At 44.3% G+C, this 72,089-nt stretch overlaps 4 non-coding genes across 4 annotated transcripts; all 4 read right to left on the minus strand.

The window, feature by feature from the left end:
• Positions 1 to 46,434: 46,434 nt before the first annotated feature.
• Trnat-ugu (transfer RNA threonine (anticodon UGU)) lies at positions 46,435 to 46,509 on the minus strand. The gene has a single exon. It is a non-coding gene; the product is annotated as a tRNA-Thr (tRNA).
• Positions 46,510 to 46,875: 366 nt separating this feature from the next.
• Trnat-ugu (transfer RNA threonine (anticodon UGU)) lies at positions 46,876 to 46,950 on the minus strand. The gene has a single exon. It is a non-coding gene; the product is annotated as a tRNA-Thr (tRNA).
• Positions 46,951 to 47,316: 366 nt separating this feature from the next.
• On the minus strand, positions 47,317 to 47,391 carry Trnat-ugu (transfer RNA threonine (anticodon UGU)). Its single transcript has one exon. It is a non-coding gene; the product is annotated as a tRNA-Thr (tRNA).
• An 807-nt stretch (positions 47,392 to 48,198) lies between these two features.
• Trnat-ugu (transfer RNA threonine (anticodon UGU)) lies at positions 48,199 to 48,273 on the minus strand. The gene has a single exon. It is a non-coding gene; the product is annotated as a tRNA-Thr (tRNA).
• Between the last annotated feature and the right edge of the window lie 23,816 nt (positions 48,274 to 72,089).

A 72,089-nucleotide genomic window follows, 5' to 3' on the forward strand; every position in this document is an offset into this window, starting at 1 on the left:
TTCGCAATGCATGGCAGAAACAGCGGACAATATCTGGTGTACTTTGTGAGAAGAAGATCCTGGATCAACTCAAGCCGAAAATAAATCGCTCTGTAATCCGGACACTTGCGTCGTGAAGTACAGAATGCTGGACCGCAACAAAAGGAGGAGAGAAACGACTTTCTGTAATCGAAACCAGAATGGATGGTGGACATCTGGCTGGACACTTCATGATGATATGACCAGTGATGAAATTCACAATGAGTACAGAGTAGCAACGATCGCTGAGAAGATGAGGGGAAAGCCGTCTGTATTTGTATGGACACGTACTTCGAACAGATCAGGAAACAATAGCACAATGTGTGCCTTCGTTGAAAGTCGATTGTAAACGACTTATTGACAGACAGAGGCAACATCGGCTACATGCCTTCCAAAAATAAGCCTACCTCAAGAACGGGGGCTCCATCCTGACCAAACACAATATAGCTCCAATAAGAGACAGACACACAAAACGGCGGAAACCCGCTATATTCCACGACAAACGCCGAGGAAGAAGAAAAACAAGAAGGTTAAAATTCCAGCCATAACAGCTCATACAACATGTATTGCTGCATTATATGTTAAATTTAAACATTCTGTTTTTAGCAGCTGTAATGCTAGCATTATACAGTGGTTTGATCGTATGGAAAACTGTTTTGTAAGTGGTTTTGTTTGACAGTTTTGCGCCACAAGCATTTCACTTTGCCTTTCAATGCGTCAACAGTGAGTGACATAGACCGTAACGCTTTCTAATGTCATATCTTCTTGATAAGGATTTCAATGAACACCAAAGCATTTCAGGCGTTTTGCACTGGCTTCCACAATGTATACTACCGTCTGTGATCAGCGAGAAACACTAGAATAAGGGCAGTGGAATCTGTTAAACGGCTTCTTCATGACGAAACTTTCATTTTATTTTCAGACCTGCACAAGGATTCTGCACTAAGAAAGTTCAGTAGCCACCAGACTCAGTGGTAAAAGATTCCACGCGATTCGATACTGATGGTAATAGACGCTTCGCCGCCTCCTGGCCAAGGAAAGTCACAGCTACATCAGCGCTAGCGGTGGAAACTGATATCGTCCGTCGAAAGTCCAATCTCTCCTGTTACCATTTCGTCTATACGATGACTTTTTGCGCAATTAGAAGCATATAGGCGCGATGATAACCTTGCGGGAATAACCCAACAGCACACTGTTATTAAAAGAGCGCTGTTTTTGTCAGGAAAAATTCATTCAGCGGTGACAAATCCTTCAGCGTATATACACTTATAAGCCGAAACATTATGACCACCTGTTAAATAGCATGTTGTTCCACGTTTCAAACACAGCGCAACAGCGATTCTGCTTGATATGAAGTCTGTAACTCCTTGAAAGGATTTCAGAAGTATGTGGCACCAGATGTCTACGCACAGACAAGCAATTCCCGAAAATTACGGGATGCTGGTTTACGGGCACGCAGCTTGCGCCTGATCGATGTGTGTTCCAGTGGGTACAAATCAGACATATATGTTGGCAAATACATCAATTTGAGTTCACAATCATACCCCTCAAACCTCTGTAGCACGGTTCTGACCTCGCATCACCGACAGTTATCCTGCTGGAAGGTGCCATCGCCGTAGGAGGAGACTTCAAGAACGGAGCGATGCAGGTGGTTCGCAATAATGTTCATATAGCTCACTGCTATCATAATGCCTTCTGTTACCACCACAGATCCCATGGAAGCCCAACTCATTGTACCCCATAGCTTAATTCTGTGGCGCAGTGCATGTTTCGTGCAACCACTCGCCGAGATGGTTCAAATGGCTGTGAGCAGTATGGGACTTAACATCTGAGGTCATAAGTCCCCTAGAACTTAGAACTACTTAAAACTAGCTAAGCTAAGGACACCACACACATCCATGCCCGAGGCAGGATTCGAACCTGCGACCGTAGCGGTAGCGCCTAGAACCGCTCGGCCACTCCGGCCGCATTCGCCGAGATGACGGCACGTAAGGAGCCCACCATCGACCTGGTGTAGCAAGAAACGCGATTCATTCGACAGGCGATGCGTTTCTATTGATCCATGGTGAAAACTCAGTGATGCTGTGTCCACTACAATCATAACTGACGATGTTGTTGGGTCAACACAGGAACATGTAGGGGTCGCGCGATGTGGAGCTCAGTGTTCAACAATGGCCTTTGAATGGTGTGCTCCGAAACACTTATGCCTGCACCAACGTTGTACTCTGTTGTCAGATCTGCCACAGATCGCTGCGTACCCTGGATTACACAGAGGGGGACCATCCGACCTCTACGTTTTGTAATGAGACGGGGTCGTCCAGTACTACTCCGACTCGTTATTTCACCATCCTTCAACCAGTTTCCATAGGAGCTCACGACATTAGTACGCCGACAGGCAAGCTGCTTCACCGTTTCAGAGATTATCGTTTCCAGCCGCAGGACCACAATAATGTGCTCTTTGTCAAAACCGCTTATATCAGTAGATTTCCGCACTCGCGACCGTATCTTCGCTATAATGACTACCCATTTGTCTCTCTTCAGCTTACATTCTTTCTTTGCGGCGTCACGTGCCCGCAACACCGCCCGGAGGCATTCATCCTCGCAGGCGGCATTTATCCTCGCGGTAGACAGTGGTTATAACATTTTGGCTCATCAGTGTAATGTGAAATAGCGAATGGTACTCCCTTCATCTGAAACCGTGGCATTGGAAGTGGGGACACTGACTCAGTTTCCAATAATTTTGTGTAGCGCCTGATGTGCTAAGACGAGGGGAGAAAAAGGAAGAGTCATAGGGTATTGTAGGCTGGGGGACCCAGAGGGTTAGGTCCAGCCGGTTAATTATAAATATTTATTTTCTTGCCACATCTAGCGACTTTTGATTCGCTAAAATTGTATGCTGTGACGTATTTTAGATTTTTCGGTTACGACCTGAAGACAGATCATAGTTTTTAAGTAATAACACTAAACTTTGGCTCAACCATATATAGTTAATGATAAGTCACGTATCAGACTACTTTGTTCTCATCCTCAAGTTAAGCGCACAATCAACTGGTGTGAAGATTATTATATCGAAAACATTTTAAAAACTGTCTACAGAGCCAGGACTGGTACCCGGAAACTTGCCTTTCGCGGGAAATGCTCTTGCGGACTGAGCTCTTCTGACACGACTCGAAACCCATCGCGACAGCATCAGTTTTGCCAGTACCTCTCTCCAACTTTCCAGACTTCACAGAAGCTCTCCTTTACCGGACTAGCACACCTGAAAGAAATGACATCGTTGTGAAATATCTTAACCAGAGCCTAGGTTTGGAAAGTAGAAGAGAGGAACGACCACGTTTCGTAAGTCGTTCCCCAATCGATCAGTTGATTACAGTATTACACACGAATGTCAAGGCTCCGGGTTAGAATCCCTGCCCGGCACACAGTTTTAATCTGCCAAGATGCTTCAAAATAGGGCACACTCGGTTGGAGAGTGAAATTTTGAATACTGTTGTCTGCGTAACATGAGGATGAGAAATTGCTTCTCGAAACACGTCGTCTGACATGAGATTTATAATTAATTATTGAGACAAAGTTTTATACTCCCAGTGTTGTATCACAGGCATAGACGTTGACTGAAGGTGAATATGAACTGTGGGTGTGTGTGTGTGTGTGTGTGTGTGTGTGTGTGTGTCAAGTCTTAGTATGAGACAGAAGGGAGTGGTTGAAACACAGTGCCGGCAAATAGTCGAATCCTCTCGATTATGACCAAGGGGGCCGCCGAGCGTAATGTCAGCATCTGACGGACGGATTACCTCAAACTGCGTCACATTCCATCGTTCCTTGAGACACTGCGGAGATATTTGGAATTTATCCCGGATGTCGGAGATACGGAACTTTACACCACCACCTCTCTTCCTCTTGTCGTCGGCGAAAATTTCTTTCGGTACTGGAGTTTGAACTTCCACTCTCAGCTCGGTGGTCGTTGACGTTCCACGCATACGAAGCCAAAATTTGTAATATGCTTCATGTAGATCAATCATAAGTCCCTGTGAACATATTGTACCCCCTTCAATCATTATGTCCTCAAAAACCACAGTTAGCAGTATCTGTACTGATCTCTTTGAAGTAACAAACATTCTAAGGGAACTTTGCCTCCCACTGCCAAACAAATGAAGCACAAATAATTAAAATACGTAACCAATAACGCCATCCATGAAAATGCAGTCATCAACCTTCCACATTGTGTGCTGTTCATAATAATGAAGCCGGCCGGGGTGGCCGAGCGGTTCTAGGTGCTACAGTCTGTAACCGCGCGACCGATTCTCTGGAAACAGATGTCTTTGGCTAAAATCATTGGGGCTTGGGGCTTGTACAACAACACAGATGAGTTGTCGCTAACACTTATCTCATTACCCCACACTGTCGTCGTCTTTTTGTCTCGTGACCACTGAACGTAAATTACAGCAATATTATGCGAGTCTTTCTTGCCACTGTATGAGTTCTCTCAGAGTTGTATACAGATAGCGTGTGTCTTACTATGTTCTGTATTGTGTAAAATGGAATTACATTTCAGTAGCTAGCTTGTTTCTTTCTGCATTTATCAAAAAGATTCTGGTGAAGCATTTAACAGCTGTCGTCTCCAGTTCCAACCACTTCATTGTGGGCATGATGGGCTCATACCAGTGTATTAATGCCTCATGTTTCCATATTGCCTACGCCCTCCGTTTCGAAACATAATTTCCTGAACGTTGACGTACGCAAGAATAAGGGTGACATTCACTGATGTAGGACACCGTCTACGCTGTTTTAGGCCAGGTCTTTCTTTCAGTCTGCTCTCTCTAGCTCTTTAATAGTTTCAGACAGCGTGTATTGTGTATTAAACCGAGACCTAGAAACGACGGAGAGGCTTCGTCCCGCCATAGCCCTCAGTGGTTCACAACCCCACAACAGACCACAGCAGTCCACCCACTCCACCACCGCCCCACACAGAAGCCAGGGTTATTGTGCGGTTCAGCCCCAGTATACCCCCCTGGGAAAGTGTCGTACCAGACGAGTGTAACCGCAAATGTTTGAGTGGTAGAGTAATTCTGATGTATGCGTACGTGGAGAAAGTGTTCGTGCAGCAATCGCCGACATAGTGTAACAGAGGCGGAATAAGGGAACCAGCCCGCATTCGCCGAGGAAGATGGAAAACCGCCTTAAAAACCATCCACAGGCTGGCCGGCACACTGGACCTCAACACTAATCCGCCGGGCGGATTCGTGCCGGGGACCGGCACGCCTTCCCGCTCGGGCCTGGATCTTGGAATGCCAAACGTCTGCGTATGTCACAGCTCACGACATTATGTCTCTGGCAGTAAGGGTGTAGGCCACTGGAAATCATGATGCAGTACTAAACTACGAGATTCGGAATCAGTATTTTCTGGTGTAACGAACAAACAAAGTTCTTTTTAGATATGAAAAAAAAACCTCACACGTCTGCCTACTTTGTTTCCTCATCACGGTTTATTCTAACAGATGAGAGCTTATTTCAAAGCATATTTATTACGCTCATATTTAAACTACTTGCTAGATAAATTAGTCCGATAATTACGGGAGTCTGACGGGGTTAATTGTGTATCCTGGATGTGAGTGTGATTGTGTTTTCTCGGGGTCTTGTTGCAATCGAAGCTTTTTCAACTCAAAACATGTGTATTTTTCCCCGTTTCGTTAGGTTTATAGCAGCACGACACCAGTACGAATTCCAGCAACACAGTACTCATTGAAAACGTCTGCTATAAATCCAGTTATAGCGGGAATGTTTCGCCTGTTGCCTCTCGACGCTTCGGCTCTTCCCGCGAGTGTCCGGTGCCGCGGAACTGTTGCTACATGACATGGACTTGACTGAAGAACTGTTGATCATCGGCCTCGCCGTGCAGTTTTCCGTGAAGTTGTCGAGCATCTAAGCGAGTATTGTATTCCTATTAGCTGAAACCTGATTCTCAGAAAAGAACGAAAATAAAAGAGAAAAACGACTGACAACCCGCCGCAACCAGTTACAACATTCTCCATCTCTTGCCTACTGAAAACAAGGATGTGTGTGGACCTGGATCAGCGGAGTCGCAAATCTGAGCAGCAAGTATACTACACTCTTTGCCCTCTCAATGAGGTAGCAGGACAAACATGAAGGTGGTTTGAGGACTGAATTCCCACCCACACATGTATATTTAGGTTTTTGCGGCTTTCCCATACGTTTTAATACGGCTACAAAAATAATTTCCATATACTTGTCGAAACGGGAGAGTCATATATCTCTGATTACTGAGACCGAGCGAGGGGGTGCAGTCGTGAGACACTGGAATCGCATTCGGGAAGAAGGTGGTGTAAATCCTCTTCTGGCCATATAAATTTAGTTTCTATGTGGTTTTCTTGTATCACTTAAGGGAAATTCCGGGATGGTTACTTTCAAAAGGAATTCAGCCGAATTTGTGTGTGATCCTTCCCCACTCCGTGCTTTTATTCTACCTCCAATGACCTCGTCGTCCGCTGGACGCTGAATGTAGGCACTGTGTTTCGCCACAGCAGAATAGGCTTTCCCGGTGTTGTCCAGATCTGCGCGTACCAAAAAGTTCATCTTAAGATTAAATTAAACTTTCCAACTAATAACCGTTTGCGTGAAACCTACGGCGTTCGATAAACTATACAAATCCACCGTATTTACGCAACCCAACTCCCGAAGAACCGGTTAGGAAGACAGTGAAAAGTGTAAGCATACATTTGGTGAACGACATTTCTTGTTTGCCTCTTCCTAAGGATTGGAAGACTTATATCCCTCAAGATAATTTTGAACAAAGAACTTACTGAACTTGTAATTGACTTCTCCCACTACAAGAGATGCACAGCGGCGAGAACTTTAGATGGACGAACTGGATGAGCCTGAACCGCATCAGAATGGTGTAGCACCAGTGATGGCAAACCAGACAAGTTGGGGACTTATAGATGAATATAAAAACAGGTATGATTGTGATGTCCCTGTCAATTTAGCCGCTAAGAATTATGGTAGGGGAGCAAGGAGGCATTAAACGTAGCCCAAATTTTGGCTATAAAACTGTGATAACCGGCCACGAGAAAGTGAAGTAAGTTCCTTGTAATGGCCATGTCTTCGACTGAACTTAAGAATCCAACATTCCTTCCCTCTCATTTTTGCAAAGAAGTCACTGAGCTTGTTCTTCTGTATGTAACTATTGCGCTAGTTTCTAAAACGTCTCATAACACGGAGTGATCCATGATGGCCATACAAACAATCTGACCCCGTTCTCTTTCAACGGTAAGGTTCCACTGCCATGAATCACAGTGTGCTGCACCAATCTCAACCACGTCTACGTCCACTGACAGCGAAAATGCGTGTGAAAATGAGACATTATAAGGAGAAATGGATGCATACGTTCTGTATCTTTTTCGGTTGCATAAGAAATTTTGTTTTACTTAGACAGCAAACAGAAATTTAGGTTCAATATACTGTGTTCCGTGATCTATGATTCTCCCACAACACTGACCTATTTCCTTGATTCCACGATTGTCTATCCCTTTTCCTTTTAGGTTGTGTAATTCCTCAAGAAAAGCTTGAAAATTATGTTCCTTATGGAATGATTGTTGGACAGAGGAATATCACGCGATGTGGAGGGTATGGGAGATGTGGAGGAAATCCCATAATAATTTTTGGTATAGCAAGTTTCGTTATGTTAGCGCGGTGCGGCCAGACTTTATGTTGCAGCACCACCTTCATGCGGTTAAGCTCACTTGACTTGCATTCCGGGGACAGGTTGTCTAAATTATGGAGATGCACTACTCTGAGGTGTCGGGCTACTAGTATCTGACAGCATTTTATGGCTGCCAAGAACTTCCACGTCGAATTGCACCGAAGTGCAAGTTACCTGCAGAATACCAAATTCCACGCATGTGGTTAACAATCACTCAGAGGGGGTAATGTTCACTAATTTGCGATTGATATAATGGATTTTTAACAAATGGAACTCACTGCATAACATCGGTTGCTGAATGTTCAGCAGAAAAGAAAGTGACGGCGAACATGTTCTGGGCAAGCGAAATCAATACATCTAAAGTAGTCACACGGTCACTAGCATTATCAGGTCGTTCGCAGTAGATACAGAAATGTATAGTCGTTGAACTATCGCAAGGAAATGTGGCAAGACTTGGACAATATTTCCAATTGATGTAATAACAGTCAGCCCTCTTTAAATAAGAATAGATAGTTCAAATGGCTCTGAGCACTATGGGACTTAACTGCTGAGGTCATCAGTCCCCTAGAACTACTTAAACCTAACTAACCTAAGGACATCACACAAATCCATGCCCGAGGCAGGATTCGAACCTGCGACCGTAGCGGTCGCGCGGTTCCAGACTGCAGCGCCTAGAGCCGCTCGACCACTCCGGCCGGCTAAGAATAGATAGTATATAATGCCAACCGAAAGAAGAAATAACCTTCTACTATTTGGCTACAAGGTAAGTGATCAACATTTGAAGCACGTCACACAGTTCAGGAAACAAACAATGTAGTTGACAAAAAAAGTGAAGCACTGAGAATGGTTGCGGGGGCATGTGGCGCTGTTTCAGTGACTAAAAAGTCGAATCAAGTACCTGGTAGTATGAGCCCACTTAACAATATGATGTTGAACTCCCTCTGACCTGGACACATGCACAGATTCAGTTGAGAAGAGTGTCGTAAGGCCGCTGTATTTTCTCCTGGGGCCAGCTGACACACGACTGTTGTACTTAGTCCTGGATACTTGCACTGGCGCAGAATTGACATCGAAGCTGGTCCCACAAATGTACTGTCAGTAACAAATATGAGGTTATTCCTGACTACACGATCACCTTAGCATCACTCAGACAGTTCATAGGCACACGTGACATCTGTGGACTAGTATTGTTAACACTGTAGAGGATTGTCCTGTTGGAAACTGGCGCCACGATAATGTCGCATGAGAGGTAATAAACGAGGACGCAGGATGTCCGTGACTCCGTGACATACCGATGTGCCGTCAGAGTTCCCTGCACCGCTACCAGGCACGACCTGAAGCTATACCCGATGGCTCCCCACAGGATGAAACCAGGAGGAACATTGCTGCACCTCTCTAAACTATTGGAATAATGGCATCTCTCTCCTGACCGTCACCATACACGTCGATGAAGGTCATTCAGTAGGTGTAGAACCGCAATTCATCGCTCAACGCAATGCGACTATATTCATTAGCAGTCCATGATTACCTGTCTCAGGACCATTTCAAACGCAACCGTTTGCGTTGTAGTGTTAACGGCATCCTAAGCCAATTCGCTAGTCCTGTTGCTGCTAGTATGCGACCAACTGTGCGAGATTACACAGAATGTTGCAGGAAGTCAATTACTTGTTCTCGGATGGCTTGACCAGATGTGGAGGGGTTATGATATGCATGCTGGACAATACGGCGATCCTCCTTTCTAGTGGCCAGACGTGTTCGCCCGGGAACTTGGCAAGTATGTCTGTCCACACATTCCCATTCAGTCCAACATCGGACCACTGTCACATCCGAATGCTCCACAAATCTGGATGTTGGGCTATTCGACCAGTCGGCCGAATTAAGGCTCACAATAAGGCCCCTTTCAAACGCTGCCATCCTTCACAGTGATTTCTGAATATCCAACGTTGCCCACCCCATTTCATATCCTACCAGGCATGGTAACAACACTAAATACGATTTTCACTGATGAACTCTGATGTCCACTCTACCTCTCACTCGGAATAATATTGAACTCCGATCATTCACAGCCCCGCCGATGGTGCGTATGTGTATGAATTTACATTGGTATCCGATCATGTCTACTGAGTGTTTCATATTTTTGTCGCGCAGTGTTGGTAGAAGTAATCTTGGATTTAATATTACACAGAATGACCAATGCAAGGACCCCAGAAACAAACACGAGCATCTGGAGCAAGGTCTCATTAACAAAATATCTTCACTTTTATCACAGACTGACATGTAAATGAGGAACATATTTCTACAACTGGACGCAAGGAACACACCATCGCATCAAGGTGAAGCGTGGGAAATCTGGAGATGAAACTGAAGTAACTAAGTATCGTGCAGCAGAAAGATAGGAACCACGGTAACAACCAAGAGCACAGATGAATTACGAACATGTATTACCAGAAAGACTACCTCAGGGAACGAATGTTCTCCTTAGTAGTAGAGGAGACAGATGAGATGGTCCGTTACTACGGTGCCCAGACACAGTTAAATGTCGGTTGCAAGCAGCAGTAGAGGAGGAAAGAAGTAGGAGCAGATGACTAGCACAACCGGTGACATATAAAAAAATAGTTTTTCATGACGTAAATGTCTTGAACAGCAATCTTGTTCATATTTCTTGAGACGGATTACTTCTGCATCGAGTAGTGATTTTTTTTATACGACTGTTGGCCAATTTCTACTACATAGCCATAAAAAATTGACAAGTCGCTGAATATAAGTCATGTGACATCTATACAATAACCAGCGAATCCAAATATGCAATATCTGTATACAGACTGTAGAATAACAATCTGATAATAAGCTACGGGTAGGATCGAGGACGACGAATAGAGAAATATTTTTCAACTAATTCTAACAAGTAAATCAGAAATGCACCGATGCAAGCAGACGTATTTGAGCGCGTCTGCTGACTCTGAGTAAGCGTTTAAGGAGACTAAACTGCCAAAGTTATCAGTCTCCTATTCGGCCCGGCCCGCCTCCCTTCCCCCACCCAAGACACAGGCAGAGTACCGAGTCTGTCTGCATATTCCTATACAGTAAATTCTCTGTGCGTGTGTGAGAAAGAATTCTAAACGTTTGTATAGTGTGTATCTAAAGCTATATAGCTATTGGGATGTGGGAAACCGTCTAAGAGGCGCATCCTGGCCGGGCGGCATATCGACGCCTTGTCGTTAATCCGCGAATTCGTTCCGGGGTCGGCATACCTCCTCGCCCCGTAATTGGTCGCGTTAATACGCGCAGCTACCTTTTATAGAAACCTTCCTGGTACCCAAAGGGAGAGATGGGAGAAAATGTGGGCAGGGATCGCAAACCGAGGCCTGGCCACCATATCCTGTCCCCATCCTTCAGGGACAAAGGAAAGTATAGGGAAGGTGGAGCAGAAGTACAATCAATGAACATCAGTTGTTTATTTGTTTATTTCCTTTTTCTAAATTAACGTTAATATCACCAAGAATAGTAGAAAATGGCGTCACGAGGAGGAAAGTGCAATAACAAGTCATAATCATCGAGACTATCGACGTATATTTCTTTCACAGAAGAACATTCCGACGACCAGAGAATACATCGGTTCTAAGTTTAGAAGAGGAGGGGATCAACTCTTCATGATAGGAACACCCCAATTCTGGGGTGTGTTAACAGTTGCATACCAATTGGGGGCGGGGGGGGGGGGTGTCAGTAACTGACCCCAACGAAGTTTTTAGGCTAAAACTCCTGTCGCGTTCAGTAGTTTCTTTAATAAATACATGACATTTATCGTAATTATAATTGCTACAATCGACAATAAGAACAGCTTTTGGTTTACACTCATTGTTGAGTTATAGCGATTGTTATAACTGAAGGTGTAGCAGGTCAATAATCACCACTCGCAGTCAACCGGTAAACAGTGTGGTGAGTAGAAGATAATCTCTTTGTAGCTTTTGACAAAATGTACAAGAAGATGAAATTGATAGATGACGAAATTAGAAATTTGCTTGAGAGTTCAGACAATGAATTTAGTGGTGAACTATCCGAAAGCTCAAGCAGTGAAACTGAAGATGTAGTCATGGAAATTCCAGATCAAATAGTTTCTGACAGCAGCGAGTTGGATGAAAGTGAACAGGGTAAGTATTGATTTTTATTACTTTTTGTAGAAATTTTGGAGTATATTAGGATGTGTGTCTGGGTAGAGTGCTTAGTTTGCTAGTGTTAGGTTCTGTTTTCATATTTTTATAGATATTCAACCAACAAGAAGACGACCCAGGCCGAAAGCACAAATTGATCAACTTGAAAAAGACATGGTGGCCCCGTCAAGTATGATATGGAAGAGAAGCCCTTACGTAAATCAAAGAAGGAGGTCTGTTGCTAACGTAATGAGAACCCCGAAAGGAACTAAGCCAAGGATAAAACCTGATACACCAGGTAAAGCTGTTCTCATGTACTTCGATGATAACATCCTGGATAACATTTTGATGTATACCAATAAAAAGCTTGGAAATCTTAGGAAATAATCTGAAGATATTTTCATAAAAAATTCTAAAGCATTTGAAAGGGAAGAAATTGTGTCAGCAATTGGAATTCTATTGAACAGTGGAGTCCATAGACAGAACAAGGACAGTTTACGCGATATATTTAGTAAAGAAAACTTTCCGATGTACCGAGTTTCATTTTCGGAGCATAGACTGAGGCTCTTATTAAAGTGCCTGCGTTTTGATGATGCTATAACTCGAGCAGCTAGAAAACAGACCGACAAATTTGCTCCTATTAGGGATATATGGAACATGATAGTAAATTTCCTGAGTTTTACAATCCTAGTGAGTCAGTCACAGTGGATGAAGAACTTGTGACCTTCCATGGGCGATGCCCATTCAGGCTATATATTCCCACAAAACCAGGAAAATACGGAATAGAGGTGAACCTGTTGTATGATTCAGATACGAAATACTGCTTCGCTGCAGATCCCTACGCTGGAAAGCACGCTAATGAAAAGAACCATAACAGTGGCCCTGAAATAGAAGATTGATTGAAATGTCTAACTTGAAACAATCTGGAACAAGTGCTACGATGGACAGAAAGTTCACTACCGTTCCACTCGCATCTGATCTTTTGAAAGAGAAAATAACTACAGTTGGCACTATTCGAAGCAACAAACGCGATGTTCCTACAGAACTCCGTCCTGTTTCTCTAAAAAAAAGCTACACCGGGAACAATCCGATTTGCGTTTAGTGATGATGCCACTTTGGTCAGTTACATGCCTAAGAAAGGAAAGGTTGTTAAGTATTGTCAACCCAACATCATGATATGAATGTGACGGAAGAGAAGCCAGACATCATCCTATTCTACAATTGCACAAAGTCAGGAGTGGATACATTCGATAAGTGTGTGAGAACGTACAGCTGCCGTCGAGCAAAGCGTCGATGGCCAATGGCGGTGTTTTTCAACTTGATTGACATTGCAGCATACAATTCATATGTTGTATTTCAAGATACACACAAGGAATGGACAAAGAACTACCTGACAAAGAGTTCTGGAAGAAAGAAGTACCTGAAAGATCATGCTCGTGAACTTTGTGACCTCAACATGAAAAGACGCGCTCAAAATGCTGTAGGCCTACACACAAAATACACTACAGCGTTATCAACGTTTGGGTATGAGTGTAATGAAAATCAAGGTGCTGTGAGCAGAGGAAACAACGTTACGGAGCCGCGACGGAAAGTAACACGTGCTGCTGTGCATAGTCTGCCAAAGAAAGGACACTGTTACTTATGCACCAGAAGCAAAGACCGTAAGTACATGAAGGCTTGCACTTCTTGCAGATAGTATATCTGCCCTGCACACACCAAGAAAGAAGAAGTAGTTCGTATTGTAAAGTGTCTGAATGTGAATCTCAGCAATCCTTGTAATTGTGAAATTAATACAAATAAATGTAAAAAAACTATTTTTTTACTAAAAATGTCCCAGAAACTCTTTCCCAGTAATAATAATCAACATTTTAATCCCCCAATCTAGCCAAATTATGGAAATACTTAAGTAATGTGATTTATCCTAGATAGAGAATGTGTCATGGTTGTGGGGTCAGTCGCTGACCCCTCCCATTGGCGTAGGCCAGTGCAACATACAGCATTGGTATGCAACTGTTAAGGAAGACACTGCAAAGGAAATTGGAGATAATTGTCTGTATTTTGGATTGTGAACAACTGCACAATGGCATTCATTAAGGAACTGCCAAAAATCAAGGATACTTTTCTCGCCATCAGCAAATAAGTACTGAGCTGCGTTCCCACAAAACCACTTAACAGAGTTCCTCTTCGACTGCGGGAAGCATCCCGCGTCCGGAAAGAGGAGAAGTTGAGATAGTATTTGATGAGGAGTCGTACGGGTAATTAGAGACATCTGTCGCACCAATAACCAGATCCCACTTGCCGATCTGCACACAAGGCGATATTCGTTTGTGTCCGAAACATCACAGGCGACACACAATAGGGTGTCTGCGAGATGAATCCCGTGAAGGAGTGACCGGCATACGTGCATCCCATTGGAAGTAAGGTACCATGCAGACTGGACATCAGGGTCAATATAAGGAGCGCACACCGATCGCCAAACGGCACTTCAGTCGACGCTTGGATGCTTCCTCTCAACCAGATTCGGTGAGCTGTTCAAATGGCTCTGAGCAGTATGGGACTTAACTTCTGAGGTCATCAGTCCTCTAGAACTTCGAACTACTTAAACCTAACTATCTTAAGGACAGCACACACATCCATGCCCGAGGCAAGATTCGAACCTGCGACCGTAGCGATCGCACGGTTCCAGACTGTAGCGCCTGGAACCGCTCGGCCATCCCGGCCGGCTCGGTGAGCTGTGTTGCTGAAGAAAGCCGTAGATCGCCTTCGTGGATGTCACATGCTCTGGGATTATCGCGGTATGCGCGTAGCTCAGGTCGAGGAAAAAGTGGCGGAAGCAAAAGAAGGGCGGCGGCGTGACATTCGAAAGCGGGATAGGCTATGAGAGAGAGTGCGGCACAAGGGCCTCCAGCAATAGGCTGGTGAGGCACGCAGGAAAACGGCGCCGCAACGCTATGTGACAGCCAATGAAAAGGGCTATCGCTCTGTCAGGCGCATAATACAGACCTACATCGCCTCTGCACCGCGTGAGGGTGAGGGCCTCGTACGTTATCTTAAACAGCAGGCCGTGGCAAATAAATGAACCCAATGCCGCTAGCATGCGGCGAGCCGTGGATCGCGAAGTAGGAAGTATCTTTGTCACGTGACGGATACGTGACGCCAAATATACATTTACTTATTGTGTCCACTGCAGAAGATCGAGTGCTCGTAAACGGTGATCTAAGAGCCCAGCTAATAGTTGGGAAAGTAGGCGCCGGCAGTTGAGGGCAATCGTGCGCCGCAGATCACTTGCGAAATCTAGTCCTGAGCATCGCACAGTATCAGCTACACGCAAAGGGGCAGCGCTGTTCGCAGGATGCCCCGCACTTATAGACATGGCGCTCGATTTGCAGACGTTAAGGCAGCTAACAGAAGCTTCGCCGTAGATAATAACCCAAGTCAGTGACTCAATGATCTCAGCACCGCTACGAAGAACGATGACGACATCGTCAGCATAAGCAGTGCAGCCGATTACATGATCACCGACAGACACCCCTGATAGGCGTTGACAGAGGCCGGCCGACCGTTGTGGCCGAGCGATTCTAGGCGCTTCAGTGTGGAACCGCGCGACCGCTACGGTCGTAGGTTCCAATCCTGCCTCGGGCATGGATGTGTGTGATGTCCTTAGGTTAGTTAGGTTTAAGTAGTTCTAAGTTCTAGGGGACTGCTGACCTCAGATGTTACGTCCCATAGTGCTAAGAGACATTTGAACCATTTTGACAGAGGCCGCAGAGCAACGGCTCCATGGCGAAAGCATACAACAGTTCAGACAGCGGGCAGCCTTGACGCACTGGTCTATGAATAGAGATGGGAGGCGTGAGACGGGCACGGCAGAGCACACGAGTCGTGGCACCACGAAGGAGACGCTTTACGACGTCGACGGTAGTATCAGGGTATCCCATATTGCGGAGCACCCCTTCTCGGTAGCTGTGATCGATCCGATCTAACGCCTGGCTGAAGTCAAGAGCTGCCAAATGTCCAGTCATGCGACGAGCGTGAACAAAAGCAATTGTGTCCCGATAGCGGCAGAGGGCAGTGCGGTTGTTATTGGCACCTAACAAAGAAGTTTCATCGGGGGAAACCACGTATCGACCTGTCCGTTTAAGCCGCGCAGCCATGGGCCGGGTAAAGATCTTTGCGCCGCTGTTGAGTAACGTCAAGGGCGGTAATAACGTATCCATGAGGTACCCCGAGGCTTGTGAATGCGAATGAGAAAACCATCGAGGAAAACGTCTGGAATCGACACGAAAGGTCCTCACAAATTTGAGTCCACACTGGAGCTAGAAGCGGACGAAATGTCCGATAAAACTCCAGTGGAAGGTCGTCAGGGCCACGCGACCTGTTCGTAGAACCTGCCTGTATAGCATCATGTACTATGTCCTCTGTGACGTTAGCAAGCACATCCACCGTCGCATCCACGGAACCGAGTCAAAGGAGAGTTTGAAGAGCGCCATAATGTTGGCAGGATGGAGACGTTCAGAGTACAGCATAACATAACGTGCATGAAGGGGAGACCCTATATCCCGCTGGGTATCAAAACACCACCCATCATCGGTAGTAAGAACACTATACAAAGTCCTCCGACGGTGGCGTTATTCTGCCTTGACATGATGTATAGATGGACGCTCCTGCACTAACCCGCAGTGTGCGTGCGCCCTGACCATAGCTCCTACAAGGTGGCGGCGAGAGACGCATGTGAGCTGTGCATTGGCACGACTCATCATCGCGTGGCGCTCTGGCTAATACGGCATCATAGTATATTCCCGGAGAATGGTGAAATAGAATTCCTGAGCACATCGCCGCCACGCCGCAATCTCCCTTCCGTAACCAATCAAAGCCTTGCTGAGGGCAGGTTTTGCACAGAGCACGCACCAAGACAGGGCAGATTGATGTGCATCACGGCGTCGACGACAAGGTGTCCACGTGGTCTCGATGAGCTGCCCGCAGTCGGGTGAAGTAAAGTGGGTCGTGTTCAGTTTCCATGGTCCACAGCCGCGCCAAACCCTCTGGTGGCAGAGATTGATGGCGCAGATATATGCATCAGGGTCAGAGAACGCAACGGACCAGACTTCAGCAGCCTGCGCGCCACTGACAGTATCGCGGGAGACGTAAATACGGTCGAGGGGGCTGGAAGAATGGCTACTGAAATGTGTAAACTCTGTACGATCTCCATGAACATACTCCCAAAAATTCTCAAGGCTAAGGTGTTGGAGGACTGTCGCTAGCGCCACGCTTGAAGAGTGACGTGGTAGTTGGTTTTGGGTGTCTGGGTCCAGCTGAAATCGCCTTCCATGATCAGTGCATCCTACCGACCCAGGAATAAAGGCGTGAGTGTCTCTGAGAAGAAGGTGGAACGTTCACCGGGGCAACCCAAACCAGATGGCGCATAGAGATTGACGATTTCTGTCGCCACTAAACGTGAGAGCAATATCTCTGGCATCAGGGAGATAGGCAACTGCATCAGCGAGGATACAGTCACGTAAGAGGATCGCTACTCCACTACCAGTAGGTGAAGCAAGAGAGACATGTACTGTAAAACCATGGGGAGTACAGAAAGTGGCAACGTGCACCCCCTGAAGGAGAGCAACGTCAACGTCTGCAGCATACAGCATGTCATGGAGTGAAGCCAATTCGTCACATACGCGAATGGTATTGACATTGACTGTGGCAATGCGACGAATCTGGAAAACTGTCATCGCCACGAGGATTCACACACAGGGGGTAAGCACTGGGAAATCCGTGTTAGGCCCCATGGAAAGATACATCACTGTGACAGGGAGGGAACCAACCCCACCAAGGGGGTTCCGTCTCTCTGTATATCTCCAGAATGTCCATCCTCAGCACCGACGTCGTCCGCCCAGGAAACAGACGTCTCAACAGGCTGATTCAGTGGAACGCTGTCAGAGCTGCGACCACAGGTAGCGTCAGACACAGAAAGGGAGGCAACCGCATCAGACACAGGTGGGGGAGGGTCGGTGTCCAGAGATGGATGCTGACTAGAGATGGAGGCGGGGAAGGACGTCGCGTCGTCAGGTGTCAGGGCGTCAGAGCACAGTTCATCTTCAGTAGCAGGGTCGTCATCGCGGCGGGCCGGTGTGGCCGTGCGGTTCTAGGCGCTTCAGTCTGGAACCGCGTGACCGCTCCGGTCGCAGGTTCGAATCCTGCCTCGGGCATGGATGTGTGTGTTGTCCTTAGGTTAGTTAGGTTTAAGTAGTTCTAAGTTCTAGGGGACTGATGGCCACAGATGTTAAGTCCCATAGTGCTCAGAGCCATTTGAACCAATCGTCATCGCGTGCACACATCCGGTAGACGCAGTTCCAGTACGGCGTTGTCTCTTCCGTTTCCTCGGCGACCGTTGCTTCCTAACATGCTGTTCCGTGTCGGCTGGTGGCCGGGTATCTTCTGATATGTTGTCAGATGGCATGAAAGTGGAGGTCGGTACAGCTCATTGCTCAACAACCATGGTGTCGGAACAGACAGCTTGTGCATGCTGACGGTCATCGTTCATTTCCATTACCTCTGGCAGGCGTGTAGGAGAGATAGGCAAAACATCCATCGTGTCGCCGGGAGGAGTCGACACCGGTACCGACAGATGCAGAGGAGGTGCAGATGGCGGCACCGCCGTAGACGCGAAAGATAGAGGTAACACTGTAGGCGCGGCAGGAAGAGCGACGTCTCCGATCGTCGTCTGAACCAGTGCACGTCGGAGACATTCCGAACGAACATGACCTTCCCGGCCGCAACTGATCAGGTGTGCGGCTGGCCATCGTAAGTGACGACAACCTGCAGTCGACAGTAACCAAGTAGGAAGGCATGTGTTTCCGTAGTTCAGTTTTGATCTGACGGACACCATTGAGGATACGGTACGTTTCGAACGTCTTCCACGTTTCAGCAACGTGACTGATGACGTCGCCGTAAGGTTTAAAGGAAGCCACCACAACATCCGACAGTACCTCAAACGTGAGTTCAAAAATCCGCAATGTTCGGAGTCCAAAACCCCGACAGTCCCTATACGTCCGTCAGAGTATCGAAATTGGAGAACGAACGTTAGCGTGGACCCGTGCAACGTCGGCGCACAGCTCGTCAATTGCAAGTTTTATGTACACGGTAGTACCGAGGATCGAAAAATGAATTCCGAGAACATCTTGTGACGGAAGACGCTTTTCATCCTGTATAAAACGTTCTGCTTTATACGTCTTCGGTCGTTCGTTAACTAAAGGGAACATTAATTTAATTGTGGCTTGGCGGTAACAAAACGCCATGATGGTCGCTGAATTCGGACAGCTCGCTCGCAAGCAGCACAACAGGTGAGAAACAACCTAAGCGTGCGCACCTCACCACCGCCGAAGGCAGACTGCTTGTATCAGGCAGCGCGGTTTCGCAACATGACCGAAATTTTGGGACACTCAGCCAGTCATTTCTTCGACGACGTGAACTTTGTAACAATGTCGATGGCGGGTAATTCGAACATTTGCTGTGAAAAATGTGATTTCAGAAAAAAAGTTTGTTTAAAATTTATTTTCTGTTTTCTCTTTCATCATAGTCTTAGTTTGCACTCACTAATCTACTGTACTTTTTAGGATAAAAGTTCATCAATCCTCTCTGTTCATTAGTGGAAATTAAAACATACGGCCTTTAGAATTCATTGTTAATAACATTGCACCTTACAGAACCACATGTATACTGCCTTACTGTAGTTGTGTTTCTGCAGTACAGATTATTATCTTAAAAAATAGTGTCATTACATTACTGTGACAAAGTCGACATAATACTGGTAGTCAAACTTTACCCATTAAACACAGAAAAACTTCCGTCTATCGTAACAGCCACGGATATAAATTTAAAGTTCACCTAGCTTTCTTTCACTGTTCAGCTGCAACCATTACCCTCTGCTAATTTACTCAGCAACTGCGCTCTTTAGTGTAGCAACTACACTGCTGGAAAAATTACACCTGGAAAAAATAAGTCGATTTCGATCCGATGGTGGCATATGCAACCTGGGGGATAGTAGATCTATTGATAATGGTTTCAGCGTCTGCCAACAGATAGCGTAGTGGCATAGCTACCAGTGCGTCATCTGTGTCTATCCCGTAATAGGCTCACAGCCAGAAGGCTCAGCGTGGTGCAGAAGTGTGAAGCAAGCAGGCAACAACGCCACGAAGATGCATTCGTGCTTCCTATAGCAACAGAGCGCGTTGTAAAGGGGTTGAATTGTGGCCTTCCGGGTTAGAAGTGCTACGTCATTTGAGCAATGATACTAGTATCAGTAGTTACGTAAACAATCTCAGACCCGTAGACGAGGTTCTGGGCTTAGACACAGAGCCCAGCAGCCGGCAGGATCGTCGTATTGTAAGAGTAGCAGTAGCAGCTCGTACAGCTACCACCTCATATATAAGAGAGCTTGTGAACCATACGTATCAACACAAAATGGGTCGAACCGGTTATTAGGTTATTAGCTCTGGGACTGTGGGTACGCACACCTTTGCCGGTCTTCCACTCACGCCACAGAATCGACGTGCAAGGGTCGACCATTGCCGTCATAAGATGACTTGGAAGATGGAATGACGCGTCGTGGTCTTCGGCGATGAAAGCAGATTCTACCTGCACGCCAGTGAAGGTTGTTAGCACGTACGACGTAGACCTGGTGGGCGCTGTCTCAAAGACTGCATACGTCCAAGACACACTGGCTCCATCCCAGGCTTTTGGTCTGAGGTGCGATAAGCTACAACTCTCGATCACCTTTGGTGTTTCTGGCGTGCTGGGTGCGTGTAGAATGTTACTGTACCCGTTCTTTTGCCGTTCTTGCAACAGAAAGTTGAAGTGTTGTTCCAATAGGATAATACTCGCCCACACACTGCTAATGAAACTCAACGTGTTCTGAAGGGCATGCAACAACTTCCCTGGTCAGCCATACTTGTTTCCAATCGAGCATGTGTAGGATATGATAGGACGAGAAGTGACTCGTGTGGCTCACCAATCAACAGCTACTACATAAACAGGTCGAGCAGGCGTGGAATAACGTATCCCAGGACAATATTCGTCATCTGTACGATCGACTGGATGGCAGATTCAGTGTCTGCATTACCGCCTGCAGACGCTACACCACGTACTAATATGGTTGTTTCACCATGGGTCTATACCTGGTACCTCAGAACCGCTTCTGCTATTGATCTGTAAACGTAATCATTTCATGTACTCCATATGCCCTCTTGCAATAATAAATCTTGAGTGAATTAGTAACCTCTAAAACGGTAAACTAATTTTTTCCGACAGTGTTTCAGCTGCGGTAGGCTAGTTTAAATGTACGCAATTCCTCACGCTAGTCACTGACTGGTTTTCATTTCAGGGTCGTAGCTCCACAACGGTACATTTCTTACACATGGTTATCTGCAAAATTTTGCACTGTTTGTTATAGCCTACCTAGCTCTATCCTTAATAGCAGGATGCTTTCCTTCGTTCTGTTCAAGTGCTGGACATGATCACGAGTGCGAGAACAATACAGTGTGTAATTCCAATCATAAAATAACAGCTACCACATAATCTTCACCTGCATCAACAAATGGCTCTGAGCACTATGGGACTCAACATCTTAGGTCATAAGTCCCCTAGAACTTAGAACTACTTAAACCTAACTAACCTAAGGACATCACACACACCCATGCCCGAGGCAGGATTCGAACCTGCGACCGTAGCAGTCCTGCGGTTCCGGACTGCAGCGCCAGAACCGCTAGACCACCGCGGCCGGCACCTGCATCAACACACATAGCCTGCTGACTACTGTGAAGTTCATGACAGAAGGTAGGTAGCATAGTACCACATGTTAGAGTTAACTCCTGTTTCAATCGCAGACGGAGGGCGGGAAGAATGACTGCTGGAAGACGTTGACTGCCGCACGCATCATGTTGCATGTTTCACCGCCAGGCCAGCACAGGCACTTGGCGTGAGGCTCTGCTGTGGCCGCCGGCGGCCTCGTGGTAGTCAACGTGTTAAACGACTGTACACGCTGTAGTAAGTCTAAGGGGATGAACGACATCTCTGCATCTTTATTTAATACTGATTTTTGAAATTTTCTAAGTAGGCTTTCGTGGGATAATTTGCCTCTATGCTCAAGAGCCTGCCAATTCAGGCTTTTCGGAATTTCCGTGGCACTCTCATTAGGATCAAACAAACCTATGACCATTTGTGCCGCCCTTCACTGTATTCATTAAATATCGAAGTTAGTCTCACTTGGTACATAACACTGCCTAAGATGGGGCGCACAAGTGATTTGTAAGGAGTCTCCTTTGTAGCCAGACTGCATTTTTCCCAATATGCTGCCAATGAACAGAAGTCTGCTACTTGCCGTACCTACGACTGCGCCTATACGATAATTCCATTTCGTATCACTATAAGTTGTTGTGCCTAGATATTTGTATGTCTTGAGCGATTCTAGGAGGGCGTGCTGAAAAGTAGTGCCTCTGAATGTTTTATTCTGTTCTCCATATCCACTGAGGTATTACAGGTCATGGTCGGCCGGTGTGGCCGAGCGGTTCTAGTCGCTTCAGTCTGGAACCGCGCGACCACTACGGTCGCAGGTTCGAATCCTGCCTCGGGCGTGGATGTGGATGATGTCCTTAGGTTAGTTAGGTTTAAGTAGTTCTAAGTTCTAGAGGACTGATGACCTCAGATGTTAAGTCCCATAGTGCTCAGAGCCATTTGAACCATTTTTATTACAGGTCATGCATATTACGCGATCGTCTTCCCTGCTTCGCTAACGCAAGCTGCAACCCTCTGCCGCTAAAGGGCTCCGAATTGCAGCAAGTAACATGACGATGTGTAACATTACTATATCGATGTGTGATAAACCGAGTGCTGTAATCTAGTTTCTAACTGCAGAGAAATGAATCCACGCAATCCGAAGAATTCTTCCACACATGGACGACCCTGTCCTTCTGCATGCCAATGTCAGAACGCTCACGACGCTGCGACATCTGCAACAATACGACAATTTGGGTTCACTGTCATCCATATAGTCCCTACTTGGCCCGATGCGATTTTCATCTGTTTCCAGAATTTAAAGAAAACCTTAGAGGACTTTACTTTGCTAGTGATGAAGTGGTGCAAGCGGAGGTGTGGTTGTGGCTCCGTCGAACATCCTAGTGATGGTGTCAAGAAACAGGTCTCTCGTTGGGAGAAATGTGTTCATTGCCAGGACAACTATGTTGAGGAATAAATATGTAGACATAGACTAAAGATGTAGAACGTTAATAAAGGTTGTTTCATTTAAAAAGCTCGAAGTGATACCACATAAAAAATTCGGAGGCATTACTTTTCAGCACGCCGTCGTAAGTGTTTTCTGTAGTCATAAGAAACATCTTTTTTTGATTCTGATTTGTGAAGAACATAACTTTACATTTGTGAACATTTAAAGCAAGTTATCAATCTCTGCAGCAGTATCAAACCTTGTCAAGATGTAACTGAACATTTCTGCTGCTTTTTTCACACAGTAATTCACTATAGATGACCGTATTGTAAGTAGGCTGTTTAGGTTTTTATGTTGGAAACACCACGTAGTGCTCTATATCAAAATCACTGACTGCGCTGTGTGCAGTCTGTGGCTGGCTGGACTCATTGTTGGAATATTCGCTAGGGTAGTGTTGGGCAGTTGGATGTGAACAGCGTGTAGCGTTGGGCAGTTGGAGGTGAGCCACCAGCAGTGGTGGATGTGGAGAGAGAGATGCCAGAGTTTTGAGAGGTTACCATGAGCGGACGATATCTGGTTCCATGCCGTACCATGAGCGGACGACCTGGACGTGTGTCCGTCAGAAAAAGGAAATTTGTAAGACTGGATGTCATGAACTGATATTTATATATTATGACTTTTGAACACTATTAAGGTAAATACATTGATTGTTCTCTATCAAAATCTTTCATTTGCTAACTATGCCTATCAGTAATTAGTGCCTTCAGTAGTTAGAATCATTTATTTAGATGGCAATATTGGCGCTCGCTGTATTGCAGTAGTTCGAGTAACGAAGATTTTTGTGAGGTAAGTGATTCATGAAAGGTATAGGTTATTGTTAGTCAGGGCAATTCTTTTGTAGAGATTATTGAAAGTCAGATTGCGTTGCGCTAAAAATATTGTGTGTCAGTTTAGTGATGATCAGAATAGGTAAAGAGCGAGTACGTTCAGTTCTGCTCAGCTGTTTGAAAATCAAATAACGTAAGAGTTTTTCCAGCATTGTCATTCTTTACATACAAAGGGGAAGTTTCAGTATCACCTGCATAAAGTCTGAGGTTGCTATTGATATTGCCTTGAAGGTCATCGTTATACAGCATGAACAACGACGAACCTAACCCACTTCCCTGGGGCACACCTGTAGTTATTTTTGTTCTGCCGACGAGCCCAATCTGTGTCCTAGCTGCCAAGAAATTCTCAGCCCAGTAACAAATTTTGTTTGAGTCCTCGTATAATCGTACTTCGATTAATAAAAGTTCGTTGTAATCGGTAAACACGTAAGGAACAGTCATGCTTAACTGAGACTTAAACTTGATCTCACTCGTACCGATGAGTTAAAACAAAAACCATTATTTTATTACTGGACGTGCAGATTATATTGTTGTAGTACAGTTATGTTGTGTAACGTGCAGTTATACGCAACGTTGACTATTTGTGTGCCATATGATAAATAGTCATAGAATTTTTCACTATAAAATAACTATATAGCCGACATTCACCAACAGTGGCTTAAATAAACACAAGTATATAATCTCGGCGGAAATAATGTCAATGTTCAAGAAATTTCAAATCACTGTGGACAAAAAAAGAAAAAACAAAAAATAAAAAAGACATAAAACATAAAATAAAATACACGTTAATATTACAATATTATCACGAATGAGGCATTGTACGTCGATTACGAAAATATGACAAATCTTTTCCCTTTAGTGCTGAATAGAGACTGTATGTAGATTAATTGGAGTTCTAATAAAAGAGACGACGAGCAGCTATGCAGCCCCTGTGCGCTGGAATTTATACCTGCACCCTGGGAGCAGCCGAAGAAAGGTGGTCGGGGGCCGGTGCGTCGAGAGTCCAGCACCCGACCGGTTCCAACCAGAATGCATTATGGCCCTCCAAGAATCCTCCGAACGCTTTTGTTTGGCCACTCGAGCCAGTGGTCCGCAGCTGGTAGCGCTCCCGGCATAGAGGCATCCTTCCTCCCGCGTTCTGCTGCCTTCGTACCTAATTAATTTTTTTCTTTCCTCGTTGCATTCCAAGCATTTCTCTATAGCAAAAAGTACAGGGAGACTGCGAATACCCACTACTCTATAGGGTACGTGCATTTTATCCACCGCTGATCATAGCACGACTAAAGCAACAATATAAATCTTCTTTAGAAGCTGCACCTAACTGTTCACAGTACAACGAACGATATGCGCACAACAAGAGAAAAGAGAAACTGGGAGAATGAGGAGGGGGTGAGGGACTCAGAGTCGAACATCTCCCGATTTCAACCTTCCGGAAATTTGTTCATTATTTAGATCTGCATTTCCCGCCGAGCAGAAAATATAATGGACGGCGACAATCTCCGTAACTCTGAGCACCACGCCGTAAATTCATGTTGTTATTAAAAAATAAAACACAAAGTGAGAGAGAGCGTCACATGCACCCGAAAACTGGCGAGCACGGTGATTTCATAATTACAGCTTACTTCCAGGTGGCTGAAGTATTCCCTTTAAGCGTGTTCTTGCGAGGCGATACCAACGGCGCCTGCACACAAGAGTTTAATTTCCGCTGGAATTCTCACGCACCTGCAACGACCTGTCCTGACCCAGTTCGCTCTATTCGGTAGAATTCATTGGAGAAACCACTTTAAAATGTAATTTCCACAGCTTCTGCTGCATGCAAGGACATCTATAGAAAGGCTTCCGGTTCTTTACGAGTTTAAACTCGTAAACTCCCGTAGTGCAGAAAGGCGTAATACTTCCGGTGTAACAGTTTTATATCCACGTATGGGTCGAAAGGCGTGAACGCTTGCCACGATAATCAACAAGATTCTCATCAAGATAATGTAGTCCTGATTGTTTGAAGCTCTGTTTTATATGTCCAGTTTTATTGTACATACATGCACACGTTTTCCGCTGTAGGAAATAAACAATTCCTTTCTGACAAAATGGTTAATATAAGGGCAATATTTATAATAAATGAAGTTTAACAGTTGTCACAGAACATTATTATTATTATTATTACTATTATTATTACTGTCGTTCCTGAAACAACTAAAAGCAAGCGAGGTAGCAAAGTAGTTAGCACACTGATCCCGCATTCGGGAGGACAACGGTTCAAATCTGCTTCCACCCATGCTGATTTAGCTTTCCCGTGATTTCCCTAAATCGCTTAAGGCATTTGCCAGGATGGTTCCTTTGAAAGCACACCGCCGATTTCCTTCTCCATCCTTCCTTACTCCGAGCCAGTGGTGTATTTCTGACGACCACGCCGGCGCGATGTCGAACACTAAATTTACTTTTTCCTAATGAAATCACTACAAACCAGTCGTCAGTAACGAAGGCGAGTAACTTTAAGGCTACCAGTCACTAACTTCATGACTTTTTCTTTAACACGTTTTGCCATTAAGGGTTTCGAACGTTTTGCTCATCATAAAATGTCCTGCAAATAGAATACAACAATCTAAGGAGGTACAAAATATTCGAAAACGGAATTTAAGGAGATGGAACCTGGATAAACTGAAAGAACCACAGGATGTACAGAGTTTCAGGGAGAGCATAAGGGAACAATTGACAGGAATGGGGGAAAGAAATACAGAAGAAGAAGAAAAATGGGTAGCTTTGAGAGATGAAATAGTGAAGGCAGCAGAGGATCAAGTAGGTAAAAAGACGAGGGCTAGTAGAAATCCTTGGGTAACAGAAGAGATAGTGAATTTACTTGATGAAAGGAGAAAATATAAAAATGCAGTAAGTGAAGCAGGCAAAAAGGGATACAAACGTCTCAAAAATGAGATCGACAAGAAGTGCAAAATGGCTAAGCAGGGATGACTAGAGGACAAATGTAAGGATGTAGAGGCTTATCTTAAGAGGGGTAAGATAGATACTGCCTACAGGAAAATTAAAGAGACCTTTGGAGAGAAGAGAACCACTTGTATGAATATCAAGAGCTCAGATGGAAACCCAGTTCTAAGCAAAGAAGGGAAAGCAGAAAGGTGGAAGGAGTATATAGAGGGTCTATACAGGGGCGATGTTCTTGAGGACAATATTATGGAAATGGAAGAGGAGGTAGATGAAGATGAAATGGGAGATAAGATACTGCGTGAAGAGTTTGACAGAGCACTGAAAGACCTGAGTCGAAACAAGGTCCCGGGAGTAGACAACATTCCATTAGAACTACTGATGGCCTTGGGAGAGCCAGTCATGACAAAACTCTACCATCTGCTGAGCAAGATGTATGAGACAGGCGAAATACCCACAGACTTCAAGAAGAATATAATAATTCCAATACCAAAGAAAGCAGGTGTTGACAGATGTGAAAATTACCGAACTATCAGTTTAATAAGTCACAGCTGCAAAATACTAACGCGAATTCTTTACCGACGAATGGAATAACTGGTAGAAGCTGGCCTCGGGGAAGATCAGTTTGGATTCCGTAGAAATGTTGGAACACGTGAGGCAATACTGACCCTACCACTTATCTTAGAAGCTAGATTAAGGAAAGCCAAACCTACGTTTCTAGCATTTGTAGACTTAGAGAAAGCTTTTGACAATGTTGTCTGAAATACTCTCTTTCAAATTCTGAAGGTGGCAGGGGTAAAATACAGGGAGTGAAAGGCTATTTACAATTTGTACAAAACCCAGATGGCAATTATAAGACTCAAGGGACATGAAAGGGAAGCAGTGGTTGGGAAGGGAGTGAGACAGGGTTGTAGCCTCTCCCCGATGCTATTCAATCTGTATATTGAGCAAGCAGTAAAGGAAACAAAAGAAAAGTTCGGAGTAGGTATTAAAATCCATGGAGAAGAAATAAAAACTTTGAGGTTTGCCAATGACATTGTAATTCTGTCAGAGGCAGCAAAGGACTTGGAAGAACAGTTGAACGGAATGGACAGTATCTTGAAAGGAGGGTATAAGATGAACATCAACAAAAGCAACTGGCAATGGCAAGGAAAGCGTTTCTGAAGAAGAGAAATTTGTTAACATCGAGTATTGATTTAAGTGACAGGAAGTCGTTTCTGAAAGTATTTGTATGGAGTGTAGCCATGTATGGAAGTGAAACATGGACGATAAATAGTTTAGACAAGAAGAGAATAGAAGCTTTCGAAATGTGGTGCTACAGAAGAATGCTGAAGAGTAGATGGGTGGACCACATAACTAACGAGGAGGTATTGAATAGGATTGGGGAGAAGAGGAGTTTGTGGCACAACTTGACTAGAAGAAGGGATCGGTTGGTAGGACATGATCTGAGGCATCAAGGGATCACCAATTTGGTACTGGAGGGCAGCGTGGAGGGTAAAAATCGTAGAGGGAGACCAAGAGATGAATACACTAAGCAGATTCAGAACGATGTAGGCTGCTGTAGGTACTGGGAGATGAAGAAACTTGCACAGGATGGAGTAGCATGGAGGGCTGCATCAAACAAGTCTCAGGACTGAAGACCACAACAACAACAATAACAAGAAACACTAAAATGTATTAAGAAAAAATATATCAAATTAGTGGCCAGTAGCTGTTTTCATAAGTTACACTACAACCAAATAACCATCATAATATGAACTCCTGACAAAATAACTTTCCTTCCAACGAGTGTTCACTCTTTCAATTTATTTGTAGTTGATTTCGAAGCAAACAATTCAGCAGTTTTCATTGTTTATCTTTTAGAAATGGTTGATGAAAGCCTGTGACTATAAAATTTGTTTTCTTTGTTATAAAATAATTTTTGTTGCTGTCAGTCATGCGTTTCTTTCATTTATTTTTTGCAAAACGCGTTTCGAAAAATGATTCTGATTCTCAAATGCTTTTTCATCGTAGCAGAGCAACAGGGGAGCCAGCACACTTTTAGTATCAAAGTCATATCAAACTTACTAAACTGTGACAGCTGATTGATTTATGATTTTGACCTGTTCTTCTGCTAAGTGGTTTATGACGCCCTGAGGATTAATTTATGACCTCCTGGAGATAATCCGTCCTTCTGATAAAGCCCTCACTCCTCCCAATAGAAAACCCCCAAACCCTCTCTCCTCCCCTTCACTGATAGAAACACACTTTTGATATCAATTAATTGACTAATGGATCAAATCGATTAATTAATTATCACCCCCCCCCCCTCTGTGAAATCTTCCAGCTCTCCACTCCCTTACCCCACTCCCCCCCCTCTACCATCTGGAAATTGGCAGGTAAAGACTCAGTCTATGCTAGATAGGAAGGACCTCATTATATGAAATAGTCAATGTCAGTTACATAGCAGAGGATATACTGTTTATTTATAAAATTCAATTTTCAGTGGTTAAATCTTTTTATTTAGCGGGAAAAGCTCATATGCAGTAATTACATGTCCTAATTACACTGTTACAATGATGCAGATTGGAGGTGTTGTCTTGCTGGAAAATTTTTGTGTGTGTATTCACCTTGACATGCAGGGGTTGATTGAGCTAGCACACAGTTCCACCATCAGAGCACGTCCTACCTCCTACCCCTCGTCCCATCCCTTCCCACCCCTCTCAGAAAAAAATGGTGAGAAAAAGGCTCACTCTGTGCTGTAGAGGAAGGATGTCACAACATGAAATTCAAATCAATGTCAATAATACATTGATGCATATACGTTATCTAATCAGTTTGCGAGAGACAGGGCTCTCCCACTTTGGTAGAGCTCATGTCTGCACCTCCCACCCCCACTTCCCATGACATAATAACTGTAAGCACCGAGGAATGGAATGAAGTGTGGACGCTGTCACGGAGTTCAAAGAGCCCCCAATGTCCTAATTACAGTCACGATAATAAATACCACCGACCATCGGCCGGCTGTCGGCTGCCTTTGATCATGCGGCCCTGAACAAAGAATCTGGTGGCGGCAGCTTTTTGCTATTGACACCTGAAAAATTCCTGTGAGACATATACACTCTCTCTCTCTCTCTCTCTCTCTCTCTCTCTCTCTCTCTCTCTCCCCTCCCTCTCTCTCAAGTGACTGTTCCCTGCCCCCAGAGAGTGTCTGTATGTGCCACACTAATCCCCCCTTTGTCCTGAACATAGTAATGGATACCTCGTAAATCACCAGCTGTGCTTGTCTTGGAAATATTTCCTCACTCTATCAGACTGATTGACTAATTAATGCAATCGATACCCTCTGTGTGGGAGAGTTTTTCCTTTCATCACATTTGTAGACACTGGCACTGGTATATTTGGTGGGATTCGAGCTTACAACTTCCCTGTTTGCAAACCCCTATGGATCTTTTTCTCTTACATCCCATTGATGGATACTGGCACAGTTACATAGTTTGGTAGGAATTCCATTACGTTGAAGGTACCTGAGAATTTTAAATTTCAGTGTAATTGCATGCTATGTCCTTAAACAATCTGTGGAGGTATTGGACTGACGTGTGTGCCCACATTACCATATTGGAAAAAATAAAGGTACCAATTGGGACATCTCGATTGAAGGTGGTGCTGTATAAAATGAGAGTTGGAAATCCAAATTTTGGCGTGAATTTATACTATCACGGCTGTTGAGTTCTCGACTATTACAGTTCTGTGAAGTGTATTTTATAAACCACTCTAGAATTACTAAATTTGTTCTCTCAGGTACACCAGGATGAAGGAGGAGGAGAAGGAAAGAGTGTACCACGTGATAGGATAGTAATACCAAGTACCACTACAAGACAGAATGCACTGCAATGTACTGAGAAGCACTAAACCACGATCACAACAGTTGTCACTGCTAGATGCCTGAGATCGCTGTAAACACTAGTACATACAAGCAACTCACTTGCCAGATTTCCACATGCAGTGCTCCCGTCCCCGTTTACACCGACAGTGACAAAGCTCAAAGGCCAGAGAAAAGTACCGCCGTGACCACAGCCATAGTCGTGAACGCGTGTGTGTGCCAGAGTGCATCACCCTGGCCATGGACAGCATCTAGGGATGAGTCGAGTGGAAGGAATTCGAATGTTATCAATACGTCCATCGCCAACGCTTAGGAATAATCGATACGAATCACTCAATTTTCCAAGGAGAATTCATGCAACACACATGATTGTGGACAAGAGCCAATGCATAATGAGTATTAGTTCGCTAGCAAATATCCAGGAGGCACTGTGAGACCCACCGCTGGGACCCACCGCTTGAACCGACTAGCTGTCCGGCTGGAACTTTTCTTTGTACCTGCCGCTTGTGACACCCTTAAGCTGGAAATGTCAATTCGTTCTGGTCACTGGCTACATCCGCCTTGCACCTAGATAGGTGGCACAGTCGTCTTAAGAAACCAGCCACATATTTATCACTGTAACTACAATAATATTTTGCGATTGCAGACCTAGTTTGATGACATTCGACAATGACCGAAGCATCGGAAATATCTCCTCGTGACAACTCGGGCTCAGGAACGAATGTCACGCCCAAAAAAAATTATATATATATTACTCCTTATGAATCGACATAATTTTCCACATAAAAATCGTTCATCCCCCTTATGGCTATCAATGTGTTGAAACTGGAGTTTTCCATGTCAGATCCATACCTCCCTTATGATCGGACATAGTCATTTTCTTTGCACATGTGGGAACACTACCACAGTAGCACCCCAACACTTACTTTATAAGCCTGCTGGACACAGCGAATCTATCACACTTCCCTTGCTAAGTATAATACTTCCCAAATAATTGAATATTGGTCGCACCAAACAATACTGATCGAAAATTCAGTTGAATGGACATGCACCATTTGTTTTTCTTGTGAGTGGTACCAGTGTGTCTTAGGAATATAGACATAACTATCTCATAGGTGGTCAGCTTGGTACAGAAAAATTCTTTTACATGTGAACGAGTATGTGACATCAAGACAAATACGAGAAAAAGTTGACATGGAAGCACTAGGAACAATCTTTTTTTGTGTGGTGCTATCAAACGGCTGGAATAGATTGTTTAACGTGGATGACCACCAAATGTTGAGTAATAAGTTTATATATGTTGGATCACAAGCCCATGTGTGACCCAAAGTTATCGGCAACAACCTTATAATTTTATGAAGTGTCCTTAGTTGGGCGAACTGCAGTCTCCAGCTACAAAATGGATCGCGTGTTTTATCTTGTGCAGGACTGTTTAGGTGTCTTAAACCCTAAGAAACAATGTTTACAATGAGCTTCTCTGTACACTCTACAAATCACAACAATGTAGTGTCAGCTATCAAATACGTTACAGAACAGCTGCTGCATGGTTTTCAACAACATTTTGCTGTATGTCTATCGAGGTAATATGGACTAAGGATACATGTAAGTTGACTGCTGTCTTTGATGCCTTCCTGGAAAATACACTCCTGGAAATGGAAAAAAGAACACATTGACACCGGTGTGTCAGACCCACCATACTTGCTCCGGACACTGCGAGAGGGCTGTACAAGCAATGATCACACGCACGGCACAGCGGACACACCAGGAACCGCGGTGTTGGCCGTCGAATGGCGCTAGCTGCGCAGCATTTGTGCACCGCCGCCGTCAGTGTCAGCCAGTTTGCCCTGGCATACGGAGCTCCATCGCAGTCTTTAACACTGGTAGCATGCCGCGACAGCGTGGACGTGAACCGTATGTGCAGTTGACGGACTTTGAGCGAGGGCGTATAGTGGGCATGCGGGAGGCCGGGTGGACGTACCGCCGAATTGCTCAACACGTGGGGCGTGAGGTCTCCACAGTACATCGATGTTGTCGCCAGTGGTCGGCGGAAGGTGCACGTGCCCGTCGACCTGGGACCGGACCGCAGCGACACACGGATGCACGCCAAGACCGTAGGATCCTACGCAGTGCCGTAGGGGACCGCACCGCCACTTCCCAGCAAATTAGGGACACTGTTGCTCCTGGGGTATCGGCGAGGACCATTCGCAACCGTCTCCATGAAGCTGGGCTACGGTCCCGCACACCGTTAGGCCGTCTTCCGCTCACGCCCCAACATCGTGCAGCCCGCCTCCAGTGGTGTCGCGACAGGCGTGAATGGAGGGACGAATGGACACGTGTCGTCTTCAGCGATGAGAGTCGCTTCTGCCTTGGTGCCAATGATGGTCGTATGCGTGTTTGGCGCCGTGCAGGTGAGCGCCACAATCAGGACTGCATACGACCGAGGCACACAGGGCCAACACCCGGCATCATGGTGTGGGGAGCGATCTCCTACACTGGCCGTACACCACTGGTGATCGTCGAGGGGACACTGAATAGTGCACGGTACATCCAAACCGTCATCGAACCCATCGTTCTACCATTCCTAGACCGGCAAGGGAACTTGCTGTTCCAACAGGACAATGCACGTCCGCATGTATCCCGTGCCACCCAACGTGCTCTAGAAGGTGTAAGTCAACTACCCTGGCCAGCAAGATCTCCGGATCTGTCTCCCATTGAGCATGTTTGGGACTGGATGAAGCGTCGTCTCACGCGGTCTGCACGTCCAGCACGAACGCTGGTCCAACTGAGGCGCCAGGTGGAAATGGCATGGCAAGCCGTTCCACAGGACTACATCCAGCATCTCTACGATCGTCTCCATGGGAGAATAGCAGCCTGCATTGCTGCGAAAGGTGGATATACACTGTACTAGTGCCGACATTGTGCATGCTCTGTTGCCTGTGTCTATGTGCCTGTGGTTCTGTCAGTGTGATCATGTGATGTATCTGACCCCAGGAATGTGTCAATAAAGTTTCCCCTTCCTGGGACAATGAATTCACGGTGTTCTTATTTCAATTTCCAGGAGTGTAGAACCATATGCCTCTAACTTGACATGTATCTGTGCTAAAGGATGGACTGATCGACTGAGAGGGGTTGTAACGAGGTATGATGTAATGGTAGACTGACTATGCATTCTAGAGAAGGGGAGATGTTGCAGCAGGTCATTTATCACGCATTTAATATTTTTTCCGTTGTTTTCTCGGGGTGCATCTGTTGTGTGGTATAACCTGCATTTGACTCTTATACAATTGTGTGTTCTGTGTGTGACGTAGAGCACTATCTACCTGATATCGTTAACAGCAAAACTTCTCCATACCACAGTCAGCAGAGGACTTCCAACATATGTGTGACGAATCATGTCCATCGAAGGAAAACCTATTTTAACACCCTCCTTCAGATGAACGAAAATGTATCTGAAGTACTCCATTTCTCTGCCACATCTCGGACATCAATCAAGTCTTCAGTTTCATAATAGCAGTCATTGCAAGTTAGTGGCAGGGTTTGTGAGGTACTGCAAAACTTGTGCAAACATTTGCTTGGCAAATATCGTGTGTGTCGAAAAGAGTGTGTTCTTTTCATGAAGTTATTGCAGCATGGAGTGTAATTTCACATATCAAACACCGCTGTTACGCATTTGTGTGTATGTTCTACGATCTTTCTCTCTCCTCAGCACCTTCTTCATGTGGTGTCCCGACACTACAACAATTCTACAGAACTGGTAGCACAAGTGATTTACGTAAAATGTTTCAAACTCCTTCCACCTGAAGTTCCATTATGCATAACTCAAACATTTCTTCTTCTTCTTAATCGTCTGTTGTATCACCACAACACTCTCAAATGTATCAAGCTCGTATCTACTATATACCAATAAGGAGTGCTTGACTCCTCAGCATGCAAGCATCTAGAGATAGTGTGTGTAATTGGACAGGTGACATGAGTAAGATTAATATGGAAAAACCTTCGCAGAATGGCAATTACAGTACTGGAAAGAGAAGACCAGTATATATCGCCAGCACCGGTCAGTACACGTTTGAAACAGGTGTTATACTCTCTGCAAAAGAAAAATATCGAACTGTGTTGATTACGTGGAATTCAGCTGATACCGTTCTTTCACGAGGTGTCGAATGTATCGGGTATAGTACCCATCTACTTCTGGTCAGATTCAAATTAAATCGAAGACAGTGTTGCAGGGAAGGTTGGTTAAAGACACAGGAAGAGTTATGAGATGCATAGAGAGAGGTCATATAGAGTTTTGCTCAGGGTCCTTATCCTATAAGTTCAACGAAGGGGAAGCTCATTTCGAAACAGAGGGCTGAGTACTAGAGCTTTGAATCTCCGACTTTATCCCACGAGTGCAAGAATACTTTGCGACTCCATCCACATTTGAGGCTAGGTGTTTGTGTTTGTCCTTAGGAAAATTTAGGTTAAGTAGTGTGTAAGCTTAGGGACTGATGACCTTAGCAGTTAAGTCCCATAAGATTTCACACACATTTTTGAACACATTTGAGGCGATAGCAAATCGTAACAAAATCTTGCCGAATTTATAACGTTTTTGACTAAGGAACTTCGTTTTTGCACCTCCTCTCTGCTCATGGCTATTTCCTACACTAAGAAACAGTGTGTGTCATGTGATGTAGGCTGTGTAACAGGATTCATGATACGTCCACATGTACATGACCCTCGCAAAGTAATGGAGGCGGTGGTTTCGCAATGATACAGATATTGAGAATCATGCTGCAATGTCATTGGCTGACAGCATCATGAAACCGACAAGACGAGATGTTTTGTTGATGTGACAACTAGTCGAGATTGGTGGTTTGGACCTCGAGTAATTGAGTAAAATGTGCTGAAATGACCGAAAACCCGGTAAATTACGAAAACTGATGGAAAATGCGTGAAACTAATGAAAATATGACAAAAAATGTGGAGGGATGAGGGTACTTATATGCTCGCCTGGTTGTATGAAAATCATTCCATTCCTCCAACGGTGGGATTGGCAACTGTTAGTGCATACTATCCACTCTCTGTGGTCTTAAGCCCTGCAGAATACTCCCTAGTTCCACATGTAGTTCAAAAATGTCAAATGTGCGTGAAATCTTATGGGACTTAACTGCTAAGGTCATCAGTCCCTAAGCTTACACACTACTTAACCTAAATTATCCTAAGGACAGACACACACACCCATGCCCGAGGGAGGACTCGAACTTCCGCCGGGACCAGCCGCACATTCCATGACTGCTGCGCCCAGACCGCTCGGCTAATCCCGCGAGCCACATGTAGTTATGCACTGTAAGTCATAAAAATGAAAGACGCAGTGTCCAAAGATTTGGAGGTCAAGATGACTACCACCAAGGACACGGAAACGGCAACGGCAATCATATACCACGTTGCAATATGAACCACCAATGTGAGAAATCAGTTTTGAGGGGCTCTTTGAAAAATGGAACACCGAGGCATCTGCTATCCTGTCACTGTGGACGATGAGATTAAACAAAGATCATCACCTTCAGACAGCTGTTTGGAAATGCTCCACAATGCCACAAACTCTTCCAGTTTCCAATGTCACGATGTCCTCCACATTTTTGTCAATAAGAAACACTGCTCCTGTCTATTATTTCAACCATCCTGTGTGTTGTGGGAACAGCATGGTTTACACGTGTGATGTCCAGCTTTCTATGAGAGCCAATGGATCGAAACGTCTTAATGCCAGTTCACCACCTACACAGATCTTGAAGTAGATGTGGAGAAACAAAATTTATGGTGGTGTACATAGCTGTAGTCATACATTGCTTGAAGGTGTTATAGCAGAAAAACAAGGTATAAAACTGCTTATGAAAGAACAACAAAGGAAAACCCTCTCTTGTGATCGACAGTCTGTGGGATATGGTCCTCCTACATTATGGCAATGAAACTTTCCACCAGTTTGTGCAAGCGACTCCTATTACTGGTCACATGCTCCAATGGACCAATACCGGTATATGTTATAGGTTCGCCACATATGCTCGATATCAGCATGCAGACGGTATTTGTATGCGATATATCGGAAGAGAGGGATGGTTCAAATGGTTCAAATAGCTCTGAGCACTATGGGACTTAACATCTTAGGTCATCAGTCCCTTAGAACTTAGAACAACTTAAACCTAACTAACCTAAGGACATCACACACATCCATGCCCGCGGCAGGATTCGAACCTGCGACCGTATCCGTCCCGCGGTTCCGGACTGTAGCGCCTAGAACCTGAGAGGGATGAGGTAACATCTTATCTAGTTCTCTATCAGGTGACATTAGTGGAGTTTTTATAGTTCGTAGTTTTTTTTCAGTTTGATGGTACAAAATAACGAGGAGGGAGAGAATGTTTAGGTGACAGACATCAATTCACTCTGAGAGACATAGATCTCCTTTGGAGTGCAATACCTGTACGTAGTTTGGAAACGCACTGCCATGCAGTAGCAAAATACTCTTACTTCTTGCAGTTCCTGTATGATGCGAAGTCTTCCTAATTTTCCCAATAAGAATCACCACCATAACTGCTTGTACTGCCTCTTCTACTACCTCGTGTTGCAGGAGAAAGCTTCGTTTGACACTGGCCTTGTACACGGTTGGTGGAGCTACGACATGTTCCCATTTCCTCTGAATTGTCGAAATATGGTCCTGTCGCATTACTTGAACTCAGCCTGTTTCTCCATAGGATGCAGAAGGTGGTAGATGTAGCACTCTCTGACTTCCACTCAGTTATGAATTAAAGTGGAACGATCACATGAATAAAGCTGCAGGAAGGGCAGGGCAGAGACTGAAGAACAGTTACAAGATGCAGAGACACTGTCTAAAATCACACTGGAGTTTTGCTGTATGGGGTACTTAGCTGATAGGTTCGACAAAAGATGACTCTATTCGAGATATGAGTGTGCCACGAATATGATTCACCAGTGGTTGTAATGATTAACGAATGTCTCCATAGGATCCAAAGCAATTATGTGGCTGAATGGATAGACTTGTTTCCAAATCACAGACAGCGTTTCTACCATAAAGTATAACCCTCTAGACCTGAAAAGCCAGTGTACTGGCCATAGGATTTTGTACATTTCTTATGACTTCAATCTAGTGTTGCTCACGCAGCACACCACCCACTGTATGTGATCATTCTTTGTCAACCATCAGACTCCATCGCCTATAACCCAGTGGATGTATCACAGAACCTCTGTCACACTATGTACATAGTATCAAGACAGATTGTGTTACGAATGCTGTTTGTTAGTATGGGAAATATCTAGTCGTGGTATGAGGAAGTTGCAAATATCGGCTTAATATCACGTTCCTTAGCCGAATCACTTTCTAAATTCGGGGAGAAGGGTGATTTTATTACGAGCTTACAACACTGGCAACGTGCACTTACACTCGCACTTTTGGTCTGTTAGTACATACCCAGTGATCAATATATATATATATATATAGGGTGATTCAAAAAGAATACCACAACTTTAGGAATTTAAAACTCTGCAACGACAAAAGGCAGAGCTAAGCACTATCTGTCGGCGAATTAAGGGAGCTATAAAGTTTCATTTAGTTGTACATTTGTTCGCTTGAGGCGCTGTTGACTAGGCGTCAGCGTCAGTTGATGCTAAGATGGCGACCGCTCAACAGAAAGCTTTTTGTGTTATTGAGTACGGCAGAAGTGAATCGACGACAGTTGTTCAGCGTGCATTTCGAACGAAGTATGGTGTTAAACCTCCTGATAGGTGGTGTATTAAACGTTGGTATAAACAGTTTACAGAGGATGGGTGTTTGTGCAAAGGGAAAAGTTCTGGACGGCCGAGAACGAGTGATGAAAATGTACCACGCGTCCAGCAAGCATTTGTTCGCAGCCCAGGAAAATCGACTCGCAGAGCTAGCAGAGAGCTGCAAATTCCAAAATCAACTGTATGGAGAGTCCTACGAAAAAGGTTAGTTATGAAACCTTATCGTCTGAAATTGGTTCAAGCACTGTCTGCAGCTGATAAGATTAAAAGAATCGATTTCTGTGATTTTATCCTTGCTCAAATGGAAACAGATGAATCTTTCGTTTCAAAGATTGTGTTTAGTGATGAAGCAACTTTCCACGCTAATGGGAAAGTCAACCGTCACAATGTCTGTATATGGGGCACTGAGAATCCGCGGGAAACAACTCAGTATGAACGTGACTCGCCTAAGGTGAACGTTTTCTGTGCCATTTCAGCCAATAAAGTTTTTGGTCCCTTTTTCTTCGAAGGTGCTACTGTAACTGGACTACAGTATCTGGAGATGTTAGAGAATTGGCTGTTCCCTCAGCTCGAACAAGAAACACAACAATTCATATTTCAGCAGGATGGAGCGCCACCACATTGGCACTTATCTGTCCGTAACTACCTGAACGTCAACTACCCGAGGCGATGGATCGGCCGCCAGGCAGCCCGTGACAGAGCACTTCATCACTGGCCTCCAAGAAGCCCTGATCTTACCCCCTGCGATTTTTTCTTATGGGGGTATGTTAAGGATATGGTGTTTCGGCCACCTCTCCCAGCCACCATTGATGATTTGAAACGAGAAATAACAGCAGCTATCCAAACTGTTACGCCTGATATGCTACAGAGAGTGTGGAACGAGTTGGAGTATCGGGTTGATATTGCTCGAGTGTCTGGAGGGGCCTTATTGAACATCTCTGAACTTGTTTTTGAGTGAAAAAAAACCTTTTTAAATACTCTTTATAATGATGTATAACATAAGGTTATATTATGTTTCTTTCATTAAATACACATTTTTAAAGTTGTGGTATTCTTTTTGAATCACCCTGTATATAAAAGTTCAATGGCTCTGAGCACTATGGGACTTAACATCTGAGGTCATCAGTCCCCTAGAACTTCGAACTACTTAAACCTAACTAACCTTAGGACATCACACACATACATGCCCGAGGCAGGATTCGAACCTGCGACCGTAGTGGTCGCGCGGTTCCAGACTGTAGCACCTAGAACCGCTCGGCCACCCCGGCCGGCTATTTACAAAACATGTACAGTTTTTCACATGGATATCGTTAGTGATACTTGTGTGCGCCTGTAGAAACAAGACCACTTTTTATGCAGGGTGACAGTAACATAGTGTGTTTAGCTGCTGGTCGCTTGTAAGACTATTACATCTCTCTTCCTAAGACACACTGGTACCACGTTCAAGAAAAACAAATGGAGCATGTCCATCCATCTCGGACTTTCGCTCAATATTGTTTGGTGGATTCAGTTACTAGGGACACATTATAATTAGTAGTGGATGTGTGATACATTCTCTGTGATCAGCAGACTTGTACAGTATCTGTTGGGGTGTGAAGTTCCTGTGGTCAGTGTCCCAACATGCACAAAGAAAATGACTATGTCAGGTCACAAGAGAGGTATGCATTCGCAGTGGGAAACTGTGATTTCAACGCATCGATAGCCGTAAGGGGGATGAAAGATTTTTAAGTGGAAATCTATATACAATCATGAGGAGGATATAGATACTGATATTTCAACATGTGATTTTTCCTAGGGCCATAGCCTTGAGGAAGAGGTATTTCAGATACTTCGCTCATTGTTAAATGTCACCAGATTGGGTCTGCAATCGTAATATTTAACTATAATTACAGTGATAAATACGTGGCTGTTTTCCTACGACTGCTCTGCCGGCTGGCCGCGTGCGTGGCAGAGGTAGCACGCAAGGTTGTCGCGAATGGCGGGTACAAAGGAAAGTTCCGGCGGGCCGGCTAGTCAGTCCTTGCCAGCAGCTGCAGGGGCAAGTCCCCGCGGTGGCCCTTCTAACACTCTCCGGATAACTGAATAATGAACTAATACTCAGGATGAATTGGACTGCCTCCGTGATCGTGTGTGCTGCATGCATTCTCCGTGGAAAATTGAGCGATTCAGCATCGATTAATGCCAAGTGTTGGAGCTGGACATATTGGTAACATCCAAATTCCTACCACTCCTATCGTTCCTAGAGGCTGTCATGGCCAGGGTGGTGCCCTCTGGCATACACACACATCCATGACTGAGATTGCAGTCCCGGTGGCAGTTTTCTCTGGTCTTTGAGCACTGCCGCTGGTAGTGTACAAGGGGCAAGTGCGCTGCATGTGGACATCTGGAAGGTGAGTTGCTTGTATATACAAGTGTTTTCAGTGATCCCTGGCACCTAGCAGCGACAACTACTAGAATCACGGTTTAGTGCTTCTCCAACTATCATTTTATACAGCACTGTTTTCAGACGAGATGTCAAATTCTCGATTGGTCAATTTATTGTTTCCAACAGTGGTACTGTGAGTACACCCATCAGTCCAACTCCTCCGCAGGTCTTTTAAGGATATAGCATGCAACTGAGCCGAAACTTGAAACGCTCAGCTACCTCCAACGTAATGAACGTCCTATCAAACAATGTAACTGTGCTAGTATCCATCAATAGGAGGTAAGGGAAAAAGTCCAGAAGGGTTTTGAAACCAGGCAGTTGCAGGCTCGAATCTCGCCAAATATGCCAGTCCTATTATCTATCAATAGGATGCAAGGAAAAACTGTCCCACACACAGGGTATCAATTTCATTAATTATTCAATCAATCTGATAGAGTGAGGGAATGTTTCCGCGATATACACAGCTGATGATTTACCAGGTATCCACTACTTTCCTCAGGGCGAGGGAGAGATTAGTGTGGCACACGACAGATACTCGCTGGACAAGAAGTAGCCACGTGAGGCAGAGAGAGAGAGAGAGAGAGAGAGAGAGAGAGAGAGAGAGAGCGTACCATCTGGCCGGTTGTTGGTGGTATTTAGTATCGTGACTGTAATTAGGACACTGGATGGTTTTTGAACACTGTGGCGGCGCCCAGACTATAGACACACGTGTGGGAGACGCCAAACGGCGGCTATTATACAGCACTTCATTCCATTCCTCGGCGCTTACAGCTATTACGTCATGGGAAATGGTTGGGGGGGGGGGGGAGCGCAGACGAGAGCTCTACCCAAGTGGGAGAACCCCGTTTCTCGCAAACTGATTAAATGAAGTAGATGCATGAATATATTACGGAGATTGATCTGAGTTTCGTGTTGTGAGATTCTTCTTCTCCAGCACAGAGAGAGCCTTTTTCCCATCAATTTTTTTCTGGAAGGGGTGGGGAAGAAGGGGAGGGGGCGAGGGGTGGAAGTGGGACGTCCTCTGGTGGTGACACTGCGCATTAGCTCAGTCAATCCCTGCATGGCAAGGTGGGCACATACACAAAAATTTTCCAGCAAGACAACACCTCCAATGTGCAGCGTTGTAATTACGTAATTAGGAAATGTAGTTGCTGGATGTGAGCTTTTCCCCACAGAGAGATTCAACCCCTGAAAATTGAATTTTATAAATAAACAGTATATCTTCTGCTATGTAATTCATATTGTTTTCCATTTTATACACTAAGATCCTTCCTCTCCAACATAGACTGCGTCTTTTCCTGCCAATTTCCAGATACAGGAGGGGAGGGGAGGGGGAGTGGGGTATGGGAGGGGAGGACTGTAGGAATTCCCAGAAGGTGAGTTGATAATTAATTGATAGATTTAAATATTTAATTAATTAATTAATTAATTCGATATTTAAAGTGTGCTTGTATCGGCGAGGGGTGGGGGAGAAGGGTTGTGGGTTTCCCAGAGGGGTGGGGAGGAGGAGAGTGAGGGTGGGGGGTTTCTCATAAGAAAGGATTATTCCCAGGGGGTCATAAACCACTTAACAGAGCAATAGGTTCAGGTCCTAAATCAACATGCTGTCACAATTTGATAAATTTGGATATCAGTTTGGTATCAAAAGTGTACTTGCACGCTTGTTTCCACACTGCTCATGGTATTGTGACTTGCAGCACCAAAATTTATTCCATAATATACAAAACCATAACTTAAGCACTGTTATGTCAGGCTGCAGTTGCTTCGAAATCGATGGCAAATAAATTTAAACAATAAACACAGGTGACTGGAAGAAAAATAATAACAGTCTAGGTTTCTTTCCTCTATCAAAACTTTTTCACATCGGTCTTTCCCGGCCGGCCGCTGTGGCTGAGCGGTTATAGGCGCTTGAGTCCGGAACCGCGCTGCTGCTACTGTCGCAGGTTCGAATCCTGCCTCGGGCATCGATGTGTGTGATGTCTGTAGGTTTAAGTAGTTCTAAGTCTAGTGGACTGATGACCTCAGATGTTAAGTTCCATAGTGCTTAGAGCCATTTGAACCATTTGTCTTTCCCGATATGTAGAGCTACGTAAACAACAAAATCAACTGTAACTCTCCTCGGTACATGGTTGCTTCGTGGGATCTTAATCGATCTAGCAATGGCCATGGAAGGCTATGCTACTCTAAAATGGCAGTATCTTTCTACAGCTTATTGAATAGAGTGGGGAAGAGGGGTCGCCCATGTCATGTGATCCTAGTAATACGTATCGCATTTGGGACGCACCCTAGCGAACTTTACGCGCCTTCTCTGACAAGCTATCGGTACGTATGAGGACAGCCGCCACCGCTTTCACTGTCTCGTGGTGTCACGAAGTGTCGCCGCCATCACGGCAAGAGGGCAAGTTTCAGACATCGTGAAAAGCTGAGTCTATTTCTTCGCTTTCCTGTTGTTGGAGTTTATTCTGTGGCTGGTTGATGAATCCACATCTCTTGAAACCGAAATCTTATTCTGGATAACGTTCTTCCATGCTTTATCGTCGATGGTTATCGCTGCCGAAACTGTTAGACTGGACCTCTGACCACTTCAGTGCTGTCCCAAACATCCATCACGCCTCTTTGAGGTCGACAATTGTAAAATCGTTAATTACTGTGCGGTCAAGAGGATTTAGTTTCAAAGCGGTATTCGCAGGGAAAAAGGTCAAGTTTCTTTTTATCCAAAGGTGCTGGGTTACTGTGAACTGCGCAATCGTCTAGAAGGAACAGGATTTTTCGGCTCTGTTTTTTTCATATCTTCATCCAGGCTCAACAGACACTCATTGGGCAATTCTATTGTCATGAACGAAGTCTTGGTAAAGCGGAAGGGCAAGAGAAATAATGTGATACCACTGAAACCTCTAGGGTTAGCAACTTTCAATATCAAAAGAGGTTCTAGTTTCTGACTCTAATCTGTTTTCACTGCAAGCAAAACCGTTACTTTTTCTTTGCAGTGCCGGGAAGAAGAAAATGAAGTCCCGTTTCGTCAGTACTGGGCACATCACATGGATCTTAATTTGACAGCAGTTTTCCTAGTTCATTACTTCATGCCGAATAAACTGTTTCGTCAACGCTTGCCTCTTCGGCGTAATTTTTCTTAAAAACGATGTTTCCGGGTCTGTTGCCTCCATCCGTATGATACGTTTTCAGCAGTCCAGCAGCATTGTCAGTAGTGAGGATGACTAAATCCCGAAATTTTACAAATCGTTTCTTTTTCACTCCACATTGCACGGTGTCAATACCCTGCTTCTTTCTGCTAGGGTGAAACACTTACACTTCTTTGAAGTCATTTCTACAACTAATTTTGCGCTGTAATCCATTGTACATTGGTGAATAAACAAAGGAGTGTCTGGTAGAGTTGAATAACGAAACAAATAAGCAAACAACTGCAAAACAATTTCCACTGCCGAGTGTTAGACAGCAACTAACATGGAATGATAAAGAGTTTGCTGGCGGCCTGTCATGAAAACAGCTTCGATTTATGAGTACACCTAGAATACACATAATTTCTTCGATTTATTAAGGTTTTTTCCAAGAGACAGGACAACTATTTATATGTATCCAGAAATTATCAAGAGTTGACTGTATTTCGTTTCTTGCCTCAGTACAGCATTGGGCTCTTGAAGTGTCGCTAAAATACAAAAGAAAGTATTTTTCGAATCTGCGTCCATATAAACGTCTAACCCTTCATTTCTATTTTTCATTACGGCACAGAAACAAAATCTGCGCTGGAGTGTTTTCCAGAGGCAGTTGTCGTCTACATCTGGTGCAGAAGCCATACAGAACTTCAGAATAAGTTTTATTAAGACTCGCGGAGAAAATCCCGAAGAATGTTTTGACAGAATCAATGAATTCAAAGACGCTTAGCAAGTTGAAAAGAGAGCGTTAAATGTATTCCATTTTATACACGAAAAAATATCATTTATGACATACTTGAATATGCAAACAAAATTTCGAACATTCGTGAGGGGTTAAAATTTAGAATCCGGCCAATAATCCAAGATCGATCACTGAATCGAAAAGCAATAAACAAACAAATATGCTATGTTGGCGCGTGACCTGGGTGCTATTAGAAATTCTGTTTCCACATGTCCATGTTTATCTGCAACAAAGTTTTATTTCTACATCGTCAACGGACACGCACACACATTGTTTAGTGAAACATCCGGAGTCTTTTATAACCCCATCTTTGTACTTATGTTACGGTAGCACTATTAATTGCCAACGTTCCATTCCCGACATTTTCTTACACAAAAATAGTGCCAAAAGCTATACGGCCTAGCTATGTCCACAATTAACGGAAATCGAGTTGAGCCGAGAACAAGGCGAATTTACACTGCACGGCGACGCCCGATGTACTCAAAACTACTTCGGTCAGGTGACGTGTGACACCACGCAGACTTCTTCCTGTTCAAGTACAAGTACTGCTGTTCCACTATCACCTCAGCTTAAAATAAGCTGTAATCCAATTCGGCGTCTGCTTGGTTCTGTCTGTTGTAGAACACCAAAGCGGGGTCAAGTCGTACGAGAGGTATCCTGCACTAGACATACCGCAAGGTGAGATGTACAGTATTAATGTCTGTCCTACTGGTCTAGCGATAAGCGCACGCCTTAAAACGGAAAAGTCGCGGTATCGAATATCGGTCGGATCACGGATTTTTCTGTCTTCGTTTTAAACTAGCCTTCACCTCTCAACGAAGTGAGGAGTCGCCAGTAGCGACATATGGTTCGGATTCCGCGTCAGTTCTAGGTCCACTTTCCCCGGTTGGATAATTGCGGTAGGTTAGGTGCACGCAAGTCGCCGAAGTGGCGTCTAATTGTAAGACTTGCACCAGGCCACTGAGCTACGCGAAGTTATTATTTATTACGTTGATCTGGTAGTAGATATTTATGCATGCAGTATTTGGACGGTTCGGCGTCATTTGTACAGGACTGGTGGCACTCTTGTTGCTCTGTTGGTCCTCTCTGCCCAATAGCTAAACATACTTCAGACTGCAGTCGGCATGTGAACACTGTCCCGTGCATAATAAAAGTCAAAATGCAGTGTTTCCCAACGAGCTCCACTCAACCTACCTTAACTCGACGCCCACGTACATGTTGTATTCCAGAATGCTCCTTAAAAATTGGCATTTGACGAGCAGTGTGTAAGCGTTTTCGAAGAACGAGGGTACCTCAATTCCGTGAGCTGCACCTGCGGTTTGACATGCCACTCATCGAATTTTTCTTCCCATCTTCAGTACTCCGACTGGTTTCATGCTACCTGCCACGTATTTATCTCCTGAGCCTAATTCTGTATCTCCGAGCAGCTCTTACTCCCAATGTCTTCCATTATTTCTTGAATGAAATGATAATTAAATAGACACCCTAGCTGCAAGCAGGCGTTGATACACTTCATTGGGGACATGTTGAAAATGTGTGCCCCGACCGGGACTCGAACCCGGGATCTCCTGCTTACATGGCAGACGCTCTATCCATCTGAGCCACCGCGGGCACAGAGGATAGTGCGTCTGCAGGGACTTATCCCTTGCACGCTCCCCGCGAGATCCACATTCCCAACATGTCCACACAACTACATTCGTAGTGCGCCTAATAGATGTTTGCCCATCATACTCATTACTCGTGGCAGATTAATCTACCAAGTCCCGTACGAGTTCGGGCATAGCGTGCGCGTTCGCACAAGAAGGTCAAAGGCCGGGAACCCATATTTTTAACTATATATGACGGTAGTATCTGTTCCCGAAAGAACAGTTACCGTCGACGACCATGCAGATTTGCTCGAAATGAAATGATAATTAAATAGACACCCTAGCTGCAAGCAGGCGTTGATACACTTCATTGGGGACATGTTGAAAATGTGTGCCCCGACCGGGACTCGAACCCGGGATCTCCTGCTTACATGGCAGACGCTCTATCCACCTGAGCCACCGCGGGCACAGAGGATAGTGCGTCTGCAGGGACTTATCCCTTGCACGCTCCCCGCGAGATGCACATTCCCAACATGTCCACACAACTACATTCGTAGTGCGCCTAATAGATGTTTGCCCATCATACTCATTACTCGTGGCAGATTAATCTACCAAGTCCCGTACGAGTTCGGGCATAGCGTGCGCGTTCGCACAAGAAGGTCAAAGGCCGGGAACCCATATTTTTAACTATATATGACGGTAGTATCTGTTCCCGAAAGAACAGTTACCGTCGACGACCATGCAGATTTGCTCGAAATGAAATGATAATTAAATAGACACCCTAGCTGCAAGCAGGCGTTGATACACTTCATTGGGGACATGTTGAAAATGTGTGCCCCGACCGGGACTCGAACCCGGGATCTCCTGCTTACATGGCAGACGCTCTATCCATCTGAGCCACCGCGGGCACAGAGGATAGTGCGTCTGCAGGGACTTATCCCTTGCACGCTCCCCGCGAGATCCACATTCCCAACATGTCCACACAACTACATTCGTAGTGCGCCTAATAGATGTTTGCCCATCATACTCATTACTCGTGGCAGATTAATCTACCAAGTCCCGTACGAGTTCGGGCATAGCGTGCGCGTTCGCACAAGAAGGTCAAAGGCCGGGAACCCATATTTTTAACTATATATGACGGTAGTATCTGTTCCCGAAAGAACAGTTACCGTCGACGACCATGCAGATTTGCTCGAAATGAAATGATAATTAAATAGACACCCTAGCTGCAAGCAGGCGTTGATACACTTCATTGGGGACATGTTGAAAATGTGTGCCCCGACCGGGACTCGAACCCGGGATCTCCTGCTTACATGGCAGACGCTCTATCCATCTGAGCCACTGCGGGCACAGAGGATAGTGCGTCTGCAGGGACTTATCCCTTGCACGCTCCCCGCGAGCTCCACATTCCCAGCATGTCCACACAACTACATTCGTAGTGCGCCTAATAGATGTTTGCCCATCATACTCATTACTCGTGGCAGATTAATCTACCAAGTCCCGTACGAGTTCGGGCATAGCGTGTGCGTTCGCACAAGAAGGTCAAAGGCCGGGAACCCATATTTTTAACTATATATGACGGTAGTATCTGTTCCCGAAAGAACAGTTACCGTCGATGACCATGCAGCTTTGCTCGAAATGAAATGATAATTAAATAGACACCCTAGCTGCAAGCAGGCGTTGATACACTTCATTGGGGACATATTGAAAATGTGTGCCGCGACCGGGACTCGAACCCGGGATCTCCTGCTTACATGGCAGACGCTCTATCCATCTGAGCTACCGCGGGCACAGAGGATATTGCGTCTGCAGGGACTTATCCCTTGCACGCTCCCCGCGAGATCCACATTCCCAACATGTCCACACCACTACATTCGTAGTGCGCCTAATAGATGGCTCAGATGGATAGAGCGTCTGCTATGTAAGCAGGAGATCCCGGGTTCGAGTCCCGGTCGGGGCACACATTTTCAACATGTCCCCAATGAAGTGTATCAACGCCTGCTTGCAGCTAGGGTGTCTATTTAATTATCATTCCATTTCGAGCAAAGCTGCATGGTCATCGACGGTAACTGTTCTTTCGGGAACAGATACTACCGTCATATATAGTTATAAATTTCTTGAATGCTTCCACACTCTGTAGTATGGTACAAATTTTCCCCTACCGATCTATCTATTACCATGAATGTTATTCCCTGATGTCCAAACATTTCTCCTATCATCCATTTTATTCTCATAATTTGTGTTTTACATTTATTTCTCTCGTCGTCGATTCTGGGGAGAACCTCTTCATGTCTTATGAGTACACTTAATTTTCAGCACCCTTTCACCCAATGAATATGACTGGGGTTTATTTGTTGCTCGCCATGTTCGTCACAGTCTGCAAGTAATCACTGTAAATGGTTTGTGAACTTCCTTACAAACCTCAGGAAGTGAAATATCGAAGGAAAATGTCCTAGCCCTGTTTCAGATCACATCACAACGCTAAGGGGCTCCGACTGCAATTCGTAATAATATTTCGCATTGAACTAAATACTGAGAGGTGATGCAAAGTTCTGCACTGTCTTGTATCTAATACACTGTGAAAACATCATTTCAGACACACGTATACTTCTTGGTGTTACAACTTTTACAAAAGATGGTGAATTTGGAGACACATTATTGATGATTAAATGTGACATTAATTGTAGAAGAGGTGACAGCCAATATTGTGCTGCAGTGCTTTTTACATAAAGTTTGTATTCTGGGAGTCAATATTACGTTTGAGAACTGTCGCTCAACAAATTAACGTTGTGTGTTCGGCACCTATCACTCAGGCATTCACTGCTACAGTTATGTAAAGCCGTCGGCAACCCGAAGGCTGGTTTGAACACAGCGGTGCTTTACGAGGCATTGTAATATTGTAGGAGGTATGCCCCTGGCTTTCCTATTATCTTTTAACTGACTTATCTAGCCATTCAAAGGAGGACGCACACCTTAAAATGGTCTCCAAAATACTGCATGTTAACGATTCATTGCCAGAAGTAAAAGAAGCGACAAGTGACATAAAAATCCCTAGAATCGACTTGGAATCGAAGCCCGGTCCTTTCTGTCTGTAGTATGGCACTGCACCACTGAGGAACCAAGCCGTGCGTAAACCATGACTCTTAAACCAGATAGAATTTTTATTTTTGAAGTAAAATACAAAGCAGCTTTCGTCCAATTCCTACAAATAAGTTTTTCTGGTTCATTCTTGAATATTTAAGGAGTGTATTAAGGTACGGCGGAACGTATTAGAATTACATTTGTAGTTAACTGCGGACAGGCTTCGGGAAAACTTGCAGAACAGAACACCAGCGCAGTGCAACGGCTGTACCGAGATATCGGCCTCATCACATATTCAGTGCAACAAGGGGGTTGCGGTGTGCTGGTTGTTGGTAATCATTACTATTTATGGCTCTTACGCATCAAGAATTAACCGCCAGAGAAGAGCTCGGTGCACTGCGGAAATTTTGGCTATGAGGTTTCCCTTAGCCTACGCCTAGTTAGGAAGAAGCGTTATCCACAGCACACTGCTAGAATATAGAATCTGTAGTTAATGAAACGTTTAGAAGTTAATTTAGTTGATCTACAGGAATGAAGATTCACAGATCCACGCAAAGTAGCCAATATTGCAGTCGTGTTTAGCTATCGTTGGAGATGGGTATTTTGAATCGGAAGCTCGAATTTTCAATTAGCTACTAGTGACTGATGCATTCATAGCATGCGTTAATTGCAGGAAACACATGCACCTGCCTATGGAATCAACTGCTTGTTTCTTTAATATTCAAAAGAAAGAAAACATCAAAGTCCTTAAACATATTCTCTCCAATACTCAAAACCCATTATCTCGAGTTATTTACTGATTCCTGATGTCGTAGCAACAAAAAACAGGCAAGTCTTGTAGAAAAATTGTATTAAATGGAGAATAATGTTAAGTCTTAGAGGTGTTAGGGCGTGGCAAGGAAAAGTCACAGGGCAGCCAGCGGTACAGCCAGGCGCCAACATATCGGGCGTTAACGCTGTAAGCAACGAACACAGAGTGATCCAAGGAAATAACAGAGTACCATAGATAGGCACAGCTCCAAGTGTACTCCGTACATACGTCGGCAATTATAGTGAGGTCAGTATTTCCTGGCTAGACACAGAGAATGGGACGAGAGGGAAAGTGAGAAAGGGTTTTTGACAGGGACACTGATGCTTCACGAAAAGCCAATGGCAGGCTGACGACAGTGTGTGGCCGTATAGGGAGAAACGCCTCTCTACCTTCAGCCAGACTCTGGAAAACTACTGAAAAGCAGTGCGCAATTAGAGCCAATGACATGGCGAGAGGCCTTCAGCGTCACATTTCGGGAAGAGGCGGGGGCGAAGAGGAAATCCGACCAAAACAATGAGCAGAACGCTCTGAGCAGAGAAGTCAGTGAAGGAAAGTGAAGTTAGTAGCGAAGTCAAGGAATCAGACAGACAGAGAGAAGCAGGAGAATAGCCATTCAGGGCTAGGCAGAAGTAGCTGAAGTAGTATCAGTGCAGTGAATGAAATCATAGGCGAATAGCTTGGTAACTTTGCGTGTCGTATAGTGCATGCGGGCCTACTTATCAACGACAGTCTCATTTCACAGCAGACGGAACGGTGCTGCTAATCGCCATCTCCGTGCTAAGACTTGGGGTCTTCGCGGATACAACTTCTTCCAAACAAGTAGAGCAAAAGTTAAATCTGTTTTCTGATTAAATTTACAAGTTGCATAACACTTTTAGTTGAAGTTATTTCGAGTCACTTTCCAATCCTCACGTTTTGTAATGAGGGATTTAACACTTCAGCCAGGTTAAAGCTCCCTCTCACATAGGCCAAATGGCTAATACCACCCGCACGAACCCTCTCGTCAATCACAGGCAATATTGACACATGGGACGAGACAGTAAGAATAAATTTGAATATGACAATATATCCGGTCTATTCCAATTAAAAGTCAAATACGAAAGCATATTTCTACAGTTGTATGTATGCCATACGTTAATTCGTACCTGACAATTACCGACTTTCGCTACGGTCGCAGGTTCGAATCCTGCCTCGGACATGGATGTGTGTGTTGTCCTTAGGTTAGTTAGGTTTAAGTAGTTCTAAGTTGATTGATGACCTTAGAAGTTAAGTCCCATAGTGCTCAAAGCCATTTGAACCATTTTTTTGAATTACCGACTTTCACGTCCTGGTGAAACAGCTATACAATGAGACTATTCTCTTTGCAGTTTTAGGTTTCCTTCCTCTCCATCAGTTTCTTTTACCTTCAGGCATGAAGGCTTAGGTGAAATCATTACCTGGTTGGAACTGAAGCACAGTAATTAATCTTAATTTATAAGTTAGCCCATCGATAAATGACAAGGCACCCGCTTCTGTAGACCTATTTGTCTAATCAACAGATAAGTTGTCTTGCTAATCTAAAACAGGATAAAATGCTACCAGTACCATCAAATGTATGGTTATTAAGTGTGGTGTGTTGCACGAGCATTCGTATATCTGCATGTATACTCGGCATTCCACATTACGATGTGTAGCGGATGGTATATCCCGTAGAACTATCATTACCTCCCCCCTCCCCACCCTACACACACACACACACACACACACACACACACACACACACACACACACACACACACACACACACACACACACACACACACACACACACACACACTTGTTCCCTTCGCGAATAGCGTATAGGAAGGATGACGGTCGACAATTTCCTTACAACTTCTAATTTGACTGCCTTTCTTGTCATGATTACATCGCGAGAAGTATGTGGCAGGAATTAATATATTTTTCAAACTCTTTCCAGAACGTACTCTCTAGGAATTTCATAGTAAGCCTCTCTTGTAGCGTCTGCTACTGGAGTTTGTTGAGCATCTCCGTGACGCTCTCCCACCGAGTAAACGATTCCTTGACGAAATGCGCCGCTCTTCGTTGGGTTTTCTCTCTCTCTCTTCTACAAGGAGTCTTCAAATGAAAAGGAACAAAATGTCACAACAACCAAACTGCCCGCAATTGGTATATGCCGCTTTGAGATAACGCAGTGAGACATCTATGGACGAGACTATAAAAAGTACAAAGCTGTACCCTCAGAAGCCAAGATGACACTCACCGTCTTTTTCGACGTTAGAGGTCCGATACTCATCGAATTCCTCGATCACGGAGAAGCCATTAACAGTGACGTCTACTGTGACATACTCCGTAGCCTACCAAAGTCCAAGAGCAAACGGCCTGGCTGCTCACGGAGGGAGTGATTTTTCACCACGATAAAGCGCATCCACACGTCTCCAAGGTCACTCAAAGTGTAATGTTGAAGTTCAAGTGGGAGCAACTTGGGCATCAGACATACAGTCCGGACATGTCGACCTGCGACTTCCATGCATCTGGTCCGTTAAAAGAGCATCTCAAAGAGAAGTGCTTCAACTCGGATGACAAACTTAACGACACAGTGGAGGACTGGCTCCCGTCACAGCCGCTAGAATTCTGGAACAGGGACTCATGTGACTCGTGAAGTAGAGGGATAGTTGTACTCAGGCCTCTGGAGATTGCTTTTGAATAAAGACTTCAATTACACCCACAATGAATAAAAAGTTTTCGGTTTTCGACCACGTCAAGTGATTAAAATTATAGCAACTTTCGGCCAAGCACTCCTTGGTGATTGTCATGTGGTATGAGGGCTGCTGGTACCCCTTTTATATACACTAGCTTCCAGCTATCACGTCACTGGTGCTCGCAGCATCTCCATATATGCACATACGTTGACTCAGCGTTCGATGTGACCGCTTCAAACGCGCGATCGCTGGATTTCACGCTGTGCTCAGCTGCATGCCACCGTCTCTATGTAGGGTGTTATCGGCGGTTTTTAGTTCAATGGCTTCTTGACGAAATGCGCCGCTCTTCGTTACACGCAGTTAGCAGCACCCAATATAGCCAGCAGGGCTGAGCGCAATGGCTGCGTGTACTACGCAGTGATGAGAGCATTGTGGTCCTTCCTGCTGACATGGGGAATGCAATCGTAATTATAGAATACGCGGACTATGAAACGAAGGTCTTCTCGCTATTGGACAAAGATACTTATCGGAAACTCCCACGCGACCCAATATCGAGAAGAATAAGAAAGACATCTGAAGTTCTCAAGCGCTCTTTGGTGGAAGACAGTGTGGCCAAGAATCCTCTCACGCAGGCACCTAGACCATCTACTAACTTATGCTTTACCGAATATCCATAAGGACGGGACGCCTCCACCACTGGTTCACCAATATACAAGCTGGTGAAGTACTTGACCAATCTCCTCACTGCTCATGTGGGACACTGCGAACATTATATTAAAAATTCAGCAAATTTTGTCTTCGATTTGGAGAGGGTGATATTATGGTCAGTTTTGATGTGGTGGCGCTGTTTACGAATGTGTCTATTAAAGAATCTTTGGACATAGTATTCCATTTCTTTGTGAGTGACGTGGTAGAGTTATTTACTCGCGTTCTTACGTCTTCTCATTTTCTGAACAGTATTAGATAAGACGGACGGCGCTGCTATGGATAGACCGTTATCTCCACTGTTGCAAACCTCTTTATGGAGTATTTTGAGGATATCGCCCTAGACACGGCGCCATTAAAGCCTAGTTGTTTCTTTCGATACGTCCGTCATTTGCCCTCGCAGATGTGAGAAACTTGACGCGTTCTTTGAACACCTCAACGGCATTAACAACAACATCCAGCGCGCCAAGGAAGTAGAAAAAGACAATGCATTGCCCTTCCTCAACGTCCTCGTCCACTGCAAACGAAATGGATGCCGCAGTGTCTATAGAAAAATCTGTAATTGCATGCCATCAGTCATAATCACCAGGCACAGAAGCGCACTGTTTTAAAAACATTGATGCATCGTACAAAAATAATGTCAGACGCTGATATCTTGTCCCATGAGCAGAACCACCTATGCAAGGTCTTCAGGAACAACGGCTATAACGTTCATCAAATAAATGAAGTGATTTCAAGCAAGAGTCATAGTAAGACCACCGACGAGGAACAGGAAGAGAAACTTGCTTTCTTGCCGTTCTGTGGCTGCTCGTTGGGCAAGGTAAGTCGTCTTCTCAAAAGATACAAGCCGAAATCTATCTTCAGGTCTCTGACAAAAATTCGTCAATTTTTGAGTCCAATTAAAGACGCAGCAGGTATCAGAACACCTGCGTCTACAAGATACTCGTACCGTACATGTGTGGTCAGTCTTACGTGGAACAAACAACACACACTGTGGAACAACGCCGGAAGGAGCATCAGAAGTTTTATCACCTACGCTGCGTCGAGAAATCTGCTTTAGCTGGGCATGCTTTAGCAAAAGGACACTGGATAACATTTGACGAAGCATCCATCGTGGCTCGCACTAACACATTCTGGGATTGTGTAATTAAAGAAGCTATTGAAATCAAAAACACCGATAAAACCCCAAATAGAGACGGTGGCCTGTAGCTCAGCACGGTGTGGAATCCAGCGATCGCGCGGTTGAAGTGGGTACGTTGATCGCGGAGTCAACGTATGCCTATGTGTGGCAATGCCACGAGCAGCAGTGACGTCAAAGCCGATAGGTAGTGTATACAGGGTGTTACAAAAAGGTACGGCCAAACTTTCAGGAAACATTCCTCACTCACAAATAAAGAAAAGATGTTATGTGGACATGTGTCCGGAAACGCTTAATTTCCATGTTAGAGCTCATTTTAGTTTCTTCCACCTACGCTCAATGGAGCACGTTATCATGATTTCATACGGGATACTCTACCTGTGCTGCTAGAACATGTGCCTTTACAAGTACGACACAACATGTGGTTCATACACGATGGAGCTCCTGCACATTTCAGTCGAAGTGTTCGTACGCTTCTCAACAACAGATTCGGTGACCGATGGATTGGTAGAGGCCTCCACGCTCTCCTGACCTCAACCCTCTTGACTTTCATTTATGGGGGCATTTGAAAGCTCTTGTCTACGCAACCCCGGTACCAAATGTAGAGACTCTTCGTGCTCGTATTGTGCACGGCTGTGATACAATAAGCCATTCTCCAGGGCTGCATCAGCGCATCAGGGATTCCATGCGACGGAGGGTGGATGCATGTATCCTCGATAACGAAGGACATTTTGAACATTTCCTGTAACAAAGTGTTTGAAGTCACGCTGGTACGTTCTTTTGCCGTGTGTTTTCATTCCATGATTAATGTGATTTGAAGAGAAGTAATAAAATGAGCTCTGACATGGAAAGTAAGCGTTTCCGGACACATGTCCACATAACATATTTTCTTTCTTTGCGTGTGAGGAATGTTTCCTGAAAGTTTGGCCGTACCTTTTTGTAACACCCTGTATAACGGACGTATCAGAAGCCCACTGACAGTACCGAGCGAGGTGGCGCAGTGGTTAGCACACTGGACTCGCATTCGGGAGGACGACGGTTCAATCCCGTCTCCGGCCATCCTGATTTAGGTTTTCCGTGATTTCCCTAAATCGTTTCAGGCAAATGCCGGGATGGTTCCTTTGAAAGGGCACGGCCGATTTCCTTCCCAATCCTTCCCTAACCCGAGCTTGCGCTCCGTCTCTAATGACCTCGTTGTCGACGGGACGTTAAACACTAACCACCACCACCCACTGACAGTCATACTACCTAACAATGTCCAAGGAGTGCTTGGCTGATAGCTCGTGCAATTTTAATCGCTTGACGCGGCTGGAAACCCGAAGAACTTTTTATTAAATATTGCCGCCGTGACACACTGTGCATTAATACGTATACCCAGAGTGTTGTTTGGTATCTTTTATTTTCAACATCCCTCAGGCTGATGAACCATATGTTTGAATCTGTAGAACGAATATTTGTAAGCAACTTCTTTCTTGACTGGCTTACATTTCCGCAATATTCACCTAATGAATCTCAGCCTGGTATCTATTTTTCGTAAAACTTGTTTTACGTGGTCATTGCACTTTAGGTCCCTTGGGATGTTTACTCCATATATTTTACGGTTTATACTGTTTCCAGTGACTTGTCGCCAGTGTTGTAATGGATCTCTTCACCTAAAGATGCGCAATATGTAAAATTTATTTATGTTCAGGGTTAACTTCAAATCCCTGCCCCAATCGTCGATCCTCTGTAGGTCTTCATCTGTTTCTCTTAAGACCCCAGGCGTTGCGTCCTCATCGTCCGCCAATAGCCTCACTGATGTTCCATCGTTATCCACTGTATCAATGGCGCTGAGCAGTATGGGACTTAACTTCTGAGGTCATCAGTCCCCTAGAACTTAGAACTACTTAAACCTAACTAACCTAAGGACATCACACACATCCATGCCCGGGGCAGGATTCGAACCTGCGACCGTAGCGATCTATTCACTGTATCATTAATATAAATTATAAAAAATAACGGCCCTATAACACTCCCTTGGGGAACTCCCGAAATTACCTTTACATCTGTCTATTTTATTACGATAAGAATAACGTATTGAGTTCTACTTCCTTGAAAGTTCTGAACCCAGTCACAAATCTGGTCCGATACTCGGCAAGGTCGTATTTTGTTCACTAAACAACAGTCGGAACTGTATCGAATGCATCAACTTGAACTCCTTTGTCAACCGCGCCCTGGGTCTCGTGAACGAAAGGAACGAACTGTGTTTCGCTAGATCTCTGTTTATGGAATCCACCTTGGTTTTTATAGAAGAGATTTTCGTTCTCCAAAAACGTCATAATGGGTGAGCATATTACATGTTACATAATTCTACTACAGATAAACGTCGTCAATACAGCCCTATAATTTTGCGCATCTGCCCAACGACTCTTCTTGAAAACTGGAATGGCCTTCGCTTCTTTCCAATTACTAGCTACCCTTCGTTGATTCAGTGAACCATGATAAACTACTGCTATGACAGGAGGAAGTTGTTTCGCATAAACTCTTTAGAACCTGACGGACATCTCATCCAATAAAGTTGCTGTCCACAGTCTTTTTTTTATTTTTTTAAAGTTTTATTACTCATGGCTTTCGGAATGTGCCCATACAGCCACCACAACACTGGGAATGCTATACTACAGTTTGTTTTTGACAATTCAGAGTCTAAATTAGTTTCATTCGTATCCTTGTCTGACCGACATAGAACAGTTTTTCACATACACAGCATACTAAATACGATAATTTAACACAGGAGACACAGAGATGGTACGCTGTAAGAACTGTGCTAGTAGCAGAGTAAGAATTGTTAAATCGCCGTTGGTACGTATTTGGGATATTCCTACTTCAATCCATATCAATGACTATATCTCTGAAGTAGCAAAACATGTTCTTTTGGATGTCCTGTAAGAATTGCTTCAAAGACCGTGGATATAGAATTGAATACTTTTGCAGGTTTATAATTATCATCTAGACTAAATATGAGAATATAAAATGTTCGAATCCTGCCTCGGGCATGGATGTGTGTGATGTCCTTAGGTTAGTTAGGTTTTAGTTGTTCTAAGTTCTAGGGGACTGATGACCTCAGCAGTTAAGTCCCATAGTGCTCAGAGCCATTTGAACCATAAAAGATAAGATTTGGGTATTACAACCATAGATAGAGATACATTTGTATTCAGACACATACATATAGATGGTAAATAGTGGCATACATTTATAGGCATGTTCCATATCCTGCTGAGCCTCTCCGCTGTTGAGCAGTTTTGGTTCATTTTCTATTCCGCGACTACTTAGTTACATAATTAATAGGCAGTTACTTATATCATGATCTATAGATCACTTGAACGGTTCTTTTATCAAAATGATGGGGAATGAGTCAAATTACAGTTGTCCGGAAGCAACGATTTTGAGTTAGATTTAAAACTTGCTTTGCTATCTGTCAGACATCTTATGTTAATGGGCAAATGATCAAAGATTTTTGCTGCTGCATATTGAACTCCTTTCTGAGCCACTGACATCTTTAATAATAGGTAACAGAGGCCATTTTTCTTGGCTTAATGGCTTAATCTGCCATACAGAAACTACCTTCTCGCTTAATAGTATTTTACACAAACAATGGCGCAAATGTTGACCGTTTTATTTCTTTGTGGTTAGTGATTAGCTGAACTGCAGTCGTGGAGATTATGGCTGGAGAGTATTGGTGGCCGAGCAGCCGACGCAGAGTTTTCGCAGTAAGCCAGCACACGGTGGCTGAGCCGCTGCATCACAATGTGGGAGCGCGCTTGCTTTGTGCGGAAGTTGCTCCGCTGGAAGCTTTATAGCACATACAGCACGCGCCTCATCGCAGTCGCCCGTCGAGAGTTTTGCCAGAACTTTACTGTAGCGCTACACGACGGCCGCGCCCAGCATTACCGCTTTGCTTGTATTTCTTTCCTTCTTTCTCTTGTTTTCACCTGGAATTCCAGTCCCCTCGAGAATGAGCCTCTTACATACGCTTTAATTTTCATAATAAAGGTTTGCCTCGGCCTTTATACACACGGGTACGCAATACAGAACTGCTCTGTTGAGGTGGCGTGCAGTGCAAACCTCGACGTTATGTGTGTGTGCTTTCGTGAAATTATATTATCTTCGGTACTGCCGTGATTAGACTTGGCAGATGCCCGTATTTCTGGGGAACGGCAATTAATCATGTTGTGGTTGGCAGCAATACGTTCTTTTTTCTCCCATCCAAGGCGTTCTTTGGTCACTGCTAAGGTTTACTGCCTAATGTGAACTTGTCTCTCATTTCTATCACGGTCGAACGGAAGAATCCAATAACTCAACGTAGTTTGAATTAGCAAAATGCTATCGTTATGACCTGTATTGGTGTCTACCGACTGCGAGTAATTGGGAGAAATCTACGTACCTGTGAAAGACAGACAATACAATCCGCAGGAACTAGGTCAACTTTATGGCATAAGAAATGGCTTTAGTGTCAGTCAACGGTAAAAAAAGAAATTACATCTTAAATTTTTCTTTTCCTACCAACTTGTCTTACCCTGTTTCACACGAAACTTCCAGTTTAACCAGCGTAGAATACTTACACTCATTAACACGTTGTGCATTTCGCCCCGTTTCGTCAAACACAGTAACGTGTACAGGCTACTGAGAAACGGATCACTGTTCACCAGAACGCTGGTGAGGAAAACGCATATACCATTCATGTAATTACGACAACTGAATTTTTCTCTTCGTAGAAATGTAAATTCTTGCTACAAGTCTTACCCACTGGGAAACACAACGTACTTGCTGCTACATAAACCTCGCGCGGTAGCCATTAGAGTGTGCTGGTCTTATACAGAGACATAGCCGTCCATCGCACGGACCACCGCGTGAATTGAACAGGACGGCAGTGGAGTAATCGATGGCATGCGGTGTACAGATGAGGACTTAGAGTCACTGTATATGGTTGAATACACAACGAGGCTAAAAAAACCAATCCATATTCCGCCTTTAGCAATATAATTTTCTTGTTTGAAAATTATCAAGTGGACATTTGCACGGAAAACATTTTGAGATGTTTCCTGACGGGTCAAGGCCTCACACCTGTCAAACGGTAACACCATGAATGTAGAAAATCACGCATAAGAGTTAGCTGCAAGTAAAAACAGTTTAACTTGTGTAAGACACTTTCAATTATTAACAAATTCCGCATTTCCGTAACAAAATGCATCATAATCGTTGCCTTCCGTGAAATACGGTATCGTGCACACGCTGCTGAGAAACGTACCAAAATATACTAGTTCCGACAAGAGAGACCGAGAGGCCACCCATTTCAAGCAAGACACTCATCCTAACTAAACGAGGAGTGTATCCTTTCCATTTATCTTGTTTTTTCATTTATTATTATTGCACATTTCTGTGCTTAAGACGTGTCTAAATTTAAACATTACGAGTGCGTGCCGAAAAGTAATAGTGTAACTATAAATTTATTTATATGAAAAATCTTAAACCTTTTTAAATAAAACAAACGTTATTTACTTTCTACATATTCATTCTTCACGTTTACACAACTGCAGCCTTCTCCGCAAGAGGGCTCCCAACTGTAGTGCGTAACATGATGTGTGTAACGTAACTATGTCGTTGCGAGAGAAACAGCGTGCTATAATCCCGTTTCGAATTCGAAGAGTTTGTCCACACACGAAGTAGCCTCTCCTTCAGAATGATAATACCAGACCATACACGAACTGCAACAAACCGACGCCTTGGACCTACTGTCATCGATCATCCTCCATACAGTCACGTCTTAACCCCATGTGGTTTTCAGCTGTTTCCAAAATTTAAAGAACACGTTCGAGGACTTCACTTTGATATTGATAAAGCGGTGAAAGCAGAGGTGAGGATGTGGCTCCGTCAACAAAGTCAAACGTTCTACAGCGACGGTATCAGTAAATTGGTCTCTCGTTAGGAGAAATGTGTTCGTTACCAGGGTGACTATGTTGAGAAATAAATATGGACACACGAAGAATAAAGATGTAGAATGTTAATAAAGTTTGCTTCATGTAAGAAGCCTTAAGACTTTTCACATAAAAAAATCGGAGCCATTAGCTATCAGCATGCCCGCCTACATGATTATTCAAATTTTTCTTGTTTCCTCCTCCTTTCGTTTCCCAAGATCGCTTTATTTATTGACAATATTCCTGCTTATTTTGTCCATTTCATATTTTCCCTGTTCTCTCCCAATCTTTCACCTCAAATTTCGCATTCATAATTTTGTTTCTGAATTTGTGTCATTCGTTTATCATATCTCTACAGATTCCTACTTGTTTTCGGTCTTATTCTGTATCTTCAAGCCAACTGGTTATTTTTTATTGAAGTGTTTTCTACATAAAAAATCTTCTCTTTAAATTTGTTGTTGCTCATTCTACGCATGTTACCATAGAATATTAGTCGGCATTTTCTGATTATGTCTGTGTTGTTGTGGTCTTCAGTCCTGAGACTGGTTTGATGCAGCTCTCCATGCTACTCTATCCTGAGCAAGCTTCTTCATCTCCCAGTACCTACTGCAACCTACATCCTTCTGAATCTGCTTAGTGTATTCATCTCTTGGTCTCCCTCTACGATTTTTATCCTCCACGCTGCCTCCAATGCTAAATTTGTGATCCCTTGATGCCTCAGAACATGTCCTACCAACCGATCCCTTCTTCTAGTCAAGTTGTGCCACAAACTTCTCTTCTCCCCAATCCTATTCAATACCTCCTCATTAGTTACGTGATCTACCCACCTTATCTTCAGCATTCTTCTGTAGCACCACATTTCGAAAGCTTCTATTCTCTTCTTGTCCATACTAGTTATCGTCCATGTTTCACTTCCATACATGGCTACACTCCATACAAATACTTTCAGAAACGACTTCCTGACACTTAAATCTATACTCGATGTTAACAAATTTCTCTTCTTGAGAAACGCTTTCCTTGCCATTGCTAGTCTTCATTTTATATCCTCTCTACTTCGACCATCATCAGTTATTTTTCTCCCTAAATAGCAAAACTCCTTTACTACTCTAAGTGTCTCATTTCCTAATCTAATTCCCTCAGTATCACCCGATTTAATTTGACTACATTCCATTATCCTCGTTTTGCTTTTGTTGATGTTCCTCTTATATCCTCCTTTCAAGACACTATCCATTCCGTTCAACTGCTCTTCCAAGTCCTTTGCTGTCTCTGGCAGAATTACCAAGTCATCGGCGAACCTCAAAGTTTTTACTTCTTTTCCATGAATTTTAATACCTACTCCGAATTTTTCTTTTGTTTCCTTTACTGCTTGCTCAATATACAGATTGAATAACATCGGGGAGAGGCTACAACCCTGTCTCACTCCTTTCCCAACCACTGCTTCCCTTTCATGCCCCTCGACTCTTATAAATGCCATCTGGTTTGTGTACAAATTGTAAATAGCCTTTCGCTCTCTGTATTTTACCGCTGCCACCTTTAGAATGTGAATGAGTGTATTCCAGTCAACATTGTCAAAAGCTTTCTCTAAGTCTACAAATGCTAGAAACGTAGGTTTGCCTTTTCTTAATCTTTCTTCTAAGATAAGTCGTAAGGTTAGTATTGCCTCACGTGTTCCAACATTTCTACGGAATCCAAACTGATCTTGGCCGGCCGCGGTGGCCGTGCGGTTCTGGCGCTGCAGTCCGGAACCTCGGGACTGCTACGGTCGCAGGTTCGAATCCTGCCTCGGGCATGGGTGTGTGTGATGTCCTTAGGTTTGTTAGGTTTAAGTAGTTCTAAGTTCTAGGGGACTTATGACCTAAGATGTTGAGTCCCATAGTGCTCAGAGAAATTTGAACCATTTTCCAAACTGATCTTCCCCGAGGTCCGCTTCTACCAGTTTTTCCATTCGTCTGTAAAGAATTCGCGTTAGTATTTTGCAGCTGTGACTTATTAAACTGATAGTTCGGTAATTTTCACATCTGTCAACACCTGCTTTCTTTGGGATTGGAATTATTATATTCTTCTTGAAGTCTGAGGGTATTTCACCTGTTTCATACATCTTGCTCAGCAGATGGTAGAGTTTTGTCAGGACTGGCTCTCCCAAGGCCGTCAGTAGTTCTAATGGAATGTTGTCTACTCCCGGGGCCTTGTTGCGACTCAGGTCTTTCAGTGCTCTGTCAAACTCTTCACGCAGTATCGTATCTCCCATTTCATCTTCATCTACATCCTCTTCCATTTCCATAATATTGTCCTCAAGTACATCGCCCTTGTATAAACCCTCTATATACTCCTTCCACCTTTCTGCCTTCCCTTCTTTGCTTAGAACTGGGTTGCCATTTGAGCTCTTGATATTCATACAAGTGGTACTCTTCTCTCCGAAGGTCTCTTTAATTTTCCTGTAGGCAGTATCTATCTTACCCCTAGTGAGACAAGCCTTTACATCCTTACATTTGTCCTCTAGCCATCCCTGCTTAGCCATTTTGCACTTCCTGTCGATCTCATTTTTGAGACGTTTGTATTCCTTTTTGCCTGCTTCATTTACTGCATTTTAAATTTTCTCCTTTCATCAAAAATTCAATATTTCTTCTGTTACCCAAGGATTTCTATTAGCCCTCGTCTTTTTACCTACTTGATCGTCTGCTGCTTTCACTACTTCATCCCTCAGAGCTACCCATTCTTCTTCTACTGTATTTCTTTCCCCCCATTCCTGTCAATTGTTCCCTTATGCTCTCCCTGAAACTCTCTACAACCTCTCGTTCTTTCAGTTTATCCAGGTCCCATCTCCTTAAATTCCCACCTTTTTGCAGTTTCTTCAGTTTCAATCTGCAGTTCATAACCAAGAGATTGTGGTCAGAATCCATATCTGCCCCTGGAAATGTCTTACAATTTAAAACCTGGTTCCTAAATCTCTGTCTTACCACTATATAATCTATCTGATACCTTTTAGTATCTCCAGGATTCTTCCAGGTATACAACCTTCTTTTATGATTCTTGAACCAAGTGTTAGCTATGATTAAGTTATGCTCTGTGCAAAATTCTACAAGGCGGCTTCCTCTTTCATTTCTTCCCCCCAATCCATATTCACTTACTGTGTTTCCTTCTCTCCCTTTTCCTACTGACGAATTCCAGTCACCCATGACTATTAAATTTTCGTCTCCCTTCACTACCTGAATAATTTCTTTTATCTCGTCATACATTTCATCAATTTCTTCATCATCTGCAGAGCTAGTTGGCATATAAACTTTTACTACTGTAGTAGGCATGGGCTTTGTGTCTATCTTGGCCACAATAATGCGTTCACTATGCTGTTTGTAGTAGCTAACCCGCACTCCTATTTTTTTATTCATTATTAAACCTACTCCTGCATTACCCCTATTTGATTTTGTATTTATAACCCTGTAATCACCTGACCAAAAGTCTTGTTCCTCCTGCCACCGAACTTCACTAATTCCCACTATATCTAACTTTAACCTATCCATTTCCCTTTTTAAATTTTCTAACCTACCTTCCCGATTAAGGGATCTGACATTCCACGCTCCGATCCGTAGAACGCCAGTTTTCTTTCTCCTGATAACGACGTCCTCTTGAGTAGTCCCCTCCCGGAGATCCGAATGGGGGACTATTTTATCTCCGGAATATTTTACCCAAGAGGACGCCATCATCATTTAATCATACAGTAAAGCTGCATGTCCTCGGGAAAAATTACGGCTGTAATTTCCCCTTGCTTTCAGCCGTTCGCAGTACCAGCACAGCAAGGCCGTTTTGGTTATTGTTACAAGGCCAGATCAGTCAATCATCCAGACTGTTGCCCCTGCAACTACTGAAAAGGCTGCTGCCCCTCTTCAGGAACCACATGTTTGTCTGGCCTCTCAACAGAACCCCTCCGTTGTGGTTGCACCTACGGTACGGCCATGTGTATCGCTGAGGCACGCAAGCCTCCCCACCAACGGCAAGGTCCATGGTTCATGGGGGGGGGGATTATGTCTGTGTGTTCGTATAATTCTTTGGTTGGTCTCTTCACGTCTGCGTATTGCCCAAATAATTTTTCTGAGGATAAGAATTGTTCTGCAAACGACTAAGACCATCAATTACTAATTATTTGCAAATAAATTATGTGTATTACCATAAGATCAATTGTGTGACTACGACAATGGATACTTTATAAGATCCAAAAGCTATGGCAAGTTTTGCCCACTTTTTCCTAAATTTTTTAAATGCACTCTTGACTTTGAGCAATGCTTTTTCAAAACATTGTAAACGGCAGTTAGCCACCTCTGGCATTAAGCCATCCCATTTAGTTATAGTATTCAGCCCAAATGCAGTACCTCTGGAAATGGTCTGTGATCAGTTTACGGACAGAACCTTCGTGAGTCGTCTTCTCTGAACTTGAAGCATTTTAATTGTCAGCACGTTAATGTCCGTGATCACCATCAGCTACCCAACTGAAAAGCTGTAGTGCCGGAAGCGTAAGAAAAAGAAATTTTTCTTCATTTTGTAAATGAATGAAACAGCAATCGGGTCAGTTGAAATGGTATGAAGTGACTTGCTGCATTTACCAATATCTCGAAGTTAGTGGGCGTCCATTAAGTCGGCTGAAACCTGCTCAAAAGCTGCATATAAGCAGAAGCAATGACATGGTGATCGTATATCGACGAAACAGAAGCACCTTTACACAATGATGGACCCTGACTAGCTGTAACATGCCAAATTAACGATAATAAGTTCGACGATAAACTAAAGAAACGAGCCTCTGTAGTAAGAACAATATAATATATAAAAAAGTTGCCTTTAGACAAGTGAGATGTAAATATGGTATACTGCGCAAAGGTGATGTCTCAGATGTACATCAAATAATTGTGTAGTAGTAGTAGTAGTAGTCGTTTCAAAATATTTGTTTTACATTCTAAAACAGTTAGTAAAAATATTTGAAAATATAAAAAATTTCAGTTTCCTGAACTCTACTGGTCCTCTTTGAATTTGATAAGTGTCGGAAAATTTTGCGTGTGTTTTTTTTTTTTTCTGAACGGATGCAATTATGAACGTGGGCAAATGCCGCCAAAGTCTGATCAGTCCTTCTCAGCCGCTGATATTTTACGCAGCAGAGTGATCATTAAGCGGTGTGTGTAAGGTTATCGCTTCGAAATCAACATTCAAAGCCGCAAAATACAGGGAAATATTTGGGAGTGATTGCAAATAGGATTCTCTAGTGGAGATTTCGTGTCAGCACAATTCAGTAGGAGAGTAAACCCGATTAAGTTAATTAAAAAGGTATGGAAAAAAGAGCAAACATGGAACAATGTTCGCCATTGATAGGAAAACGTGGAGCGCTGGGTGGCAGATCGGGCCATCACGAGGGGAACATATTAGTTGATAAAACTCACAAAACGCCGCTAAATGAGAGATTTTAAAAAAGTAATTACTCATTATTTGTCGATGTCAGAATGCACGTCAGTGATAAAACTCAAAATTAATAGAAACGACAAAGCGAAATGTCTTTAAATAAGGAGAAATAAATACTGAGATAAAGTGCATTTTAACTATGCAACAGTTTGTTTCGGCGAGGCACAAAAACAGCTAAGAACAGAAAAAGCTAAGAACAGAAACAGCTAAGGAGATGGGTACCTCACATAAACCCAGGCGAGAAGTAATATACGAAGTAAAGACAAGGAAAAACCCATCGAACAACAGATTTTAATTAGAGAACCATAGAGTGACGTCTTAGTCACCTGAAGTATTTAAAACATAAGTGTATACTAAGAGACAAATGCAATACGTAAAAAATTAAATAAATATACCACTGTTCGCCATTTATGGTTTTCCCTCTAGAAATAAATCTGCTGTACTCACAGCTGGCTGCCGTAAATGCTATAAATGATCCTAGGTTCTTTAGATATTCTGAAAAATCCTGAAGAAGTCAGTCTCATTTTGGGTTCTTTAGAAAATTTGAATGATGGAAGAGATGTATTTTGTAGGAAGTAAACTTTCTCTCTTGAGGCGAATGACAGACTGAACCGAGACGATGTGGAGAGTTTACAGGCACAGCTACTAAATCTTTGACATATGTTAAAAATTCCAAACGAATACAGAGTCGAAGGCTGCCCAATGTAAATAATACTATCTTCCTGAACAAAGAATTCTTCCTTCGTATATTGTCATATTTGGGAAAACTACCTACAAAGACATTCCAGAAACCTGGTAGAGATATTTGCTTCTTCTTGAGGAGATATAGTAGTCCACGTCAGCTAGATTGCTCCGACGTTCCGTAACGTTAAGAAGAGAGCAGGATCAACAAGAAAATGGAATAAATTCAACGTACACAACGTTAATGAGCATAATAATAACTCATTCTAATGTCATACTAAACTTAAGTTCAACAAAGAATTTCATACAGTTACTTAGTCACATTCTAACAAACTGGCGCTAAAAATTTTCAGAAATATTTAGTCTAATCGGAGACACATCATCAAATGAAAGGATTTCTCTTAGCCAGCAAGTCGACAATAGCGCTCTCGAAGTGAAGCAGGAACTTTCAGGTTACTTAACAACTCAGTAACTCTGAATGCAGAATCCGGAAAGGATGCTGATTTGAGTTAAACGTCGTGTCAGCGACGTGGTGATTAGAGATAGAACACTAGCATCGATTGGCGAGGGATGGGGAAGGAAATCAGTTGTGTTTTTTACGAATGCGATTTCGGGAAACCGCGGAATACTTAAATACGGACGACCAATCGGGGAATTGATCCCTAGTCCACAAAAATACAAGTCCAAACCATTGAATATCCGTCCGCCCCAGTAGCTGAGTGGTCAGCGTGACGGATTGCCGTCCTCTGGGCCCGGGTTCGATTCCCGGCTGGGTCGGAGATTTTCTCCGCTCAGGGACTGGGTGTTGTGTCGTGTTCATCATCATTTCATCCCCATCCGGCGTGCAGGTCGCCCAATGTGGCGCCGAATGTAATAAGACCTGCGCTATGGCGGCCGGACCTGCCCCGCGAGGGGCCTCCCGGCCAATGACGCCAAACGCATTTCCATTTTTCCATTGAATATCCGTAAGGCAAACTACCTAAATATGTGTTGGAACAGTGCTACATTACAAACCATGGAAATGTGTCCGTATTTCGATATTTTGTTGAAAGGTCAATTTTTCGATTTAGAAAAATTTTCCACGGTGCACAACATTTATTTTTTCCCTTCACTAACTGATGGCACACACGGGAGAGTGTCGTGGAACGGTATTAAATGCTTTCACTGGAAGCAATGCATAGCATTATTTAAAGTGAGTGCACGTTGAAGCACCGAGCGTTATATGTATTCCGGAAAGCTGTCCGCGGAAGCGCTTCGGTGGCAATTGATGGAATAACTCAGTACCTGAACTGAGAATACCGGCGAATGGTTGTTCATTATGGATATGCTTAGCAGTGCTAAGTGGCAGAAACCGCAAGAACTACGTCGCGGTTCATATATATGCCGAAGAGCCTAAGAAATTGGTTACACCTGTCTAATATCGTGTAGGTGCCCCGCGAGCACGCTGAAGTGCCGCAACACGACGTAGCATGGACTCGACTAATGCCTGAAGTAGTACTGGAGAGAATTGACACCAGGAATCCTGCAGGGCTGTTCAAATGGCTCAGAGCACTATGGGACTTAACTTCTGAGGTCATCAGTCCCCTAGAACTTAGAACTACTTAAACCTAACTAACCTAAGGACATCACAAGCATCCATGCCCGAGGCAGGATTCGAACCTGCGACCGTAGCGGTCGCGCGGCTCCAGACTGTAGCGCCTAGAACCGCTCGGCCAACTCGGCCGGCCTACAGGGCTGTCCATAAATCCTCATGAGTACGTGGGGGGGGGGGGGGGGTGGAGATCTCTTCTGAACAGCACGTCGCAAGGCATCCCAGATATGCTCAATAATGTTCATGCCAGCGGAAGTGTTTACTCTCAGAAGAGTGTTCCTGGAGCCACTCTGAAGCAATTCTGGAAGTGTGTTGAGTGGCATTATCCTGCTGGATTACCCAAGTCCGTCGGAATGCACAATGGACGTGAATGGATGCAGATGATTAGACAGGATTCCTACGTACGTGTCACCTGTCAGAGTCGTAGCTAGACGTATCAGGGGTCCCATATCACTCCAACTGCACACGCGCCACACTATTATAGAGCCTCCACCAGCTGAATAAAGAGAAGTGTGAAGTTATTCACATGAGTACTAAAAGAAATCCGCTAAATTTCGATTACGCGATAAGTCACACAAATCTGAAAGCTGTAAATTCAGCTAAATACTTACGGATTACAATTACAAATAACCTAAATTGGAACGATCACATGGATAATATTGTGGGTAGGCAAACCAAAGACTGCGATTCATTGGCAGAACACTTGGAAGGTGCAACAGGTCTACTAAACAGACTGCTTAAACCACGCTTGTCCGAGCTATTCTGGAGTATTGCTGTGCGGTGAGGGATCCGCATCAGGTGGGACTGACGGATGACATCGAAAAAGTACAAAGAAGGGCAGCTCGTTTTGTATTATCACGAAGCAGGGAATATAGTGTCACAGACATGATACGTGAATTGGAATGGCAATCATTAAAACAAAGGCGTTTTTCGTTGCGACGGGATCTTCTCATGAAATTTCAGTCACCAGTTTTCTCCTCCGATTGCGAAAACATTCTGTTGGCACCCACCTACATAGGGAGAAATGATCAACACGATAGAATAGGAGAAATCAGGGCTCGCACAGAAAAATTTAAGTGCTCGTTTTTCCCGCGTGCCGTTCGAGAGTGGAACGGTAGAGAGACAGCTTGAAGGTGGTTCATTGAACCCTCTGCCAGGCACTTTATTGTGAATAGCAGATAATCACGTAGATGTAGATGAAATAGTCCCCTGCTGACATACAGGGTCCATGGATTCATGAGGTTGTCTCTATACCCGTACATGGCCATCCGCTCGACACAGTTTGAAACTAGACTCGTCGGACCAGGCAACATGTTTCCAGTCATCAACAGTTCAGTGTCTGTGTTGACGGGTCCAGGCGAGGCGTAAAACAATCTAATAGGGCTACTAAGATTGTCTACTATGTCGGTAATATAGATCAGGAACAACAGAGGGTCTATAACGCTTCCTTCGGGAACGCTGAATATTACTTCTATTTTACTCGATGACTAGCCGGCCGCGGTGGCCGAGCGGCTCTAGGCGCTTCAGCCTGGAACCGCGTGACTGCTACGGTCGCTCGTTCGAATCCTGCATCGGGCATGGATGTGTGTGATGTCCTTAGGTTATTTAGGTTTAAGTAGTTCTAAGTCTAGGGGACTGATGACCTCAGAAGTTAAGTCCCATAGTGCTCAAAGCCATATGAACCATTTTTTTGGTGCACTCGTGGAATGGTCGTAAGGCAAAATCACCACTTTATCGCTACCGGCGAATCAGTAGTTTTTAGTGCTCTTGGTTCGTTTGCAGGTCACGATATTTGGACAACGTATCTTTCCGTCCTCGTGAGGTGATACCTGTAGAGTGAATAGCGTTGTTACATCGCGCCTCCCTTACGCTCTTCTCAATACTCTCACCTATTCACCTCTTCCATCACTACCCGGTCTCACAACGCGTAGGGTGAGTGCTTGGGGGTCGCTGGGTGCGACCCCCTGTCCCTCAGTGATTGTGCCGCCCCCATCGGGCGAGGAAGTCGCTCTTGGCCGACGTTCTGATTTCAGATGGCTGAGCGTTGGGTCCTACGCTTTACTGAGACTGAAGCCCCACCTATTGATCAGGCCGAAACCGACGTGATCTGTCTTAGCACTTCCTTTTGTTCATATTTCATTAAGTCCCATGTAGCTATCCAATATCTCGCAATTGCACATTATGTGGGTTGGCTGAGTTCTGTGCGCTCCTGCACTCCTGGTACCGTTCTTTGACGGTCTGCACAGTTTGCCCGATGTTTGTATTATCGCATTTGCATGGAATAGGGTAGACACTCGCTTTACGGAGTGCCAAACTACACTATCGAAATATCGTGTTGCTTGAAGTACTGCACCCGGCTGGAAACCCGAGAGCAAAACAAACAATAAATAAATTTTTTGAAAGCAATCAGACCATCATGGAATCCTTACTCACACTAACGTTGCCTGTGTTCAATGTTACTTGTTAAAAATAACTTTGGAAAGATTAAATCAGGATAACGAATGTCGTAGAAAATAGCTGATATCTGATGGAAATTCGATCTGTGTGGGCAAGTGAGAAACTGTTAAGTGCCGTTATCCAACAGTGTAGCTCGGTTCTCGGTGATGTTAATACCTAAAGGTATTATTCCGAACACGACTGCAGATGGCAGAGTGCAATGATCCGCCGCAGACGCACCACTGGTTCCTGTTGTTCCAAAGCGAGGTATGCGGTACGCTGCGACAGCGTCGCTTGCTGTCGTATACCTGCACCGCCGTTCACGAACCAGCAGTGCTACTGCCACCGAACTGCATAGCGACCGGAGAGAGCTTTTTACTGCCCAAATATACCCGATTCGGAGAAAATGACTTTACGGGCTCCTTTGAAGAAAAGTTAATAAAAATGTCTCAGTGAAAGGTAACGTCTGGAAAGGTGTAGCACAGGATATAAATAAAACAAGCATATTAAAGCTATTATTTATTATAAAATAGATTCATACATGCATTGTTCATGACAGTTACACTGATCAGCCAGAACATTATGACCACCAACCTAATAGTCACGGACAACATCGTCGAATGGAGACAATGAGGCCTTAGAAGGTCGCTGGATGGAGTTGGCACCGCATCTACAGGCACCAGTCACCTAATTTCCGTAGACTCCGGGGAAGGGGACGCTGAACTGTGAAGCCACGTTCAGTCACATCTCAGGTGTGTTCGATCGTATTCAGATCTGGGGAGTTGGGGGACAGCACGTCAAATGGAACTCGCCACTGTGTTCCTCGAACCACTCTATTATACTCCTGACCTTGTGACATGGTGCATTATCTTGTTGAAAAATGCCACTAACGTCAGGATACATGATCCTCATGAAGGGCTGTACGTGGTATGTAACCAGTGTACAAAACTCTTTGGCCACCATCGTGCCTTGCACGAACTCCATTGGACCCATGGATACACATGTGAATGTTCCCCAGAGAATAATGGATCCGCCGCCAGCTTGTCCCTATCCCGCAGTACAGTTGTCAAGGAG

The sequence above is a fragment of the Schistocerca nitens genome, chromosome 3 (assembly GCF_023898315.1).
Source record: "Schistocerca nitens isolate TAMUIC-IGC-003100 chromosome 3, iqSchNite1.1, whole genome shotgun sequence".
Classification (NCBI taxonomy): domain Eukaryota; kingdom Metazoa; phylum Arthropoda; class Insecta; order Orthoptera; family Acrididae; genus Schistocerca; species Schistocerca nitens.